The following is a 72,089-nucleotide window of genomic DNA, read 5'->3' on the forward strand; positions in this document are numbered from 1 at the left end:
GTCATAGCCATTCTTTCGTTAGATTGGTGCTCATAGTAGGCACCGCGCAGAGACATTTAGGAGATGTTTACATTTCCTCGTCAGTGTTAATCGTATTTTGCAACAGCGGTGAAGTCAGAATATCGCCCATTCTTTTTTTGGAAGTTGTGAGCTAAGTTGCCTAATATTCTCATTTGCACTGTTTTTACTTAGTGCGGTCGAGACAAGAGACCTTAGTATTGGGTAGGGTAATGAGACTTGAAGAACATAACAAAAATTCTATATTTGGGAATGAAAGATTTTGGTCTGTTGATGTTCATGGGAAGCTAAGGCAGAAAGCCCCATGACTAACGTCTGCGGCCTCCACTAGCTGAGGTAGAAAACACTTTTCTCTAAAATTTCAGCCCAGAGAAATATCATCTCAAGGCCAACGAGAAGCTTGCCCCTATTAAAAACCTACGGGCACCGGGCGGTACTGTGGGCTCCACCCCATCACGAATGCTCACATGTCGTTCATGAGGCTCTAAATCTTTTTGCAGACCACCATTATATGGTGTAGAGTATGAAAAGCAGAAGTAAGGAATCGCACCATGCAGAAAGGTCGAAGTACTCATGTTGCTGTTGCGATCAGTAAAATGCTATTACCTATGTTTTCCGCAGTCACGGAAGGCTTAAATATGTAGGGGCAAAAGTGTTAGAGGTATTATATAGATACAAGTTTGGATTGTTGTTTTCCTAGTAATGTCATTTAAGAAGGTTCCTGTGCTTATGTTACACTTTCCGGAGTGCCTAAAAATGCCTCTTAGTTGAATCCAAATTACTTGTACAATACTATAATGCAGTTTTATTCGCATGCAAATCCAGCACTTCTTGTTACTTTTTCCTGAGACAACGTGCGAGGTGTACACAACCAGTATTGCTCATAAACTACATTCGGAACGAATGTGCTTTAGTTCCTTCAGACGCGCATGCCTGGAAAAAGATCTTCCGATGATTATGCGCGCTTGAATTAAAGGAGTCGAAAACCAAGGTAAAAATATCAGGAAAGCGTTCCCTCTGCAGAGAACCAGCCGCTACGTTCCGTGGTTTGCATTGTTCTTTGCTTTCTTCAGCTGTTTCAACAGCGCAACAAGAAGCATAGCATACAGTGGACACGGAAGCTTGAGGCACATTTGTTGAACGCTTTTCCATGCACCCGCAGTCAACTTAGCACTCATCTGAATGCGTACCATTGACCACCCCCATGGTCCTTCTCCTTTCATTGATATACCTTCATTCTCCTTATTATCCCGTATTTTCCTTCGTCTATACATTGATAAAATAAGAAAAAAAACTGCAAAGAATGTTTACTACATTCGAATCGGATCGAAAGCCCGGATTTGTGCTGCGTAGAGGACGACAGTGAGCAGGCAGTGCCGCGGGACGGAGCAGATGGAAGTTGATGAAGACGACGTTCTCCAGTGCACAGCGCGAGGGTGTTGTGCAGTTAACCACGAAGCGTGTTGGCTGCGGCGATAGTGGTCGCAGCCAACACGCCTCTCGCTGAGTGGCCCTTAAAAGAGATTTGTTCGCGCAGCCGCGGGTTTGACTATCAGTCATAGATATTGAATCAATTTATTTTTCTCTTTTTCATGACCTCTAACTCAGCTGAAGGTCCAATTTCCATGGTCCGCGATTGAAGCCGGAGGTCCCATAGTGAATCTTTCGCTTCGATAAAACAACCTACAAGGTCTGATGTAGTCCATCAAAAAATTCCACGGCCCAGAAAAAGAACCCGCGATACATTAGTGGTGCGGGAGAGTCCCAATCTAGGGTCTCAATCTACTCTGTCCCAGAAAAAGTAAAATCCTCGTCGGTTGCTCTGTGTGATAAATATAAAACAGACCTCGTGACGAAAGACATCAGTGCAGATATATAAACCTCAGAACGCTAAAGTGTTCTATGGTATAATTGCAAGACAATTGATAGATAAAAATATAGAACATGAAGCATGCTATTGCTAGCGCTGATTAAACAGCTTTCCTCACGGTCGCTGATTTTCTCAACTTTGAAGTCAGAGCTTTACTAATGGTGTAATCGTCAGCCTTCCCTGGCACATTCAGAGGCTGCTGCCCTTGTTACTCCTGCAAATGTGCGGTGGCGATGACTTCCTTTGCGATATCGATTATTCCCATGTCCAGCCGGGTTTATTCAAGGCCCTCTGCGACATTTTTTTAAGGGGGTGCTGGTTATGTAGCGGGAGCAGTGTTGATGTAGCCTAGCAAAAAGAAGTGAACATGCAAGTGGATAAAATTACGCCCTCAATTCGACCTTTGTAGGGTTTTCGTCTCCAATTTAGTCATCGCAGTGTAGCGAATATGTAGGGCTAATTACAGCGAAGAATAATATAGTTGATGTATCAGATAAAAATGATAATAGATGTACCATGTTCCTTCTAGTTTTGTATAAAATTTTTATATATGATATGGGCTAATACATTGACACAAAGTAATCAACCCTAAGTTTGAAGAAAAGGCTTTGGTTTTCAGAAGAAAAAATTATTATCCCAAGGGGCATAAAAACGCACTTTTTCCAAAATATAAAATTTCACTCACCCGGAACATTTCTTTCCGTTAATACCTACACGTGCAAATATTTTTGCTTTGAAGCAGCACTACAACTTTTTGTTCTTGGAGTTTATCAGCAAAATAACAAAAGCATTATTTGAAAAACTTGACGAAGAAAACTACTTCTCTCGTTCTTGCTGCTACCGCCAAGGAATATGCGTACTTCCAGGCGGTTTTCTTTGTTTTTTCAGTTGCGTGTTAAAATTTTTTGTATACCGAAAATTGAGAAAATGGGCAGCTTTCATTGCAAATTCCGGGGGAGCCTCACGCTTTCGCCGCCACTGGATATTTTTCACAATGTTTGCTCGACCTTTGTAGGCGAACGGCGGTCTGGTAGTGCCAGCAAATCGCCGTGGCTCGCGTTTTGGCGATTACGTCTAGCTTGAACGCCGGAAACTACACTGCTAAGTGCAGCTCAACTACATTTTGTACACTTAACGAAACATGTTAGAAGAAGGTAAGTGACGCCAACCAAGTAAAATACAGGAAAAACACGACGTTTCGGGACCGGCTCGGCCCCGAAACGTCGTGTTTTTCCTGTATTTTACTTGGTTGGCGTCACTTACCTTCTCCTAACATTAAATTTCCCAACCAGACAGACTTCTGTCGAATGTTTTCCTTTGAGTCTTAACGAAACATGCATGCTCCACAGTTATGCAATATATAAATGTCTTCTGTTGATTAGATGGCAAGCTATTTAACCGCTAATATGTCATTTTTTGGTCCTTTTTAGAGCACTGGTTATAAATGACTAGCAACTGGAGCCAAAAGCTGCTCCGTACCTCCCTCAATTAACATTTAATTAAAACGTTCCAGAAGTAGACCTCCCCCCTCTTGTTTTTTCTTTTTTTGGTGGAGACGGATGTTAAAAAACTTGACTAAAGCTGGCAAATGAAACAAAAGTAGTGTTTTATGCACTACATTTTTTGGTCATTGCACTCCTACCGACAATTATTTTTTTGAAGAACTCATGCAGTTTAAATGTAAATACATCTATCTTTCTAATAAAATAAAACTTGTATTTCTTTCACAACAAGAAAAACTATGGCAATCACATAAATATTAAAATGACCTGAGGCAATAATGCTATAGGTCGCTCGCTTTAAAAGATAATTTACACCATCAGTTTTCTTAACAGTTCTTGAATGGCATTTCAAAGCGACCTTTAAAATTAAAGGAAGTACTTTCCATAGGGATCGACTTTTTTTAGCGCATTGGCTCGTTTTTTTTTGTTCTTTTTTACTTAGCAGGCTATCTTCTTCGCTTTGGGTAAAAGTCGTCTGGCAATTGTTTTACCTCTATAGATAAGCTCGTCTATTAAGTTTGTCTTAATATGTCTTGTTCGAGCTTGGAAGTTTTGCAGGACGATCAGTACGGATGTAGCCGGGTTGATTTTTTTATACTCACAAAAGCTGCTTCAGCTACGCAAATAATAAGACTTATAGAGCTGCTTCGAAAGTGCACGATTCCGCAAGATGAAAGTGGGTTCCACCTTCATCAATACTGCAGACACTGCAGAATTCATCATTGCAGACATGAATGCTCACCATTTATAAATAATTGTAAACACAGAACGTTGCACTGGGTTTTGTTTCTGCAGTTTTTGTTGCTGAATTCAAGCCAAAGTATACTCGCTATCACTCCTATAAAGCACCGCCTTCAAAAAACTTCTGTGTCTTTTAACTCACGGCCTGAGCCAACTTTCCCGAAGCTCTAGTTGAGCACACCACGGCCATACTGTTTTGTATCCTACAAAAACAATCAAGCACATTGTTCGCTATAATCGACAATGTCTCTCTATAATGCGCGAATAGCTATTCCTCAGTAGAGTCGGGACACTTATTTCCGCCACACCCCGCGTTATCAAACTTATTTCTCCCTCTTTTAAATGTTAATTCAATTATCGATAACATGTTCACAAATTCCCGGTCTCCAGAAATTAGATCTTTCGTTAGAACAATAAATGAGTGACCTGAGCTCAAGCACGAAAGAATGAAATGAACCATCCTAAATGGCGTTTCTCAACTGAAGCGCAACCGCGCGTATGCTACAGCTTTCCTCATCGGCATTAAACACAGTCTCCAGCATCACTCATGGAGCGCTGGGCTGAGCCTGTTTTACCGTTCCCAATTCCGGGCGATATTGAGTCTGCGAGGTTAACTTCACTTCGGCCATAAACGTGCTACTCTGTTTTAAGCCGCAGCTTTGCGAGGAAAACAGGCCGTTAAGCTAGCGCCTTACTTCTAACTCTTTCATTCGTTCAACTAGCGCACGGGTTTGGCAGATATTGCGGCTGTAAAAAGTGAAGGCTACGGGAACGACTTTCTTCCCGGATGTGTGCCTCTGCTTTCCCCGTTGACTTGATGCGAAACTGCGCTACGGAGCGGAATTAGGCCATGGCCTCAAGCGAATTCGGGGGAGTTTAGTCAGTAAAGAAAGAAAGCTAATCGGGATCGATTTAAGAGTAACTCTCGGAGGGCCGCTTCTACAGAATCAGAGAGAGGCGTTCAAATGTGGCCCCGTCCATTATTAGCACATATAATATCTACTAACTTTGCTTAATGCAGCCTATCACCGCTGAAACAAGGCTTATAAAGTCCACTATACATTGCTGATAAGTCCTTTAGCAAGCAGATACAAACCTGCTTTCAGGCTGAGCTTTCAGGGACAAAAGTAGTGTAGTCACCTACGAACAACGCTACAATAAACTTCAACCGTTTCAAATTATGTGCTTCCAGGCATGCAGGAGCTAAAAAGTAGTGTAATATTAATAAGCTCAACGGCTTACGTTGAGGGTTGTTTTCTTGTTAGACAGCAGAAATTCCAAACTTGATGGCATTAAAACACATTGCAATAGGACCTGTTACTGCTTTTCCAACCCTTTGGCGAATTATGGAAGTTCCCTCGAAAGCCATCAGTAGCAAGGAAGTGGAAGGAAGTATTGTATGCTGCTCGCCCATTTCTGAGGCACACTGGCACCAAAAACATTCAGGAGGTGACTCTCAGCGGGTCTCCTAAGTAGTTAGCCTCCAGACATCTCTGAACCATCACTCCAAATCCTTATTTTTACTCAAAAACTCTGAGAAGAACGTCTGTTTGTGGCGGTGGCCCACTCAGACAAAGGAGCAACCGATGCGGTTGCGGGCCACTATAATCCTTGGCCTACTTCGTGGCGCGCTGCAGAGTGGCGAACATTTTGTGAAAATCGCCAATACGACCATGCAAGTGATGAAATGACGAATTCAGATGCGCAGAAAGAAGTAGGGAAAAGTGAGCCCTCCGGATCAATTTGAAACATTTTCAGACGGATCTGTAAAGCGCATGCGGCAAGCGCATATGTGCATCATTTCAAAACGTTTATATGCATAAAATGCGACCGCAAGAACTTGTACACAGTTCGCAAACAAATTTTCTAAGAACGGAAGCAATAAAAGCACTGCCGTTACGTGGTATGAACTGCTAGCTGCAACCTTAAGTCTACAGCCTTTAGGGGCCTATATGTGACCACACCAAAATATTTGAGAAATTTACTGATTATTATTATTCGATGCGTTCGTCATTGTATTCCTAGCAGACTTTCCAAGAAAGTAGATGATGGTATTTATTCTAAAGCCCTAAAATCCCGGTAGAAATACTAGTGAACCGCGATGAAAGCACCATTAAAGCGTACGATTTTTCAGGCTTACAGGATAGAGTACTGTCCATTAGCGATCACAGTAGAATACGAGGGATAACTGAGGGTGGTACCCGTCAGGGTTGAGTGCCCCAGTGGCACCGGATAGCCGCCGGTGATACAATAAGTAGAAGCTTCCCCATCGCCTGGTATTCAACATTCTGAGGTTAATTGCTTGCTGAGTGGTCTTTGACCGCGCCCGGAGTAGCCAAAAACATCACTTGCAATGGCACTCTTAGCCGCAGAAGCCCATGCGCCATAAAAAAAAACATCATTATCATCAGAAGACGGAGCATTTACCTTCAAGAGACGAACTGCTTGAAAGGTACGACCTCTTAGGCCAGCGTGACCGTTTACTAATGGCCATGTATGAAACTTCATCCAACGCATAAGACATCGATTGTGTACACGTTATTCCAAGCAATAATTAAAATCTACCTGCACTTTTGTTAACGTATTACACTGAAACGATTTCGTCGCTACAGCGGAACAATACCAGTAAGTAATTTTAAGACTAATCGCTCAGACTAGACCTGCAACCTCAGCATCACAAGAAACCGAAATTTATGACAAGTCAACTACCCAGGTACCTACCAGTAAAACGAGTTAAGGTGAAGGCGAAAACAAGGAATGCCAGCGAGTATTTCCACAAATAAAAACGCGCATAACGCTGGTAGACAGAAATAACAATACTATCAAGAGAAGAATGCCCAATGTGACTAAGGCTATCGACACAGTGCGATAAACGACTCCTTTCTGCCACCGAAATGCCGCAACGTACTAGAAGAAAAAGACAACATACGAAAGCACGCCGAATCGAGAGCCCAGCTTGAGCAGCGCTACATACCGATGCGAAGGTTTATGCCTTCTGATATCTCCGAGAACAACACAAAAAAAAAGTGGTAAACCTAGAACGATAGAGACAGAAGGCAGGCTGCTAAACTACAGCTTCGGGCACCGACGAATGCAAAGGAAAGGGTTATTTCCGGCCACGAGGCATGTCACGAGCATCGACACCTTCGCCGCTCCTGGAAGCTGCTTATGTTTATCTACCGATCCTGTCTATTGTCAGAACTCGCAGTGGGGTTTTCCAAAACTCGTGCGTTTTCCCAAGCCATATTTCTCTTTCTTTCACTTTCCATTGTTTCACACAAAGAAAACAAGTAATACAGTCTGATATCCTCCTTTGTGTAGACAACTGTCCTTGCAATCAAAGAAAATAAAGAGGCGAGCGACAACACGCCCTGGTCACAGTGTCTTTTTTTTAGGTTTGGTGGCTGTCCCCCTTTCGCCAACTGTCCATAAGAAGGGGGAAGACGGCTGCTCGAGCTGCTCTTTCGCAAGAAAAACCTGAACGGCTCCCGGAGAGCATTTGTGAGGGCCCAAGCGAAGATTGGAATAGGGGAAGCGAATTCCTCGGAGGGATGAGGCAGGCGAGCTGTTCGCTAATTGAATCGGTCCCCCAGCGGCAAGCTTCGCGTGCCCTAATTACGAGATCAGGTCACACCCCATCTTCGACTGCTATGGTGGACAAAGGCCTGGAGCAGTTCCCGAATTTTCCATCTACGTATGTTCTTTTGTGCTGTGTGGTGCACAGAAACCAATGGAACAGTTCCAGGTTACTGTTTTTGTTACTCGCGAACACCGCACACGTTGAGAAACTCACTCGTTTCTCTCATCTACTGTAAACAACACCAATTCTGCAAGGCCCTACTTGTCGCGTTTTCAGCGAATCACATTTCGTTTGCGAATAACTTTTGCTGCGGATAATTTTGGAGAAAGCATTACTTATAATGTGACTAGGATGATGTGTGAAAGTGAAGCCTTTTGTTATCTCGGTCTTGATTACGTATGTGTTCACTACAAAGGAGCACTGAAATTAAACATTCGCGCTTAATAAGCGACACTAAATCAACAACACCTGCCAAAGTGTATACGTACCCTTAGCGTCATTGCGTCCTTCGATTCCGGCATGCCCTTCAAGGAGCCACGAGCTTATGGCTTCATCCCACTTGGCGTTAAAGGGACTCTGAAGGGGCTCTCAATAAAGTTGCGGTACGCATCGGAAGTAAAGACACCCTTTAACGAAAGAACTCCAGCAAGAGTTTCTTAACTGAATTGCTTGAACCGAAATTCTCAAAATTTAAATTTCAGCGTCTTTGCGCCACCTCCCCCCTCTCGTCAAATTTCGCTGGCTGAAAGATCGGCGTTGCTCCGCCGGCATCAGCCATTCGGCACCATCACCTGATACCGATTCGCGGGAATTTCTGGGGGGGGGGGGGGGGGGGGGGGAGCTTTTTCACCCAACGGAGCAACGTGGCTGACTGACTGTGACCATGGCAGCAACGTGATGTCTGGAATAGTGCAACCAATAGTCACCTTCATAGCCGCGCAACACGGAGAAGAGCAAGAGTTTCAAAAACCCGTTCGAAAGGACTCCCCAGCTTTAACACACAATTCTGCGTTTTCTTCTGTGTGTAGAAGCGTAATATTTGGCTCTGGTGCTCATGAAAATACAGCGTAGTGAATGAACGAGTTTATGTGCGCTGTTTACAAGGTGTTCGCCGCTTGCCATTCACCCTTTTTAGGACTTATGTTGCCAACTACTAAATTACTAAGGCCAGGTAGAAGTCCCGCGCAGGCTAGAAATTCAGCTTATTATAAGCATCCTGCGTAAACTACGTGCATGAAGGATAAAAAAGGATACAACGAAAAAAAAAATCTAACTAAAAATGCAGTTGTAAAAGCATACGGACAGCTGCAATCACCTGCAGTTGTCTAAAAGCATTTGTAAGGAAGCTTTAGAACGATATTTAATTATTTATTTAACATTATCTATATTACATTGTATAAGATTATTAATGTTATTTTTAGCGCAAACAAATTACTTCGATGATGCTGCATGCAACATCCTATTTGCGCAGTCGATACGATTGGGAACTATTACTAAAAAGAAATTCCTTACAACAGATCGAGTTCAGTGTTTGTTCAATACAAAAGCTTGATATGCATAGCATTAGGCTACAGAGCTCGCATAGACATAGTCGAGCTTAGAATAAAATAAAGCAAACGGAAGTTCAATTTTCTGACCAAACTTGATAATTTGGCCTAGGATAGTTTTTTTTTCTTTTACGTGTTAAGACATTGCCGCCCTTCGACAAATAAACGGTTAGCAGCTTATATGCATGTAAATCGGGATTAGTGCACTAAGTAGATATTCTTCTGTGAACGGTATTGTCCATTTAGCCTGACGGGAACTGCGATAGCCGCGCGTGCAATTAAAGTCTGCTTATTTACTTATAGGTTAGGGGAACCAATCGCTAACAATAAAAATTGTAGGCAGAGATTAATAAAACGCCTCTAACTGGTATTGCATTGAGGCGAGATGCAAGTTAAATTGTTAGATGTTGTTTGCGTACATAGAGGGACACTGAGTACCACGTCATCATGTTTGTGTTCTTCTTAAAATCCAATATTTGGCGCTCACCCAGCGGTATTGGCATTTTTTCGGCAGCAAAACAAGAATTTTGTGCTGAGCATTTCCGAGTTAGAATTTTATTAGGACCTACTCGCTCTCATTCAAACTTCTAACGCCGGTGGCGGGGACATAGAAAGCAAAGAAGACTCTGAAGTATTGGGAGGAAGAGACGAGTGGTGTGGCTAGCCTACCAGGTTCGCACGGAGCCTGTAAAGGTGACCCGTGGTGCCATCAGATGGCTTTCATTTTTTTTTCTAGTTTGCAAAGCTCTTCGTTAACTGAACTGGCCACTTTGCCATTATGACGGGATTTATTATCAGTCGATGCATTTTATCATCAGCTCGAAGGCAGTCCACCTTTTGAAATGCCCGCTGAAGTGTAGCGTTCGAGACCAGGCCTGTACTCGTTATCATCGGACGAACTCGCGCTTTGTCTCTGCATGCCTTCAGCCCGATGCGCACCGGTGAATGATAATCCGGCAGCACCGCCGGCTGAAATCGATGCGGCATTGTAAGCACCGGTGGGGCTGCGCCGCACTTCTCCAATCTAGGAACACCTAAACTCGATTAACTACGTACCGGCACACAGACTCAGATGAATACGGATCGCCACCATCCTCCCGCCTGCTGACAAAGCCACTGTGGTGTCCTTACACTCTTCAGCGCCGAATCGGTTAAGCGATATTTTGCGAAGCCTATTTATCTACTTATTGTTTGTCATAATGAAAATCATTTTAATTACATATTCAGTCATGCTGCCGCCCGCGCAATCACCAGGCGGCCGCGTGTGCACGCTAGTTATGAAGAAGTGGCGGATGACCTCCTGTCCATAAAATAACAAGATCATTCGGTCAGATTTAAGAAAGTGCCCGCTGCGCCGCTTACCTGGATAACCGGGTCATCAGGCATCCAGTGTACATAAGAGTTTTCCTTGCACTGGCTTTATTTGTAATTTTTTTAATAACTGACACCTCAGGAACAAAAAGGAACTTATATGTAGGAGGGAAGTGGTAATAAAACAACCCACTGCGTTAACAGAAACTGGGCAAAGTACCTAAGCTGAGCTTGAACAGCTTCACTATCATATTATAGGCAAGTTATACACAGAAGATACTAATATTAAAACTAGTTTTACAACATTAAGGTAACAAATATAACTATTACGAATACATAAAAGCTGCCAGCCAGTAAGGAACACTGGATTATCATTAACGCCGCATGCAATCAATTTTGAAAAACACGCATTTCAATCATAGGCTTCCCAGTTCAATAAAATGGAACCCAAAAGGACAAAAATCACGCATCAAACACGCACCACACACAGAGAGGGGAAAGTCTCATCAGGAGCCCTTCATGAGCAGGTCATCGTGGCCAGAGGAAGGCTCTTTAGTAAACCACTCATTATTCACATCCCAATAACCATCCCTTCCCCTTGAAGCAGCATTTCCCCCTCCGCCAGGCCTTCTTCTGTGACAAGAAGATACACTGAGTGATCACGACCGCGCCCTTAATAACTTCAACAGAAGCACTCGCACTAATCACAAACCGACACAGCTGAAATGCAAACGCCTGCATAATAAAATTTCTTACCTGCTGTACAGAAAAAATTATGTGATATAAGCTTATCCGCTTAGTGCATTAATCAGCGGATGCTGATTGGCATCAGTGGCCGAGAGGTCTGGAGTAGCTTTACTTAGTAGTCAAGGCTCACAAAAATTTCTATACAAAACCGTAATTCTTTACTTTGTTGATTGTTATAGTATTTGAAAGTAACAAAAAGGGCTGTAAAAAGAAATCTCAAGAATATTTTTAACTGTACTCTTGTGAATTTCTCCGTATGAAACTGAAATTACTTGTTCCAAGAAAATTGTCTGAGTGCGGGTCAAGCTGTTCCTCTAAAGAAAGACTGCCATCAAAAAAGGTCCCGCAAAATCCATCGGAAGATTAATCAGTTGCCCCCCGGTACAACGGCTTGCTGAAGACAGTTAAGATAAGTGAACAAAGGAATGCATTCTCTTCAGCCAGACGCCTTTGCATAAGCGTCTCGATGGCACTTTCGGCGAAGTCAGGCTTAAAAAAAACTTAAGTAATTATTTCGGCCCTGAGCCATCTCGGGTCGTTCACGAAGGCAAAAGAAAGTCATTAATCAACAAGAAAAGTAATTGATGGGCCTAAGCATGCGTGAAATTTTTGAGCGAACATAACGAGGAAAAAGCATCCGAACATTTTTTTTACCGACATTGATGGTTGATTCAATACATTGTTTTCAGCCAAGAAACAATCATGTCAAAGCTGACCTTTAGCGTTTCTAGTAGGAGCTTATGCACTTTTTCTACGGGCGATTTCTGGCCACTTGCACGTCACGCATTGCTAAGAAGTGGTGTGTTTCTTATCCGGTGTTCTTAGGTTATAACCGAAAGCCCACTGCCCTATCACTGTGTTTGCAAAGCAACTGGAGCAGTCTAGAATAATTATGGTCAGAGGGAGCCGTTGTACGACGCTGGACATAGTTGTTAGTACTTAAGGCGTCTTATCTCGTAGTCTCTCGCCCATCTTTACATTGAGCGCTCCCGACACTGTCTTAAAGGTGCACTGAAGAGGAATCTGAACTCGTCTTTTTGCCGCGGGAACTCAATCTACACGTTCCGAGCATTCTTAGAAACTTCGATTTATTGCCCTATGTGGCCGATTTCCCTAATTAAATCGAATTAACGGCCGGCTCCCGCTTTTTTTTTTTTGAATTCTCCCTCGTACGGTGGGCGGAGCCGACCAATGCGGGGAGTGCCTTTCACCCAGTCCCGTGGCGGCTTGCCGCTCTGCCATCGGCGGAGTAATACGTAGTAGTCCGTAGAAGCAAATAGTACGCGCGTATTTTTATTTCTGCGGGCTTATTTTGCGGTTATATCATCTGCAAATGAAACTATTTATTCGCGGACACCTAAAAAACAAAATGAAGCGAAAGCAAAGCCTCCACGGAGCTGGCTGAAAGGCACTCCTCGCGTTGGTCGACTCCACCCACCGTACGAGGGAGAATTCAAAAAAAAAGGGGGGAGCAGGGCGTTAATTCGATTTAATTAGGGAAATCGGCCACACAGGGCAATAAGTCGCAGTTTCTGAGAATGCTAGGAACGTGTAAGTCGAGTTCCCGCGGCAAAAAGACGAGTTCAGATTCCTCTTTAGTGCACCTTTAACACAACCTCCGCCGAGCGTGCTTGATGCTACCACTAGCCGTTGGGCCCAGGTAAGTTCGGCCAGTAAACCACTTCCGGTTTCTGCCTACCTCAATGTGTGCCGTCCACCACCCTCCTCAGAGCCAGATGGCAGTATTTGCGATGCTGGTGCATAATAGGCGACGTCCCAACGATGCCAATTCAGACTTTTGAGGAACCAAATACAACCCCATGAGCGGTTTGTTATTTTTTCATAATGAATTTTTTTCTGCGCCATTTCTTCAAACAGTGCTAAGGTCATGCGTTCATTGGAGAATATAAAGGCAGGATTGTGAAGCCTAGAGCATAAATAGCAGAAAAATAACTCAAATCAGAATTCTGAGAAAAAAGTAGAACTTCAACCCTTAAAGGAACACTGACTTTACTATCAGGACATCACAGTCCTTTTTTTCCCTTTTCATTGAACCGCAACAAGATATATTATGCAGTACTCATTTAGGTATGATATATTTGAGCTTAAAATGATTTGCCCTAATTGTCCTCGTCCAACTGAGCCTTCCAAGCGTTTGTAATGCCAAAATATGCTATATTTCAACCTCACCATTATACCGCTTGTACCCAGCGCTGAGTGTCTTAGACGTGCGATCCTCCCATCAGTTCCGAGCACACTGCTGAAGAACCGCATGGAAATTATGCAGATCACACGTGCTTTGCAATTTGCGTGACAGCGTATAAATTTCTGCGTTTCGTCACTGTCACAAGAAGAGAAAACAATTGAATGGTGGTTACACAAATGGTAATGTGGAGAATGAGTACTAGCCTGCATTCGAAAATAATTGCTCATAGAAAAATCGCTCCTTTGCAGCGTCCGAGCATGACTGGGAGGTTCTTCTTGTTTATCTTGCCTATTTGATCCCTCTTGTCAAAAAGATAGTGTGTGGACTGTGCATTTTTCATCATCACTTGTTTAAGCGATTGTGCGAATTTCCGCGCAGAGTAATCTGAATTAAGCTTCGCGCGAAAGTAAAATTTCGCAGACTGACTGAACGACAACCAAGGAGCTTGTCGGTTTAGTTAGAAACCAATTTCATAAATAAACAGAACAATTTTGTAAGAAAACTACATTTCCTGCATTTATTTTGTCTTCATAGAAAAGCCTTAACGGAGTTCGAGTCAGCAAAACAGTGTTAGAATCGTTGGCATCATATGAGACGTCTGTTAGATTTCGCCGACCAGCTAAGCCCATTTCCGCAGCATGCGATGGACGAAATCACCGATAGTAAACCCCTTTACGAGGTCAGCAATCCTTAAACGCTTCAGCTTTACTACCGCGGAGGCTCTTACCCATCTACTCCGCCTTTCTCTCTTTCAGTGAATTTGTCCGCATTTTCATTTTTCTTTTCTGCATTGCACCGTATATTTTTTTAATTCACAACCTCTTTTCACAACTTCTACTTTCCTTCTGGCTCAGATCTCCTTCACCTTACTTCTATGTAAAACGGCATCCCAAATTTTTCGGCTTTACTCTGACGGACTGTTTAGAGGATTCCTACCTGCCTTAACTCATTAGTACTTCATTGGTCTCTGATATTACAATCTCGCGCTGCAGATTTAAAAGCTTTTCTCTCTACTTTTAGTAACTCAGCCAGTCACTTCTGCTGACTGATGAGGTGTTTAGTTTTTCACTATTTGAAAGGGGCCAGTTCCCAAAGCAGGGACCCGTAGCCTCATCAAGCCCGCAGTCTGATAATTCAATGCTCTGGCCCCTGGCATGTATTAAAGAAGGCTGTTAAGGACATTGAAAAGTGTGGACCGTCGTAAAAAGCACACAGATTAATATCAAATGTGGCTGCCTTTACGACAGAAGTAAGCTCATCTAGTTTGGGATCGCACAGGCGTATAATGAGCCCCCGCGTTTCCGCATAGAAGATACTGTAGTGCTCGTATTACAGACAACTTTACCAATATCCAAAATTTCTTTGAGAACTTTCCATGAATATACCTCACCCTCCTTTGTTTCATTTCATTCATTATATCCGCGTTTCGGAAGCCTTATGTTTGCGACAAGAAAATTTGGATAGGGCTCGCTCGCGAAACTGTTGCAGAAAACCATCGACGAATTGCTGGACCTAGAAGCGAAGCCATTCGAGCTTCTGCATGTGTGACAATTCCATCAACACCTCACTATGCCCGCTCACAAAGGCCCAATGAGGGCAACGGTGGAAAGATCTCAGAAACATGACGATGAGTATCTGCAATTTTTTCTTGGCAACCAGGAGTAGGTAACGCTGCCTCACTTAAAAAAAAAACCACAGACCGGTCATTCAAAAAAATTGATATGCTCAATCGAGAGATAGTCCTAACTGCAAAAAACAAACATCTTAAACTTTTATCCATTAAACAAAAGTTGCCCATATCCTGAAATAAAAATTTTTCACTTTTTCCAAAGAGCAATCTAAATGTACTTATTGTTCGCACCAGAGCGGTATACAACTCAAACTACTCGCGGTGATTTGTGCACGGCAAAATATGAACGGCAACTAAGAGAGACACCATTCAAACAACACTGCGTCTTAAAGGCCGCGTAACATTAGTGTGCCGCCATGCTCCGGCCTTGAAACAACTCTACATACAACATAGTTTTAAGCATTGCTTTCGCCAGTAATCAGACTCGATGACCGTGACTTATCGTTAATGTCAGAAATAATCACCAACATGAAAAACGACCAGCGCGACTAAATCAAGCAGCATGGCAACTAAGCCCTACACTGCTTCTGCTATAAGCCGGTGCTAGTATAAAGTGAAAGCTTTCAGAACAAGAATAAAGACTTTTTTTAGTACCAGTTCATATGCGTGCTATACTTTGTAATATAGCGCTTAGTTCATACATCGTATTATCAGCCCGGTGAGATGAAATTTCAATATTTACTATCCTTTGATGTCACATTTTTCCGCGAGCCGCGAACAACAGCAAAGAGGGAACACATAGGGATGTTTGAAGAAGTGAGAATAAACGTGGGAAAATGCAGCGGCATACAAGACACGAAAAAGCAAACGAATTTGGCGTAAAAATTCGGTGCGCGCTTCTCTACGCCGTTTCATTAGGATTTTTGAAAAACGTAGCGCGAATAACGAGACACAGAAAAGGTGAAGACAGGACATGAGCGCTTCTCACAACTGAATTTTTATTACAAAGGTTATCAGAATATATACTAATGCCACCCCGTAAATTCCGCCCCCTTTTTGAAAAGACTGTAGTACTTGGCAAAGCACATAATCAGCGTACGAGAGAGATTATTGAAGCTTCCCATAGCGCGAAAGGAGGGGAAAAGTGTGTTAGTGACGCATCCATTGCCTTGACAAAAAAAGAGATTGTGTACCTTTAATCGGTTGTTAAGAAACACTGCGCCTGTTTTTATGATGCTATGTACTCGCTTTCATCACCGGCGTTTTATTTCCTTGTCTTTTTTTGTGTTGTTGTTTTGTTTTTCCTTCTTCCTTCCCCTCTTCTATGTCTACAGTATATATTCTGATAACCTTTCCAATAAAAATTTAATTGTGAGAAGCGCTCGTGTCCTGTATTCACCTTTTCTGTGTCTCGTTTTTCGCGCTACGTTTTTCAAATATGCAGTTGCTCCGACTAGCCCTGTTTAGCTGACTTGTGCGTTTCATTAGACCACCCTGCATTCCATAAAATCAAGATGTGGAAATGTTGAAATGACCATTGCAGAAAAAAAGAACAGATATATGCTGTGCGAGTGAAGAACCATAACAAATAGCTTGCGATTATAGGAACCCCGACGGCATCTCCCAGATGAAACAGACGCGAAAAAAAAATTGGAGTAATACAAGCAGGCGAGCTGAAGAAAGAAGCGGACGGCTGCAAAAAAAAAAATCTACTGATAACTACGAACCATCACTTTATACATCGTCTTTAATCGATCTCGCGATGACATTTTTTCTTTGGTGGAAAAGAAACAAGAAGTAAAATTGAAACCTAAGAGATTATTTATCGAGCAGCGCCATTTAAATTCCTAATTTTAGAAGCTCCAGTCCAAATGTGTTATGATAACGCAAAAGAATTATACTAAGGTAACATGCTCTAAAATATGGAGTCCATGGTAGAGAGAGAAGTTGGTCAGATAGCTCTTGATAATCACAGTGGACAACGTAGTGAAAACCTCAGGGTACTTGCACCGTTACGACATGAAAACTTTCCTTCGTCTAGGCCCAGACAACGATGAGAACTCGTGTCAAAATGTTCGCATATGCCCTGACGTTTACCCGTCCTTGTTTACTTTGTGATTATGCTCTAAAATAGCGACTGCTCGTTTTGTGAAGCTTCCGGCTGTGAGTGTAAAGATCAACCTAGCTGTCAAAACTTTCACAGCAAATCAATGTACCAGCAAACTGCAGGAGAGACGCCTATGGCTTTCAGTGTGCAGTCGCTTCAAAATCTGAGTGATTAATCTGCAGAGTCAATTGGGAGAGGCACATATGGACCGGTGCATTAAGGCAAACTTCAAAGCTCGTCATGATAAGCACCACTTTGAAATGATTGTTCAGGGCCATTCGGTACGCACTTATGCACAAACCACTACATTGAGATATGTATGCAGATGCGCCTCACCGCTTGAAGTGCTATTCATAAACCTTTCAATCTGATAAATGCGAAACGATTGCTCCATAGACTCCATTTATAAGAACCAAGAGCATAATCAAAAGTTCCATTTAGAAATTTGAGCTCGAAAGATTGGTTAGGCAAATTGTCCCTGTATATGAGCACAAGAACATTTGGGCCCTCATGAAAAGTAATAAATATCACGCGTGCGAACACTGCTATATTTTACCGGTCGTTTGAACACGTATTTTTATCGCAGTAGGACTGATTTGAATAATAGTTATTATTCCCCGCACATTCATGCTTGCTTCGTTCTTTTCCTGCGTGCAATTGATGCGAGCATAAAAATAATGCTTCTTTTCATTAATTTGCAATTCTAATGATGATGTCTCGTAGTGTTATGCTCCAAACTCTAAATCTGCACTTCGATAAACGATCCCCGCGTTTTTGCCGACTAGTGCGTCCATTTTAATCCTTGCCTTCCTACCGGAAACCGCACATTGATACGCTCGAACTTTCGAGAACACTGTACAGTATGGTGTACAGAAGCAGGATAGAGTTAAATGCGCAATATTTTGCTCGAAATTATAAATACCAGTAGTTATAACAGCAAAAAGCAATGCAATCTTAAAGGCTGTCCTTGAACTTACTTTCTATAACATCACCAAAACCGCAATGGCGTTTCAACCACTTGAACAACCAATTACGTGATGACTCTGCGAGGCCGAAGCGGCAATAAATGAGAGTTACGTTACCATGCCTAAAAAAACAAGGTGGAATGTACCGGCGCAACTCTTATTAAACGGGATAACTAAGAACTATAGCGGAGAGTAATAAAGAGTAAAGCCCTATACAGGCCAAAACCAGTATGTGACGTAAGCAGGATGCGATTGCGGTGCTGTTGTCTGGGAGGGACAAAAGTGATTATGGCCCTTAGAAATTCATGCAAGCCACGGATTTAAAAGTATTTTTCTTCTTTCGCAGTACGTCCGGTAACTCTTCTTCATTAAGAAAGGGCGAGCCGTCAGAACAAAGGAGTACAAATATGGGATGTCATTTAAAAGTTTATGTATGCTATTACACCTCAATATATACTAGTTGGACCTACTGGCGCAGGTACCGAGCTGGCGGTGGTTAGTTAACCCCTATCGAGTGCTTTAAGGTGAGAATAAAAAAGTATACCACATCTTTTCGAGCCCCGCCGCGGTGGCTCGGTGGTTACGGCACTCGGCTGCTGACCCGAAAGACGCGAGTTCGATCCCGACCGCGGCGGCTGCATTTCGGTGGAGGCGAAATTCTAGACGCCCGTGTGTTGTGCGATACCAGTGCACGTTAACGAACCCCAGGTGGTCGAAATTTCCGGTGCCCTTCACTACGGCGTCCCTCATAGCCTCAGTTGCTTCGGGACGTTAGACCCCAATAAAACTAAAAAAAAACTAAACATCTTTTCGAGGTTAATGTTTTTTAAAACGAAAAGACAAACGCTTTTTGTGAAGCTGGACGTTGCATGGACAAGTGCTCACTGCTACTTTGTTCAACCAAGGTTCTCTTAGAGCCAATTATTCTGTATCGTGCGCTAGATTTCCGTACTAATACAGACATTCGAAGTGAGCAGCCATGACATCTGTGCGAGAGAAGCAGTTACTAGCGTGACCCTGGTGCGGCTTTTCAACAGTCTAGCTCGAATTCCTTAACAATACGGCAGGGTACAAGAGCGCCATCGCTAAGGCTTGGATATTTTTGTCGCATGCCGGAAATAAAACCGAATATTCTAAAAATGTGACGGAGCGTTGAAAGTTGTACTGACTCGTTCGGATCCGTCACATCTCACAATTCTTGTCGCATCTCGGTGGGCGGCTTCGTAGAATTGTTGACCGTTTATCTTAGCTGCACTTTCGTCTCCTGGGGTGAATGCAATTTTTTTCAAAAGAGCGAAGTGTGCATCGGCTCCTGCATTGCTTCAATCTTAAACGTTATCTACCTCGCCCATCATGACCGACTGATAGAAGAGCAGCTCTCTTCGTCAGCTACTGTGAAGGTTTTCAGGCTCGTGGACGATTACCTAATCCTATTCGGCCCGTAACGAATGTAGTTTTCATAGCTCAGTTTCAGAAATGCTATATGTGTTTGAACGGTACCTCTCGCCCCTCGTTTGGACCCACGCTTTTTTTACTTGAGGCTATAGAGGGCACAAAATTACCTGTGTTGGTTGTATGAGCCAAGAGGGGGCAAGTCCCTGTTGCCTTACAGTTTAGCTCACTCTAAGATTGTTAAGAAGGGCATTGTGAACCTTTGTTTCACAAATGACTTGATGAAGTCATATGTCCACTCTTTGGACCATAGCGTGAAAGAGCAGAATTCTTTTCATTTTTAGTTGCCTCCAAGGGTCACCCTTGCCATCTTTTCTCTTTTCAACTATAGTATGTCATCTTTCGGTCGCGTGCAAACCCAGCAACTGTTACCCATGTCTTACCGCCCACTTTTCGAATATATATATATATATATATATATATATATATATATATATATATATATATATATTCGAAAAGTGGGCAGGAAGACATGGGTAACAGCTGCTGGGATATATATATATATATATATATATATATATATAGAGAGAGAGAGAGAGAGAGAGAGAGAGAGCTGGGTCGTTGGTTCGGATCCCACCGGCGGCATGTGGTTGTTTTTTCTTCTGCTTTTCTAATCAATTAGCTTTAAGCGATAACATATTCAGTAATATTATAAATTGATCAACACCACAAACTAAATAAGTAAATTAAAAATCCCCTGTGCCCCTTTGTTTCTGTGGCTGTTGGCTTCTCTCATATTTATAACGAGCCCCTTATTCCCCTTTCCTTGTCTGCTTAATTACTAAACGACGGCCTCGGTTCTGGCAGCCTTGATGCCTTAGGAAGCATAAGAGGGTTCTCACACAGCTTCCACCCTCGCCGTTCGATGACGTTCTACGTCACATCAGCGGTAACTCAGGACGTGCTACGTCCGCCGCTTAAGAACGTGGGTGGCGCTGGTGAACACTCCCACGGTTAGGCTATTTGTAAAACATAAATATCCCCGAAAGCGGAAGGTTTGACAGCCGTCGCCGTAGCTCAGCGGTAGAGCACCGGATGCGTAATTCGGAGGTCGTGGGTTCGGATCCCACCGGCGGCATGTGGTTGTTTTTTCTTCTGCTTTTCTAATTTAAGCGATCACATATTCAGTAATATTATAAATTTATCAACACCACAAAATAAATAAATTAATTAAAAATCCCCTGTGCCCCTTGGTTTCTGTGGCTGTTGGCTTCTCTCATATATATATATATATATATATATATATATATATATATATATATATATATATATATATATATATATATATTATTCAGTTGAAATCAGCGCTGGATCTTCTCTTTCTTCGTCCATGTCTTACGAGGGCACTGTTTTTCCCCAAGATATTTCTTTATCTTTCGTAACCTACATTAGCAGTTTTCACTGAGAGAGAGAGCTTGCTGAAGGCAGTTTGTTTCAAAGCACGAGGTACGAATATGTTCCTACAAACAGCGTATTTGGGCAGTAAAAGTGCTGCAGTGTGGATATCATTCAGTGGAAGGAAAGCAAAAATGAAAGATAATTGAAGAAACAAAAAATCATGCAATAAAATCCACCGAAGTTTGCTTTCCAGAAGAGACTGCCGGCAGTTTGTGAATGCTTCGCAGGAAATCGCCCAGTTCAATCTCCATCAGTCAACGAGCGGTTGGGCTCTACATAGAAGACCTCCACAGCTTCTGACCATGTCAAATTGCCGGAAGAACAAACATCCGCTTGCTGACTAGACAGCGAGCATCTTTATGGCCTTTTTTTTGTAAGCTCCGGTCGCGATCTATCAGCAACTGTCACGGTGGGATTGCGTATCCAACAGACGTCCACTCATTCCCACGGTGTAGGAGTAGAGCACTGCTTGTGACACCCCTCCGCTCTTCGCTTTCCTGATTTTTCTTATCTTTTGCTAGATCTTCAGTTGCGGCGATAAGCCTCAATTATGCTGGTTCTTAGTTTGAGCAGCCGACTCCAATAGGAAGAGACGTTTGCCGCTGAGAGAGCGCTTTTCATCGCGAGAGTGGCGACGGAAATGTACACTGATTATTTCGGTCAACTCTGGACTGTGGGCTCGAAGACAACACACCTTTTAGCAGAATGTACTGCAAAGCCATGTTATGCAAGCACAGCACCCTTGAGATACGTGTTGCAACAAAAACTTCCACAGTTTAGGAATAATCTCACTGCGCTGTTCCCCTATTCTGTCCACATAAAGCAGCCACGTCGCTGGTGTGATGTTTTGTGCATTTTTGATGCCTATACAGGCGATGTCGAATCCAGCGTCTCTTTTGATGCGAAACAAGTTTCAACATTTTTTATGCAATGCGTCCGATTCGGGTCACAAATCCTTCGGATGTTACCCTTCAGTGTAATGTGCGTTGTGTTCAAAAAGAAACTACTCACCTTGAAAAACATATCTAATTTTTTGGCGATGTGTTTAGGCATGTTTTGAAAAGTTCAGCTCATAATCTGCGAGCGCGAAAATTTAGTACGGTTTAAATTTTATTCACGAAATAGCAGCAGTTGACAGATCTTTTACTGCTTATTTTTTGGCAGTTGTCATTGGATGAATTCGTGGAGTTCTCAGCTTTACATGATCCTTTATACAAGTAAAATACTCAACGGCTTCCGAAGTCTTCTCCGTGGCTGTAAATGTTTTCGGTGTCTACTCAACTGCCATCAGAATACTGAAGGAATATGACTCCGGTTTCACTTAGTTTAGAGCCAAGCATTAAAATTGACATTAGCAAAACAAACAAAATACTTTCGTTAAGGTATTTTTGTGCAATTCTGTGCGCTATACATATGCAATACAAAGTTTAGTCCTTCTTATTTATCCCACTTGAAGCTGTAAAATGTGATAGTAGGGTAATCTTCATCTTTGAGCAGTACGATGCAAGAACAGAATGAGAGATGAACTTATTTACTGTAACTGTTAGAACCCGAGGGTCCTGCGCTAGTTTCTATAGCACTACTTCGTTCTCAACGCAACAAAATTTCCCATCGTGCTGAATAAAGGGCTGTTGTATATGTTTATGCAATTTTTCGAATGTTACCACTCAGCCATTCTGGTTACGCTTTGTCGCGGATCGCCACTCCCTTTCATATCTCATCGCACAATACGGGGACTATGCAGAAATAACATAAACTGGATTGCCATAATTGCGCAATTAACCTGTTGTACACCGGAGCGGTGGCCTAGTCCTTTGAGCATCCGCCTCGTATGCGGGAGTGTCGGGGTTTGATCCCCAGTGTCGCCGAGTACCCACCGGTGATACAATGGGTAAAGGCTTTCCCATGGCCTGGTGCTCGGCTTTTTCAGGGTGAAATGCTTGGGAAATGATTCTTGCCCCCCACCTTGAGTTGAAGAAATATACATTGCGCCATGGCGCTCTTTGGCCGCAGGTGTCCTTGCGCCATAAAAATCCATCATCGTCAAGCGGTTCTCCCCAGAGTACTTTTTATCGGAACTGCTTTAGTGGAGTGATTTTCATTGCACAGACAGACGCTGCCTGGCAGCACTCTACGAATAAATGACTTCATTTTGCGACTATTTACAAGAATCAGCTGCTTATGGAAAGAAACAGACATTTCTTTTCACTTATTTTCGTTTCATTTCTCCACCTTGCTTTCTTGAAGCTTGTGAAGAGTAAAAACACCTTTTTTTTAGACCACACTACATCAGCCTCTCATACATCGCTAACTTAGCGTAGGCAATGTTGGTCAAATGTTTAGGGGAATCCCCCAGGGTGGAGTAAATTTGTAATAAGGGAGTAATTACTCATTGGCATCCACCCAAGCGCAGCCATACGGCTTCAAAGGAAAGCTATACAGTTTTCTCAGAAAGCTGAGAAAACTGTATAGCTTCCTTCTCAGAAAGCTGAGAAAACTGTATAGCTTTCCTTTATAGCCGTATGGCTGCGCTTGGGTGGATGCCAATGATTAATTACTCCCTTATTAGCGTAGGCAATTTTTTATCATCGCATATTTTTCTGTGAGAACGAACTAAATAAATAAGTCAGGGGTTCTCATTGATTCGAACATACCTCCGCAATTAAACCTAACTCATTTACACCTAGCGCGCCATTCTGCGCCAGTAAACCTGTCTTGAGGGAAACAAGATTTAAAAAGAAAGTAGTACAACGAATGTCTCTGCGGACAGAGAGTCCTTTGATGCAAGTGGCAAGATTAAAGAGTATCAACAGAAGCCAGATGAGGGACATACGAGTGTTAGGGCGAAATGTGCCGCAAGTCATCGGCAAAGCTTACAGATATGTCAATACAAATACAAAGCCCTTTGTATTATTGTCTCGGCTTAAACAGGAAAAGGCCTAGCATGCTGATACAAACAGTTAATTGCAGATATCCGTAAACACCAACTTGTTCTCTAAACAGAATGTAAAACTTGAATACCTAAGGCAATCAAATCCCCGACGAGCCCACAAAGGCCACCATTCGGATGCGACAAGACATTGATGTGCCCTTGCATAGAGCTAAAATTAGAATAGCTCGCATTCATTAAAATTAAATACTCACCTAAGCTCTCTGCCTGGCATTAACCAATTTCGCTTTTCCGGCTACTAACACATGCACATCAATAATTTCGCAATCGTAGCGTTTTCCTTACAGTTGCTAGGTAACGCGTGTCGTTGCGGTGAGGGTTCACGCCTGTATGCCAGCTTGCCTGTTTACTTCAATATTGTTACGAGGAACAATATTGTCTTCCTTGTAACAATATCATAGCAGCTAACCAAACAGTAGATACGGCATTTACTTATCTACAGCCTTTGCCATGTAGTTCCGAATATGGTCTGTCTCGCATAACGCACCTGCGTAAAGTATTGCTCTATGTGTCCTTACAAGTCATTCCTGGTACATTTTGCCTGGAGAATAGTTGCTGTCTTGAAAATAGTAAGATATACGGTTAGATTAGAAGCAGGCGTAACACAGTGCTGTCGTCTTATTCTGACATGGCGAACTTATTTTCACGGTGATGTCTAAATAAGCTACATTTATTACTCGGTTCGAGCTCTGCGGTCAACAAACGATAGTTCAATATGTGGGTGTTGGTGAGTTCTCGATCTCCAACGGCGATGGCATAAATAAAAACTGGTGATGATAGCAACACGGTTTCATCAAATGAGTTTTCGCTCCGAAAAACAACTTTGAACTGGTAGAAATGCCACTGGCTCCGTCTTTTTATTATATTTACTTTCAATCGAGTATTTCAATCGAGCTCTGTACTTTATTATTTTTCGCATTCTCACTTCAAAGGTTTCGAAGTTGCGGTTATCTTTCAACAGCGCTGAAAAAAAAAACAGCACCGGAGTGAGATCCTATTAATCGCATAGTTATATATGTTGGTAGCCGTTTTTAACGACCGTGTCACATTTGTAGTTTAACCGTTGGTTCCTGTGCATTGTCCCATTATCAGGATAACTATTAAGTAGCTGGTTAGCGTCCGTGATGCTCGTGTAGTTCCTTGTCAGTCATGTGCCTGCCAAAATTTTATCACAAACTGATACCAGTTGGTTGAAAGAGAGGCTGGCAGAGAGCGAGAGCTTCAAGAAACTTTAGAGAGGAAAAGGCAGGACAGTTAACCAAATATAATGGAGCCTGAATGGCGAACCCGCACAAGGAGAGAATAATACGAGCGTATAAAATAATGAAGAATTGAAAAAAGACAAAAGAAGTCCAGCACACTGTTTCCTTAAGACGTGCATGCTGATATGAGCCATCAAAAGAAAACGCTCGCATTTGGTTTATACGCGCCGACTCAAGTCTGTGGCTTTCAAATTCCTAATGATAAAGAAAATTCGTGACCAGACAGGCCTACTGGTTAATATAATAGGAGTGAAGACGTATTACATGATACTTTATGCCTTAGGCACTTCATTCAGTCACAAAACTACCGTCGTCTTCCCGCAAAAATGGTAACTGAGAAGGCATGATTTCACCCAAGGCTTTCAAGTAGGGGACTGACAATGTTCAGAATTTGGAGTGTACTCTTATCTGTTTTAGATTGCAGTTAAGAGCTGGCGTGTTCTAGTGACCTTTGTATGAGCACAGTTTTGTTCCCTTGAGAGAGATTATTTACAGAAAAGCATGAGCTCAATGAGGTGGCGTCACGATGAGTTTCCGCTGGATACTTATCCTAAGCACCACCAGCCATGCTCCTTCAGGTAATTACTGCGCTTCGTTTCCCACACCGATTAGGAAAAATCAAACTCTGATAATGCTGCGGGGAGAAGGCTGAGAAAGTGGTAGCGTTTGCTGACTGCTGTGCTTGACATAACCAATACCCCGTTTCGACGATTCACCAGCGCTGGAGCGCCGTCTTGTGACTTAGGGAGCGGCTTCGTAATGCGACAATTTCTTTCTCAGCATTTACTTGATAACAGCGAGTTTTCTCGTTATCTGAGAGCACTCCTCAGGCAGGACGTCGTAAGGCCCGTCGCATAAAAACACTTCAGTGCTCTCGCATCGTAAGTATCTCCACATAGATCTGCGCCCGTTATAAGTGAACTGGTGCACTGCCACAAATAGCAGCGGCCCGAGAAAGCTTCTAGCATTTGTTGCCATCGCAATGGCTTCAGAATATGCTAATCTACAGCATGCCAAAAGTGAGCTAACTTGCTATGTTACAGCAGACAGTCTTCTACTGAAACAATTTTTATGAAATTTTTGTTCCCAAGACAAGCAAGCATGGTAAATAGCGACACATATTCACTCACAAGCTTCCCCACTACTGATAAATTGTCATTCTTGGCTTCCATATCAAGATGAGCACTTTTATCTCCTCCGCAGAGAGTTCAGAGCATTCGAAGTTCTGACATTTATTGCAGAGTCGCCTTGACAGTTAATTAGCCGCATGTTATTGGATGGGAGCAGAAGGATAAGGACCGTGTTGTTGTCTGGCTCGTGTGCAGTTCATTTTTACCTTAGGCCCATTTGAAGACGACCAAGCTAAGAAATCTCTTCTCTCAGCAACAGGGCTGCTAACACTTTCGAAACGGCCATTACCGCTATCTTGGCTTGACTTCAGGCAGTTATGATCGCAACCTGGGCTACTAAAGTGGCTGATCCGCTACCCGAAAAAACCGCATTGTAATTAGCTTCGAAAATTGGAGATGTTCACCAAGCAATTGAAAGAGAGAAACGACTCATCGCCTCTCTATCGCTCACGTACCCCCCCACTAAAGAGGTTTCGACACAAAGTTTTTTAGAGAACACTTACCTAATACTCTAAACGACCTCATAACCTCGCCGAAGCTTTCATTTTAATAGCAGCCAATTTCAGGCTGTTCAGCTATTGCACTGCCGGATTTTCTTCAATAAAAGTTCCTCATCATCGCTGAAGGAATCATCCACCTGCACTGTTTAATCGTTTTTTGCAATGAATGTGCCTGATCACACTCACATAATGCATCAGTAAAATATATACCTCACCTAAATCAATTATTCATATTATTTCGCTGTGTTTCCCACTTCCTCGCAGTTTTCACACCTTTTATACTTTAATAATGGTACTCACAACAAGAAACTATAGGCTAGCGATTGGACATAATTTTGAAGCGGGTGTCTTGCGTGCACGGGTGACATCACTTAACGTCAGCACAAAAGGTTTTGTTTCTGGCGTTTCAGGCTTTCAACGTTTCACACCTGATTAGCATGCAACGCTAAACTGAGGCGCCACCCCCACCTTTTGTTCAATAGAAGCGGGCTAATGAGGGCCTTGCTTAAATATTCAGCCGACGCCGGCGACCTAACTCCCCGGCCATTGTCTCTCGTTTCGTGCACGTGATCGGATTCTCGGAATTGGGGCCCGCCCACATTCTTTCTACAGCAGGCGACTCCCAAGCTTCATCTCAAGGCTTTGTTATGGGAGGTACCATGGAAAAGCAAATGAAGACACGCTCTTGTGCCGCCACTGCCTTCATTGAGTCACGAAGCCAAGCACATTGAAAAAAATGCACGCTCCTTAGATAAGAAAGGAGCAGTCAGGCGACGCTACGTCCCATACGTCCCAACGGCGAAAAAATATTTTATTTGCCGTTTTAGTGCAATGGCTTCAAAATAGCGTCGCGGTCACCTCTGAAACTTTGGCGTGACACGTAAAGAGGACTTGTCGAAACCATGCTAGAGGTGAGTGGGCGGTCAGCGTTGTGCATATCATAATGCAAAGTTTAGCTTTTGACAATCTGCAATCCATGCATGTGAGCGCTCTGTTACTAAAGAGCTTGTGAAAATTACGAAAATATGCTTTATATATAAGGCTTTGATAAATGCAGTATAAACATTTCAACCGATTGGAAAAGTATTAGCTGTCTTTTTTTTTTATTTCACTTACTTAAGGACGCCCGTGTGAACGAAAACCCTGCATCCGCCTCTCGGCGTACAGCCTAAAAGAAAGTAGAAAAAATAAAACTTCCCATATCTAGGGCCCCACACGAGATTCAAAAACCGCAGTGTCGCCAACAGAATAGATTCACTTACTACTGTTTTAGAACCCTCTGTCATTGCCGCAGCCTTTCTCCCTGCCTGTTAAACTGCCTACCTGTTGCGCTGCGCTGGGCTGGACTCAAACGCATAGCCGATTTTGGGTGACCACTTACAAGCACACAAACACATGTGCACTTGGAGACGCTAGCCAAAGTTCAAACGCGTGGCCGGTTTCAAGCCTACGCTTGATGGCGCTTGATCAAATGCTAATTCCAACCGGACCTGTCGTTTGAACAAACTGAATATATCCCACATGATTTCAAAGAGTTCTGAAACAACCCACGCAGTTTTTCCGTCTGCGTGTTAAACTGCCAGTCACTCGCGCAGACAGCGCGCCACAAATCAGTGCTCACGCTCTAGTTTGCGTCACTGAGCAAAGAGGGCGCCATGAGTGAGTGCACTCACGAATCGACGCCCATATGCTAACGCTTTCCCCTCTGCATCGATCTCATCGATCTCCCGAGAATTTTGTACATATTTTTTTTAAATATGGTTAATTTTTTGATGATAGATTATTTTAGGACCACTGCTTTATACCTATACCAAGCATGGAAAAATTTAGTTCCTTTCACAGAGCACATGTGCTCCCCTCTACCCCTCCCCCCCCCCCCCCCCCCCGCATTACATAGAAAATCCTGCGTAGGCGTTGAATATACCTAAGAGGCAGATAAGCCACCCAGGTCACGTGACCTTGCCGCGTCATCACAACCTGCCCACCGGATAGCGAGCAAACTGCCTGCAGTGGCAGGTGCCAGTTACATCATTAAGGCGAAAGCCTTTCTTGGCTATGTCGACGGTTTCTTGCCACCAAAACGTGACGGCAGCCGTAGGGGCATTCTCCGAAGGGGTAGGATCAAACGAATGGTAGTCATGATGATAATAATGATGACTACATTAGAGGATGATGTGGGGATGATGCGAAAAAAAGTTATGTCGACAGGATGATTTGTTAATTAATTATAGCCAAAAATATCCAAAAACCGTCGCAATAGTGTTGACGTCGATATAGTGAGGGGACGAGAAAACAACCGTGGATGGCAAAATAGAGGGAAAATAAGCAAAGGAGCGAAAATGAACTTTGAAATGAAGTTAAACTAGTTTGGTGAATGATCATTAATCGAACAAAAATTTTTGTTGACACAGAATAATCAATTAATTAGAAGCAAAAGTCATGGCACGGTCGAATAGGCTGGACATAGATATAGTAGGTGGACGGAAACACAATGCGCCAAATTTGAAAAACCAAAATGCGAAATGCGTGATTCAGGTGAAAATGGGTGCTGTAAAGACGAAGACGAACATTCTGTGCAGCGGCGGCAGTGCCATCGCTGCGCGTGCTTTGGGCTCGCTTTGGCTGACCGCAGACTGTTGCCGCCCTGCTCCTTCACTAAGGTCCCAGTGCCTTTAATAAACCCCCGTCTTACATTTGGCGGAGGTGCTGGGTAACGATATCGGCTCTGGAGCTCCGTAACCGCACTCTTCCAACACCTGCTATGCCTGTGGACACCCAAAATCAAGCCGTGCAAGCAGGCCCACCGACTGTCATCTGTGCCGGCTCCCTTCGCCAGCAGGACCCGGCTGTCTTCAGCGGAACAGATGAGCAGGACGTGGAAGATTGGATCGCGTCTTACGAACGTGTGAGTCTCTATAGCAAATGGGACGACGAGACTAAGCTAAACAATGTCATTTTTTATCTTACCGGTGTCGCCAATTTATGGTACCGCAACCATGAAGGGGACGTTGGAACTTGGTCGGCCTTCAAGACGAAGTTTCCCGAAGTGTTTGGTCGCCCAGCCGTCAGACAACTCCGCGCCGAACAGCGCTTGCGTGAACGGTCGCAGCAGGTCGGCGAAAGCTTCACTAGCTACATAGAAGATGTAATCGCCCTCTGCAACAGAGTGAACGTCAGCATGCCGGAAGCTGACAAGATAAAGCAGATCCTGAAAGGTATTGATGATGACGCCTTTCAAATGCTGCTAGCGCGGGACTTGCGCACCGTTTCAGAAGTCATCACGCTGTGCCAGAGCTTCGAGGAGCTGCGGAAGCAAAGGGTCCTGACTCGTCAGCACTCAGCTCATGTAGAGTCACTTGCTGGACTGACACCCGCAGCTGATAACTCCTCTCTGCTGCAGCAAGTCAAAGACTTTGTGCGTGAGGAGGTGGCCCGTCAGCTTTCTCTTTTGCCTAGCCCTCAGGGGTCGCCACCATATTTGGCCCCGGCTCTCCAACATGCTATTCGCGAGCAGGTTGCTGAGGCGCTTCCGCCCGCCCATTCCCCATCACATGTCGCTGCTCCACTGACGTACGCTGACGCCGCTCGCAGACCTGTCGCCACGCCTCTGAGTTATGCCAACGTCGCCCCAAGACCTGCCGCCCGTCCACTGACTTACGCCGAGGTCGTTGCTCAAACTCAGCCGCCTACGTACCCTACAGTGTCAGTGCCCGTACCAGAGCCGGCACCTTATATGCGACCCTCTCCACGAGGCCGAGACCCCTGGCGCACGACGGATAACCGGCCTATTTGCTACACCTGCGGATTGCCTGGGCACGTAGCCCGCTATTGTCGTCGCCGTCTCCCAGTCACGACACCGCCGGCCGGGTACTGGCCTCCAGCGCATCAGTACTCTGCGTCTGCTGAGCCGCGTCCGTCGACTCGTCCGTTCTCCCCCGACCGCTCACCTCTTGTCGATCGCCGTTCCCCTTCGCCGCGACGCCGCTCCATCTCTCCGATGCGTCGTCGACCTAATAGTTCTCAAGAGGAAAACAAGATGCCGCAGTTCCTGAGGCAAGAACTGCGTCCCCATCGAACTACCAAAGACCTCAGCTGTCACCTGCGAACCTTATTGACGTTTCGGTCGAGGGAATTTCTGTCATGGCCCTTGTCGACACTGGCGCCGCAATTTCAGTGATAGACGCACAACTTTGTCGCCGCTTGAAGAAAGTTAAGACGCCAATTGTCGGTCTCTCGCTGCGCACGGCCAGCGCTCAGTACATCAAGCCGTCAGCAGCTTGCACAGCACGAGTTTTGATTCAGGACGTCCTATATACAATCGAGTTCGTCGTCCTGCCGTTTTGTTCCCACGATGTTATTTTGGGCTGGGATTTCCTGTCTCGTCATGCTGCGGTCATAGATTGCGCTCGCGCTGAAGTCGGATTCTCTGCCTTGCCCCAATCGCTGCCGGACGCTGCTCTCTCGTCGCCATGTATTAAAGCCGTCGCCGCCGAAGACATCGACCTGCCTCCGTGCTCTTCCGTCCTTGTGCGCCTCTGTTGTGACCCTCTCCGTGATGACACTGTACTTTTCACGCCCGCTCATACTTTTCTCCGCCGGAAGTGTCTTCCCCTGCCTTACGCCGTTCTGACTATTTCTGCTGGCCTATCCGTACTGTGGGTCTGTAACCCGTTCTCCGGCCCTAGTGCTTTGTGAAACAATGTGGATGTGATTAATTAAGGCGATTAATTAAAAAATTAGACGAAGTGATAGCAACCGATAACTGTAACCAATGAAGATGATTAATCGACAGCAATTAATGACAATCAAATAACTAATAAATGAGCTAATGAAGGCCAATGAGATGCTAATTAAGAGCAAAGAGGGGGCAAAGTGTATCAAAGAGAGGCATAGAGAGACAACGAGTACCGTGAAGGCGTCAATTGTTTCGAATTCTCCCTATGCGGGTTGCCGCAGTAATCTCTGACGCTTTTGATTGGTCCCTCGGGAAGAGGAACGTGGGACGCACACGGCTTAGTGCTGGGTGCACCTGCCATCGCAAGGTAGTGGCGCATCGGTTAACCGGTGCACCACTGCACCAGAACGGGTATGAGGACTCCCACCGATTAACTAATATGAACAAAGAGTATTCATATTCATGAATATGAATACAAAGAATATGAGTACAGAGCACAGAATCACCGTCTGCATATATGGGAATTAGCCAATTACGATATCGCGTCGTACCCTTAAAGCTGAGATTAAGTATCTCCTACAATTTTTTTTTTTTTTTGCTTACTGCCATTGGGACCGGAAAAGTCGGCGAGATTTCGGGTATGTTTCAATACATGTTTTTGTTCTCAGGTTCGTGAAGTTTCCGCATGATGACCGCGGGATTTTGCCGAAAAAAAAGCGGCTAAAATAATTATGCGTATGAAGCTAAGGAATTCGACAGTAAATGAGGGTACTCGGTTAGTAACGCCGTGAGTGGCAGCGATAAGTACCAACCACACCCTGCATTCGAGTCTATGATTTCTTGCAATGCCGTACTCTTGGTCCCAAGTGAAAGCGGCTGTGACGCTATCGTAGTGCGTTGTTCATACTTTAATCCGTTCTGTGCGCCAGACATTACAGAAATTTTAACACTCCCTTAATTTGACTTAAATGCAACCTATAGATAACGCACAGCTCACGAGTAACAGACCACTGGGACCTAAGGACATTTCTTTTTCCAAACTACCTCATGGTGGCTCAGTGGTTATACTGCTCGGCTGCTGACCCAAAAGACGCGGGTTCGATCCCGGCCGCGGTGGTTGAATTTCTATCGAGGCGAAATTCTAGACGCCCGCATACTGTGCGATGCAGTGGGCGTTAAAGAACCCCAGGTGGTCGAAATTTCCGGAGCCCTTCACTCGGCGCCTCGCATAGCCTGAGTCACTTTGGGACGTTAAACCCCATAATCTAATCAATCCAATCAAGTACTTAAGCAACCTAGTGAAGGTTTTTTTTTTTAACAAGCCTTGATTCTGGGCAAGGTTAGCTGTCTTATTAGGTTCATATGCCTTCCTCATATTTAAATGCTTCTATAGTTGTACTACAACAATACTTACGACTTTGCCGCCGCGGTGGCTCAGTTGTTAAGGCGCTTGACTGTTGATCCGAAAGACACGGGTTCGATCCCAGCCGCGGCAGCTGAATTTCAATAGAGGCAAAATTCTACAGGCCCGTGTACTGTGCAATATCACTGCACGTTAATGAACCCGAAGAGGTCGAAATTTCCGGATCCCTTTACAACGGCGTCCCTCGTAGCCTGAGCCGCTTTCGTACGTTAAACCCCCGTAAACCATAACACAGTACTTACGGCTTTCAGCTGGCTGTGTTTGACGTGAGGGAATTGCTTACTACATTTTCAAATGCGGTGAGTGGATTCAAATAGCGTAGCAGCAGGGCTAGCATAGGTGACGCTTAGATTCAGATTGTAATAGTTACCTTTTTTGTAAGAATTGCATTTTGTAGTGAACAGCGACAACTGCACTTTCGGGTGCTCTATGCTCGGTTTCGTTCAGGACACTTGATAGTTTGAGCATGAATACTGATTAGCTTCCGATGTTCAAAATACTTGCCTGTTATAAAAAATGATAACCGTGACAAAATGATCAACAGAAAAGCAGAAGCAAGCAAGTGAAGTGTGCCACCTCAAGCAAGGAAATCTCAGCCTCGTTCTCTCAAAACCTGCACGCACTTTAGGCATGCGCTGAATTTCCCTAGCGGGAACGGATTGTTTACGCCATTCTCCTTCTCTATTCTGCTCTGTTGGCACGGAATGCTGGCTTTGCACCGAGTCGAGAGAAACGCCTCGCAGAAACCCGAGGAAAGTCTCCGTGCCATGATGTAGCCTCTGAAGTCTGGAAACGCGGCATTTTTCGAATGAATCTCGAGATATATTTCAAAAAGCGGAATAAGCAAAATCTGACTGAGAAGCATGCCACCTAAAAAGCTTGCAGAGGAAAAAGAAACTACAGAGTATTTGCTGACGTGCGTTCCACGCGTACGTGATTAAAAATTGCGTACTACATTTGCATTTAGATTTTATTACTGCCTTTGTGTAGAATCTGTGAAGTCAGAAAGAACAGCCGTGCTGCACGCCACATTATTCCGAAGCATATGTCATCAAACAGAGCAGAATTCAAGAAACGGAGAAAAACTTTGAAAAGTTAAATTTCTCGGTCGGTTTTTTTTTTTTCCTGTAACACGCATGCCTGGTTCATGCGCGGAAAATATTCTCCCTAAGATTATCTGTCTCAGGTTGATTTAGACGAAACGACAATTGTGTGCATAGTCACAAATCAAACGGAAAACAAGAAAGTCGCGTCAGATTCCTTTGCATACGCCATGCACAGCAAGACTCTGCTACGTTGTTGGCTGCGGTAATATTAAGGCCGTTTTACTTGAAATAATCTTGATAACAGGGTGCAAAAGGTATTAGAAGCGTAAAAAAGATTAAAATATGGAGTTACCAATTGTATGGCACCATGGAATGGCATTAAACGATGAAATGTTTTGAAGCGGCAGCCTCACTACTGGAGATTTGGGAAAAAACCCACGTAGGCGCAAATGATTTCACGGCACAGAAAGAGACGAGGAGACAACGGACAGGCGCCAACGGACAACGGACAGGTTTTTTCCCAAATTTTAAGATGAAAAACCAACTAGCCCGTCAACATGCCTTACTCACTACTAGAGGTCTCGGGCTGATACCGCCGTACGTTGCCGCTGACCTTCAAGGTTCAGCTAAGGTCAAAACCTTCAGTTTATAAGTTTGGAGAACCGATGGATGATCAATCGTCAGACCAATGGTCACGCAATTCGACAGGTGAAGGTCAACGGTTAAGGTCAAGGTCATTTTAAGGTCAAGCCAAGGGCAAGCCGTGGACGTTAATTTCACGTCAAGGTAAAGCAAAATTTGGTCACGCGATGACTTTGGGCTCGGTGAGCAGCCTAAAAGCGCCGTTTACGTGACAGGGCGTGACATCACCCATCTTTAACCGACTACATGACGGAAGGAGCGCCGGCGCGCATAGGAATAAGTCCAGATGTGGTGTTCACGCGATAAGCCTTGACATCACGCGTTCAGGTGGCCATGAATAGCAGCCTTAGCCATGCAGTCCGGAGCAGAACAACGGTGCCTCCGCATCAGTTACAACAGGCGCTTGACCTCGTCTGACGGTCGGGATAGCATTACGATTCGCCAGGAGGGTGTGCGGAAAATTCGTGAACGGGAGAGGGCGAAGAGAGCAGCCAAGATGCCGCAAAAGCGGGAAGAACGTCTCTCCAAGCGGCGTCGTGCCTCTGCAGCTGAGACGCCGTCTGAAGAGCATGGAAGCTCCCGGCGAGGGTCGGATGAAGAGCAAGAAAAATTAATGGTGCTCTAGCTTTGGTTAAACCTAGTCAGAAGTGACAGTTTCACGATGGCTTAGCCTGGAAAATAACAAAGAAACGCTCAACTAACAGCATAACAAGACTTTCCCAGGCTAAACCAACGTGAAGCTGCGGCTTCTCACTCGGTTTAACCAAAGCTAAAGCAGTTTGGAGAACCGACGGATGGTCCATCGTCAGACCAATGTTCAAGCAATTCGACAGGTGAAAGTCAACGGTTAAGGTCAAAGGCATTTTAAGGCAAAGCCAAGGTCAAGCCGTGGACGTCAATGTCACATCAAGGTAAAGCAAAATTTGGTCACGCGATCGACTTTGGCGAAAAACTTAACTACGAGGGTCGGAAGCGAGCTTCGAGTATGCCGTGAAAACAAATGGCGAGTTCTGCCCATGCGCGAAACCCAGTGACGTCACGCGCCGCGCAGGTGGCCGCAGCCGTCACCGCGTTACTACTTAAAAACAAACTGCGTCGCGGCTGGCAATCGAACCAGGGCTTTTGGCATTTGAAACGGAGACGCTACCACTACGCCACGAATAGTCGAGGTTTGAGCATGAATAAAAGCGCATCTATTGAATGCATGGGTTTCATAAATAAAATAAAAGAAATAAAAAAGTCAGAATTAGAAAAAATTAAAAAGCATTAAAAAAGAAACAGAAATGAGAAATCAAATGAAAAAATAAAATATGAAAAATTAAAAACCATATATAATAATAAAATCATAAAACAGGAAATAAAAAATGAAAGCAATAAAATAAGCGAACAAACAAAAATAAAAATTAAATCGAAAAATAAAATATGAAAAGGAAAAAAAATTGGCAGAGGCTTAGCTTGGTTAAGCCCGGTAGGTTGCGAAAGCAAACGAGGCTTTGGTCGAAATACCTTATATATACACATCCACACGTAATCTTCTCTCAGAGAGAGGAAGTGATGGAGAGAGAGAGAGAGCAGCAGCGGCGTGGTTACCCTAGGACTGCGCCGACGAGCCGAGCTGGTCTCCAGTTTTCTCTCCGCTTGGTGTGACGTCACCACAGCGAGCGCCTCCTCGCGGCTGCGGCGCGCAGCACAGGTGCGCGGCGCGGCGTGGTTACCCTGGGACCGCGCCGACGAGCCGAGCTGGTCTCCAGTTTTTCCTCCGCTCGGTGTGACGTCACTACGGGGGTCGTCTAAAGGTCAAACGTGGTTACCGCCGGAACCACTCTGACGGCTCAAAACCTAGCGTAGTATTGCTTTCGCAATAAAAAATAAATAAGATACAAACAGTGCGCCAGGAAACTCTTTCGCCTTGCAGCACTTTAGAGAGCCAAAGTGCCCCCTGAATTTTAACCATGCCGATTTCCGTCTCCTCCTCCGCCTCCACCCGAACGCCTCCACCGTTATCGTGGTGCTCCCAGTGCATTGTGCACGAACTGCCACCGCCATGACGTCAAACCAAGTGTAACTGAAGCTTTTCGCTTGTATATCCAGGCTTAACCAGAGCTAAGCAACTGCCTAATCTTTTTGAAGAGCTGCGTACGACCAATTGAACGAACACGTATGAAAAATCTTTGAACTACATTCTACGCTTCGTGCAAATTGTCCCAAGAACAATTAGCCACGACGCTAGCCATAAAAATTAAATTTTGGCTTACAGCCCGAACAGCTATCGCGAAGATGATCATAGATTGTGATGGCGCTAATAAACGTAAGTGTTGATGCAAAACTGTTCATTTTATGCAATACACTGCAACCAAGTTCCCGCAACAACACATGGCTCCTTCGCACTTCGTGTAGACGATACTTTTCAGACATCTTGACTAGCGCAAAAAGAGAATAACACCAGGGAAGTGAACAGGAAACATGCGACAACCCTACCGTGCTTCCTCTCTGTACTCTTTTTTTTTTTCGGGGATCTTTGCTCTATTTCAGACATCACAATTGACCACCAACCAACTAGCCCAAAAAAAACGTTTTCGCAGGCAGTATTCGCGGTGGCCAAGGACCTACTCGTTCTTTTCATTTCATGAGAGCGGGGCTTTTCTCGGCCATCGGCTGCGTCAGGAATTGCGGTTTTCTTCATTATCTGGCATGCTTCAAAATTATAAACGTTAAAAATTGTTTGCATGTTTGCAGATATACAGGTGCGAGAAGTGTTGCGAGAAGCGTGTACGATGCGGGAAGTGCTGATCATGTGTACGAGATATTCTCCTGCGTCCTCAACAAAGTTACTCACGCTATGTTTTAGTATTACTTCACAGACGTGCACTTTGATTTCGCTTTGCGCAGCAGGTTTGGTTTAGTTTATGGGGTTTAACGTCCCAAAGCGACTAAGGTTATGAGAGACGCCGTAGTGGAGGGCTCCGGAAATTTCGACCACCTGGGGTTCTTTAACGTGCACTGACATCGCACAGTACACGGGCCTCTAGAATTTCTCCTCCAAAGAAATTCTAGCCGCCGCGGCCGGGATCGAACCCGCGTCTTTTGGGTCAGCAGCCGAGCACCATAGCCGCTGAGCCACCGCGGCGGCTCTTTGCGCAGCAGACTTGCAGGCCTAAGAGGTCTCAGCAAAACAAGGTTTTCTTATAAGCTCAGTCTCTAGCTTCCCGGGGAAGATCGCGTTACCTCATTAACAAGATGGGGTGGGGGGTTCCGCGCCGCAGAAAAGCCGGTGTCGTTGTCGGCGGCTTCGTTGGACGTGAGTGAGAAATTCAAATTAAAAACTAATTTTTACTTAATCTAATAAATTTAATTTATTTTTTTAATTAAGATTTGATTAAATTAAACTTTGGAACAGGTGAAAGATATTTGGATCGGTGCCAAAATTATCAGCGAGGCTCCCACAACCAAAAAAAAAGTAATTGAGCTCAAATTAAAACTGGTGTACTTTAGGTGTGGAAGGAATGTTCGGTGGGAACCCAATACTGTCGGATCGCGAGACAGGCACGTTACCCACAGGCCATAAAGGATCACTGGTTGAAGCTGAAAAAGATGGGCCTAGTGAATGAGTAGTGATTTTTCGCTTGGTTAAGTATCTTAGAGACGTGAACTGAATGCATTTTGGTTTTTGGAGGGTTTAACGTCTCAAAACAACTCAGGCTATCAGAGACGCTGTAGTGAATGGCTCCGGAAATTTTGATCCCTTGGAGCTCTTTAACCTGTATTGACCAAGTACAGTGCACGGGCTTCTAGAATTTCGCCTCCATCGAAATGCAATCGCGCCGCCGGAATTGAACCCGCATCTTCCGCGATAGCAATCGAGCACGATGGCCACTCAGCCACCGCGGCGGCTCCCAGCGCAACGATGCGTACATGAGTAATTATGAGTACGTTTATTTGTAATTACGTAATTATACGAAATTAAAAAAGAATGTGGTTGTTTGTTGCACTTGAACAATTCGATGCGTGTTTGTGTCGTGTATTCATGTGTAAGATATTATTCGCGTATCCCTTAAATAGTGCTATAGTAATTAGTGAGAAATGTAACTAGGATGTGTACTGCGTGTTTTGTAGTTACTGCTTGGATTCAATTAATGGATTGCGCTGCCGATTTCTACTTTTAAAGGCGAGGCTTAAGTCACCGCCCTCTTTTTTCTTTTTACGGTGCAAATAAATTTCAGTCTTCGACATTGCCGCCAGTAAGGCCGTTTCACGTGATGTGTTAGGCTTTCTTGCGTCATAAGTGTGATGAAAAGAGGCTGAAAAAATATTTATATTGCCGAAGTTGCTCAAGTAGCTTTTTCTGTTGGCGGCGAAACTAGCGGTATTGCTTTCATCTGCTGCAAAACTAGAGAATATAAACGAAATTATAGTGGTTTCAAAAAAGTAACGGATATCAACCTTCTGAATACATTATTACGTCTAGCTTATTACTCTCAGAGTAGGCGCACAGCATGAAAGTAGAATTTCTAGGTGTATAGTTCCTGCTCATATATAAAATGTTGACCTGAACCGGGTTATTTCTTGCAGACGCATATTGGGTTCGAATACATATGACGTAACCTCGAACGGGCTCTATGCAGAGTTTCGCAAAGTGACGCTTTACGACGGCAGCTGCGGGAGATACCCCGGGACATTGACGCGGATGAAATATGAGCAATACTGAAGCGGGGATGTGGCGCAGCGCATAAATTCTAATATCTGCACGCCTAACTTCGTTCCTTACGCCATGAGCCAGTACCTAATAAGGCTCCGCATATTCTTCTGACTCCGCTTTCAGAACCTATCCCGTATTTGCATCGCATTTTGCGAGTACAGAATTCCTAGAGCGACACATTTTCGCAAGACCCGAAAGTCAGCGGAAGAAGATACCAGATAAATGCTCCTGAATTTAAGAAAAAGAATAATAACTAAGGACTACAAGAAAACTCCACAGATAACCACTACACGGCAAAAAAGGTAAGCCTAATGAAAAACAGATCACAAACGAGTGCAAGCTCGCTGATATTGCTACAAAGGTCACAGTTCATGACTACGAAGTTTGGCTTGCTGTTGTTTTAGTTGTTCAGCAAAACTGACTAGTAACTAGCGCCAATAACTCAGCGAAAACAAAGTAACATCAGAAAGGTCAGGAAATTTGTAGCCTTTTTTGTATCTTAATTATTCGTAGGTCGAATATCTTCAATTTGCACTTCTTAAGCAAAACATTTTCATTAAATGGGCGCCAACTCTTAATGGGTTTCCTAGGTGCTATTTCCAATATGGTTGGATCTTTTGACATCATCGGTGTTTGGTATTTTTATGAGCTCATGTTGCTGCTTTGGCAGGACTTGTTTAGAAGTTTCTTCGTAACGGCTGGGCTGGTTCTACTCAAAAGTAAATGCAAGTATTAACAGGTTCTTCAAGTTGTAAATACGCACAGTAGGCTGAAACTAGTAGAAACTGTTTGTACATACAATGCTGCTTACAGTAACGACAAGAAATGTTTAATCATCGAATCTTTAATAATTACAGCTGGAGGGCAAATTTTTCATTTGCGAACCCTCTCTACACTCTTAATCTGGTTCCACTTATGTTCCACATAAACTGAGTTGGCTCACCAGTTTCACTGGAACAAGGGGGATTTTATCAGGATCACACTTAATTATGTGGAACCATAAGAATTTTTCATTTATATTTGTTTTTCTTTATGTGGAACAGGCCGTCCCGCAGCGAACCAAGCAGGTTTAAGTGGAACTTGCTGGTTGTTGAACTTATTTTGATCCGCTTATTTCTCACACGTTCCACATAAGATCTCAGACCGCACGCTTGAGAATTTTGTGCATTGCAACCTTTGTCTACACCCCGCAGTGTAATGCACCACGAGGATACTGTTATGGGTCAATGCGCTGCTATATTTGTATATACGCCACCAGAACCGTTTCACTTAGAGTTGTGGATCGATTCGGCCTCGCCCTACCATCAACAATAGCCACGGTTAACTTCGTTGGGAGAGCAACTGTCCCGCAGATAATGGTGGTCCCGGGTTCGCTTCCTGTTCAGGACTGAATTTTTGAAGCGAAAGCTTTACTACGCCAGGTTTTCAAGAGAGCAGCGCCAGTGAGTTTATCCTTGAATTTCCCCTATTGGTTGGGAGAGGTCATGTGACCTACTGACGTCATCACAATCTGCCCACCATGGCAGATGGCAACAGCACCATCGGACTGTGAGGAACCTCCTTACCGTGGTAGGTGGAGATTAAATTCATTATTGGTTTGGCTTGGTTTGTTTTATGGGGTTAACGTCCTGAAGCGACTCAGGATATGAGAGACGCCGTAGTAAAGGGCTCCGGAAATTTCGACCACCTGGGGTTCTTTAACGTGCACTGATATCGCACAGTACACGAGCCACTAGAATTTCTCCTCCAAAGAAATTCGACCGCAGCGGCCGGGATCGAACCCGCGTCTTTCGGGTCAGCAGCCGAGCACCATAACCACTAAGCCACCGCGGCGGGCTAAACTGATTATTGGCTGAGAGGCCACCCAACCTTTTAACTAACCAGCGACGCAGAGTCGGAGGCTTCTCCAACTTCGGCACTGGACGCGGAGATGGTTTCAACTGAGATGGAGCGCCGGAACACTGACTTTGTGATCAGACTCAGCGAGTGTGACGACTCGGCTACGCGTGCATTTCATCGACGCTTTACCGACAATTCGTTCGGCAGTGTGCGTGGCGTTTGTGAACGTAGCCATGCAAAGGAAGCTTTAGCTTCTCACCATGGTTGGCCAAAGTTTAAACCACAGCTAATTTTTCTTGAAGCATCGCATTTTTTTGCCTATTTTTTATTATTGCTTTTGCCCCGTGCTTTCGCTGAGTGTTTTGAGGACGTCTGCCGCGCGAAATCATTCAACAAGGAGCGGGACAGATGATGACCTTTTACCGTCTTTGAGCGTCACATTGTGCTCTAGCTTATAAACGCCTTGTATGCACCCACGGCCACAGCACATAAAAGGCCCCCTATACGCAATAAGCAGGGTGTCTTGCAACTTCTCGTAACATTTTAGTGTAGGATGTTAAAACATCCATTTCGTGTTTGGACTCTAAAGTGAAAGAGTTCCATATCATTGCAGCAGAAAGCTTGAATATTGTACAAATGCGTTGCTTTACACATCCGTCAATGCGACCGTAGTTTTCTTTTTATTTCAAACGTATACCACGATACCCACTCCTAAAGCGCAGCAGGGACCGGAAGATTGCAATGCATGACCATTACGCTCGAAACGGCAGAAATATTAAAGAGCCACTGACGCTCTTTCCAAGATCGCGCCACTGAACCATGGTAGCGGCGTGCGCATTTAGATGCCCGCAAAATGCTAAAACAGCCCTGTGCTACGCAGTGTTAGTGCATGTTACTGAGCCCAGACGGCAGAAATCACTTCCGCGCCATCACAAAATCGTCAACACCGCCCGCACACACAGCCCGTACGGAGCTCGGTAGTATGACGCAACTAACGTTCGTGTGCGTGCAACGGAACCCGCCATGACCCGCGCCGACGGCCCCGGACATGCAGGAGCCCGAAAAACATAACACCATAGTAAAGAAAAGTTCCTCCCTTAGGAGAGCACAGATTTTTTTCTCGGAGCCACTAACACGACCACAGCGCCACCGCTTCGTCAACTGAGGCGCCCGCAGCGCTGATACAGTATCTCTCTCGCGCGCCACTGGCGGCAAGCTCCGTTAATTTTTGCGTTCATTTTGTATTCCGCACTACGCCGCGATATTTGAATGCCTTCCGCCAAGAGAGGACGCAGTCTCCTTTGGATCGCTGAAAATTGCTAAAGGTAGGTGGTTTTTTCTTATTTACTGTAAGGTTAATTAGTGGCGCATGTGTGTTTTGTGCTCCTGCTAGGTTAGTCATTATGCCGCGCCTGTGGGTTAGAGCAGGAACCAACGGTTGGAAGATTGAAATGTGCACATGTTCGCTACGCACGCGGGCAATGGCGTTGTCAGTTTTGCGGATAGGGCTCGCTGTTCCGCCAGGATCCTCCTCTCGGTTACTAAAGATATTGCCAGAAATTCTTTGTCAGCTATGACCGCCGTACAATTAGGAATGCTGTTCAGTTGTACGGCGGTTATGTTTAAAGTAGCAGGAGCTGCTAATTCCACGGCCGGCGCCGTTCACGGCCGTTGCGTTCCGGGCGCTTTTTTACGTGTGTGGTCAGGTTTACGCGCGCTCGTCATGGACCTTGCGAATTCGGGTTCCGCAACGAAATGGACCATACGCTATAGTTTCCTGTGGTTGTGGATTGCAAGTTGTCGGTGCCGGGCGGATTTCAGTTCTGGATTTCGAATTACGTTAAGCTCGATCTGTGCCTATTTCAAGCGTAGAAGGTGCCGATCGACAAGCCCTGAGGCATCGTTCTTATTCTGAAGTATGTATACTAGCTAATAGCGCCCTTTATATTTCCCTCGTTAAAAAGTTAGCGGCTTCAAAAAGGTGAGCGAAATGATCCTGTGCCTTTACGTCCAGGTAATGTAAGCGTGCGCACGTTTGGTTGTATGGTATCTTGTTTAGTGTTCATTCCTGTTGTAGCAAATACGGTGCGAATCGTAGATCTGTTTTGTAGACGCCACGTAAATGTGATTTCTTTGTGTGCAATTGCATATTGAACCAGTTGTCAGGGCGATGAGCAAAATGTGATAAAGTATATGCTTGTTATTTGAAAAACTTTTGATATTGCAAGGGTAACTGCATGCAATATCACTATATTATATTATATTATATTATATTATATTATATTATATTATATTATATTATATTATATTATATTATATTATATTATATTATATTATATTATATTATATTATATTATATTATATTACATTACATTACATTATATTATATTACTATATTTTTGAAAAAGAGTAAAATTTTGAAAGCTCCTGTAAATATAACGTAAGCTTATGTTAGGTCTATTTTGTGAAAATAAAGATATCTTTTTAAATATGTTTTATTGTACGAAATGTAAGCACTAAATTGATGCACTCAGCCTTTTCATATTATGGATTTCCCACAGTGCAAATTCGTTAGCTCTGTAAGCTCGGCAAAAAAAACAAGAGAACTGCATGCAAAGAAAGTAGCTGCTGCATCTATTGTTCACAATGCTGATGTTTCTCAGCCAGCTGTTTCTCTAAATGATGCCCTGCTTGAATTGAAGGTAACAGTAGCCTTTCTTTGCTTATAATAAATGGTTTCTACCTCAGTAGTATACCTGATGATGAAAATGCACAGCTTCAAATGTTACGCTGGTATCACAAGACCTTGCAGTGACGTAAAAGGCATTGCAATGATATGCAATGTCCTTGAAACAATCATGGGATTTCAGTGCACACATTTTTCGGCTGCCGTGTGATTTTGCTAACAATACTCATTGGAATGAATTTTGTAAAAGTTTTTGTTCACATTTCGGCACTACAGGATGCTGTGTTTGATGCTGGACACTTGAACCTGATAAGAATGAAGGCTCTTCTGCATGTAACATTTGCGGCTCATAAGGCTGAGACTCCACAACAGCTGCCTGCCTACTCATTGAATGCAGACGTGGTAAGAGTATGCTATTTTGCTTTTGGTTCTTGTCAAGAATTTTGAACAAGCTTCATAGCACAATGCAACCTGCAAAGCACTTCAGCACATCCCCTATGAGTAAATATAAACTGTTCTGTTGCTGGTAGTGATCACTTTTCTCAGTGCATGTCACTAGTTGCATATTCCTTCATCTGTAAAGAGCTATTGCAAGTTGCATTGGAAAACAAGGATGTGGTTTCAATGTAACTTACCCTGGAGCACATAAATGAATCAGCATATATGCAGTGCATTACATAACTGTCATCTGTACAGGTAATGATCGGCAGTATCTGGATCATTTTAGTGGCCTTACCTTTACTTATTTAAAAATAGGAAAGGTAGAGCATAGATTCTGCATTTTGCAATTTGCCCTAGCATCTGCATTTGGTGTCTTGCTGTGTGAGGTCCCAATAGACTCATGAAATTGTCAATATTTTTGATATCTTTGCAAATTATGGGCAGTTTCCTTACGAAGGTCGAATAATAGTTTCTGTAAAATATGTGCTTAAGTTGGTGTTTTTTTGCAGCTTACACTTGAAGCAGAAATTCTTTTTAAAGCAACAATGCAAGATATGGAAAGATAATAAGAGATGTCCAGCAGGCACTTCACAGGGCAGATTTTGTGGAGCTGGATGGGTATCTTCGACCAAAAAATTCTGAATTCTGTGTGATCACACAGGTAAGACAGCTTCCTTTTGTAATTACTGCTGATAGACTTAAGCAACAATGAAAATGCATAAAATATTTGGGGTCCCTGGGCAGCATAATAGGTATGTCTGTAATACTTGGCTGAAAATGTGCAAGAACCTGTGGTGCATGTTTATTTTATTGTTTAATATAAATGATGAATTTTTCTTGACAAAGAATGTATGGAGGCTAGCATTCAGTTCTTCCGCTGATATAAAAACTAGCCATTCAAATGAGTGTTCACTGGTATACATTCAAAAGAATGCAGAATAGAAATCATTATAGGCAGTGATTAATGTTTTTCATGCTTAGTTAAAATTGAGCTTAAGAAACTATAGACACTTAACATTTTGATTCGTGTTTTCTTGCTTGTGGTGATGTGTGAGGCATTATTATGCATGAATTACCACCCGGTGTTCTCCTACGACCAATAAATAATTTATAATTGCATTTCTTTCTCGTGCTGTTTCGGTTTCAACAGCCGAATTAGGACTCTGACGTCAGTGTGTGCTTGCAGGTCATGTGAGACTTGAAAAAACTGCAGTATGATCACTGCTTCCTCATTTGTTGTCATTGTGGTTCTTGAAGAAGGCTGACTTCAGCAGTTCAGTAAATCAAAACAAAGAAGCAGTGACTACATGGACGTTTTTCCATGCCTCACGTGACAAAAGCACTTTTTGATGTTACAGCTATCGTTCAGCTGTTGAAGCCGAATTAGCATGACAGAAAAAGTTCAATTATAAATTATTTAGGTGCCTAGGCTAATATTACATGCTGATTCATATGTAGTAGTGTCTTTCGAATCCTCGTTGAGTAATTTAAATGAGCATTTATTGTTTTACATTTGAAATAATGTATCATGCAAATCATCGTATCAAGGCAGTCAATGAATTGTTGCGTATATAGCCTGGACTGTTTTTGCATTAAAGGGGAGATGCAACACTGACAGGCCCGTACCAGGCCCATGTATCATTACTGACGACGGACTGATAATGATCGTCACCAGGAAGAACACCATTGCCTTGGCTCCCGGCTCATCTATGAAGAGTGCCCTTATTTTGTGCCTAGCTATCTACTTCATTTTGTACCTTTCTTATCCGCATGCTTTTGGCTAAACTTTGGGACTAGTTCAGACATTGCTGCTGCAAAACGAAAAATTTGATAAAGAGCTGATATCCTTCAAACTGAAGAGTCTGCTTAAAGGCCTCAGACTTATTTAGACACAGCCATTCCTGTATAGTTCATGGTTTTGATAATAAAGGATTGAAGGTTTCGGATAAGCGTTAAGGTAAATCTTAACACATCAAATATAGCATCTTAAGAGACAGCTGTCATATTTGAAAATAAAAGCCTCAATTTCCTCCGAGTAATTAAGTATTGTATTTTTTGTGCCAGTGAAATAAAGCTTTGATGTAATGGATGCTTGTGTTCATCAACCATGAACAACACTGTTGAAGTGCAAGCATATCTGTGTATTATTGCCCATTTGTCTATGCAGGAGGCAATTCTAGGTTGCATAGTGATGAAAGAAGAGTTTTAATATCTCTCATCCCACAACCTCAAGCTTTAAACTTAGGGGTGCATCAGACTCTATTTGTATAGTTTGGCTGATGGACTAGGTGTCCAACCAACAGAAATCATGATTGTATACTGTGAATTTGATGCAAGAAGTGTGGTTTAACGGTACAGGAATATGCATATAGTATATCTGTTAAGAATTACTACAGGATGATTTCATTCATATCAGGTGTTTTGTGAACTTTATATTTCACCCTATAGTCCCTTGTGTGCAGTGCACTGCATATACAATACTATTGTGGAATAATTTTGTTCATATATAGACAAAATTATTTTACTATGGTTTGTACAAACAGTGCACTGCGTGCAAGGAACTCTAGAGTGAAATATGTGGTTCCCAAGATACCTGGAACGGGGTTCCAGCTATCTATATGATGCAGCGTTCCTGCTAAATTCCTGGAACGCTGTTTCAGATATATAGGCGCAGCACTGTTCCGGCTAAAACCTCGGAAATTTGTTCCACATATTTTGGAGTATCTGGAGCATAGTTCCAGCTATATAGGTGGAACATTTTTGCAAAAATGTTCCAGCTACTAAGTGGATCCATAGGTGGAACCAGACTAAGAGTGTATTCCTAACGTTTCCATCCATAAATAATTACCTTTGCAGAGTTAGCAAGAATCTCATACGTTTGAATTGTCAGGCATTTACACAGTAGGTATTATGTTTAGATACGCAAAGAGATAAAAATCGTGCGTGTACAGGCACTGTTTACTAAGCTTTCAGCACTCTTAGTCGAAGTATAATTGCTGAAGTATCAAACGTTGCAAGCGAACTAAATAGTTTTTTTTCTTCCTTTACTCGCCGTGAAGCCGAGAGTCCTCAAAGGTGCTTTTAATGCTAGCTTAAATTAACCCATGTCTACTTGCACTGATGTGGAGTCCTACCTACGCCACACTTCATGTAATTTCCCACTTCCCTGCACACATACGCGCATTCCGAGTGGCAGTCGCGACCCACGGCAGCCGGATTTAGAAAATATAAAAAAATATTCTACACTGAGTTTGCGGCAAACGATGAGGATGCCCTAACATCAAAACAGAGTTTGCACGTCCTGTACGGGGCGCCTTATATACACTGTTTTATAAACACATCACTGCATTTCCTTGAGTTAAATTATTACTTACCTCGTGTATGTCGTGAAAGTATCAGGTTCCCAATTAGCTCTCAGTTTTCCAGGCACGTTCCTTCCAAATTAAGGCAATCCTTTTCGAAGAATTACTGACAAATCTTGTGTTGTTTATTGTTTCTCGTGTTCACTGCTGATTATAGCCCACAACCTTGGCACATAACTTTTAAATTTCACGTCTTCAAAGAGTTATTTATGTACGCTTCTTACAACGACTTTATCTTCTTTGATTTCGTCTTGCATACCGTATATATTATTTACAGCGGCCGCGAATTACTACTAACAAAGTAGTTAGTGTCTCTTTTTTGTTTCCAGTCGGGCTCGGTCTTCATGCGCAAAGGCGGAAAGATGCGTCGCGGAGAACTGACGGCGACGGCGCAGGAAAATCAGATATAGGGAAGACCCGATCAAGCGCGGAATATTTAATTACCCTTTGAGTTCCTGCCTACACGGAGACATCGCATAGCGTCTGTTCTAGGCTACTAGGTCAGATGAAATTCAGGCAACCAACTTTGTCTGCAAGATCGCTGAGACAGGAGCAGTGGTTCAATTTAACAAGGCAACAGAACATCGAAAAAGAATTCTTTTTTTTTTTTTGACGGCTTACTCTTAAACTGATTTTCTTAAAGTACGGTAGAATATATGTCACGAATGAGCTTCTTTTTGGCCAAGGAACATATCACGAAGCAGGTCCGCACATTCTTACAAAAAACGCATGATTTGTGCTTCATGATGGGCGAACCTAAGGTTTCTTCCCTTACTTGTGTTATACGCCGTACCTCTCACATCAGCTATAACGAAATTCATTTCAGTATTCATCTCAATAGCGTTATTACAGTTTAATAAAAGTATTCCGCTGTTCAAAGCAGACAATGTGAAAGAGATTCGAAGAAGCAACTGTCTAGTTCTGCACCAGCAATACCCTTGTATCTTACATGCTTCTTCGTTTCGGAGGGTCTCATCCAATACGCGCTATTCGCTTTGCTGTAACACCCAAAACGTATAAAATAAGTTGTGAACAAAAGAAATGCGTTTATATTGGCTCCCATGCAAGTTTAATGAAATCTCCCCAAAGTTAAGGAAGATAAACCGCGTGAAATATAATTATTGTCGACTGCTGTGACTTGCGGTCAGGTATAATCTTGTGTAATGCTACCAGCTACGGTACGCACCGGATGGATGGTGCACCAACACGTACCTTCACTCTTAGAAAAGTGCGTCGAATTACTCTCTAGAGCAATTCTGGCCTCAGTGCGTCCGAAATACGAAAATAATAACCAAGGGTGTCGCTCCCTCGGGCCCCCTATAAAATTAAATAAGCACTGAAAACCGAAATCTGTAAACTGCATCATGCAGTCATTAGAGTGTATTAGTGCTCCAAGGTGAGGCACCTGCCCTCTGTGTGGAATTATTTGGTAGTGGAAAATAAAATATTAAACATGTTACTACATTTCATTACTTTTCCAACCTATCGAATGCATATTTGCCGTACAATTAAAAGGGACGCCACGGCCTATCATAACAGTTGCGTCTCTTTCGGATCCGCCAGTTTCAGTGGCACCCTTACTGTGCCAAACGCTGCAAGTGAATGCGGCAGTCTGGACACTACGCAGGGAGCTTCCTTAGCGGATGATCCAACGTAGAGCAACCAAAATGGCGGCGCGCTCTGAAGGCGGGCCCTTTGCTCCGGAGTAAACTCGATGGTCTTACTCTTTTTTTCGCTACGTCTGGCAGCCATAAAATATGCATAGGGCTTTCGCTTTGTCTTATCACGTGTGCAGAAAAACAGATTGGCAATAAATCGGCGGGTTTTTTTCGCTTTGTCCCACAAATCAATCAGCAGCTATTAGGCCTAACGAGAAATATCAGTTTATTGACTAAAGAGTGAGGTTTTCTTTTCGTCTGCGTTTGCGTACGTTGAACTACAAGAGCTAATGCGACACACTCTGTAAGTTCTTGTTAAATGCTTCCGTTTAGCGTACGTACACTTGCAAGCGCTGTTTTAACACTCTCGCTTACCTGTCGCATTGTGTCACATCGTGAAGGTTTTTACTTTCTGCCTGCGTGAACCCGCTCATCATGCTGGCGGTCAGTCGTAAGCAACGCGTGACTATAACAAGGTGTTTAAGATGACGGAGTAGTTATTCTGGGTCAGTAATGGCTGTCGAAAGCCGCCGCTTTGTGGCTCTGCGCTGAGCTCGCTAGTCAGCTCAGAGGGCAGTTTTGCGGACTGACCCTCGAAAAGTTATGTGCACGTTGATAGTCTTCGCCAGCGGTAGTTCACAGGCGTCTGCGGATCTGCCTGCGCTTCGCGCCATGGAAACATTCTGAACTCTAAATGTGCAAAGCCTCTAAACGCATAAATAGAAAAAGGAGCATAACAAGACATTTTGGTGAATATGTGTTCTGTTAATTTACTTCATAAAAAAGAAATGTCTGAAAGCGGTGTCTTGGGACTCCTGCAGTGCAAGCACTGAAGGCACGCACTGCGTGTTCACTTTTTTTACGAAATCTGATGCGTCCCAGGTGTCCAAAAGTTTCGCTTCCGAAGAAATGTATCAGCTTTGGAGTTTGCCGACATATCAGTACCAATTTCTTCACTCAATCGACCCACATCTTAGATCAAGACTCTCACCCAGAATTCCTCGACATCTGGAAACACTTTATCATCGACTTCGTCTTAATGCTGCATATACAAACGGCTTACGATACCGTTTTAGACAAATGGACAGTCCGCACTGTGACAACTGTGCCGCGATAGAAACTGTGGAGCATATCTTGCTTGAGTGCCCTGCATATGCTAACGAGCGTGCGTACTATGAACATTGCATGCAGAAGCTCTGCTCAGTGCCCCTTACAATGGACAAAGTTTTAGGTCCCTTAGCCTACCTTAGGCAACAGAGACTTGCAATGACTTTTCTATTCACATATTTAAAAGACATTGGACATCTCTATAAGCTTTAAATTCACTTGCACGTCACCTTCATGCATTCTTCATGCAGTGAACTTCGTCGGCCCATTTGACGGACTATGCACTCCATCACTCCATAGGTTACATCAATACTCGCCATTGCATCCTTAGTACCCATTTCATGGCCGCATTTTATTTATTTATTTATTTATTCAAATACCCTAAAGGCCCTCTGCAAGAGGGTATTACATAGGGGGGGCACACGAAACACACTAATAAGAATCGTTTTTTACCTCTTCCACTCTGCTCTCCTTCTGTCTTTATCTCCCAAATTCCCCTCCCTACGCAGAGTAGCATGCCAGCGATTTTTAAACGCCGGCTAAATTCTCTGCTCTTCATTAAAGAGTCTCTCTCTCTCTCTCTCTCTCTCTCTCTCTCTCTCTCTCTCTCTCAAATTTAACGTTGTGGCAGATGGCAGGTATAACTCCGTGCTACCTGGAAGTCGTCACGGTGTCTTGCTGTTTTATTACGCAAAGATGCCTTCATCCCTCGTGTAGCGAAAGTGTTTGCAACGTTAATTTTTCTTTGTGCTCCTTTATTCCTCCAAATTAACTGCAAAACGTCGTACTGTGCGACCACACTAACTTCTTGGTGTTTAGCATAGGAGACTACGTCTACAGCGTACGCAGTCTCTTGCTGAAAAGCTTGACGTTTTTAGGTAAATTACTTTCCTTGAGCACAAGTACATATTCAGCCTTTATAAGTGCAAAAACTTTTTTAATATTGCATGCATCAATTTAGGTGTACGGGGAGAGCGGAACAAAACAAAATGGCTCTTTAGTTTGGCCTTTGGACAGATGTTTGGTGGATTTCTTTTTTGGCAGTGTTCTGTCTTTGGCAAAAGGAAAAAGTTTAGCCTCGAATTTTAAGGCGGTTCTTGTAAGGATTTTACTTTTTATTTATTTATTTATTTATTTATTTATTTATTTATTTATTTATTTATTTATTTATTTATTTATTTATTTATTTATTTATTTATTTATTTGTGATACCCTCAGGGTACAGAGTACATTTCAGAGGGGAAGGGCAGTTGATAACAAGAAAAATAAACAAAGTACAATTCATACAAAACTATAGAACAACTGAGGCCGGATAAAAGGAAGTGAGCAAAATTAACACAGAACAGATTAATAAAATAGTTTAAGAACAATACTGGTACGTGGAGAACACAACACTACAATAAAATGCAAAAGCGGTCATTATGTAATCAGAGTGGTAAGTATTCTTCTAAATTGAGTTGAATCAGTGATGCTAGTTAATGATGCCGGTAGGGAATTCCATTCTTTAGAGGTTAGCGGAAAATATGATTGCGCACATGTCACTGTGTTACAATGAGGCACTGTGACCTTGTGTTGATGATCACGACGGTGAGAAATGAACGGTGCTGGTTGAATCCATCGAGAGCGAGGTTCAAAAATTGGAGTAGAAAATCTTATGGAATAGGCAGATGCGGAAGTGCTTACGGCGGGTAGCTAGGGGCAGGAGGTTTAAAGACCTTTTCATTTGGGTGACGCTAGATGTACGATGGTAATTGCCTAAAATGAATCTAGTTGCACGATTTAGTTGCACGCTTTCGTTTATTTATTCATTTTGATGTGTCCACTAACAGCCATAGAACTTTTGCAGTGGTGCAGAAAGAGCAATGTAAGAAAAAATAAAGCGAAAAATTAAATAAGAACACTAATAAAAGAGCAAATAAAACGGTGATGGTGATGACATTGAATACAAATGGTATAAACAGTTAACAGTTACACAGAGGAAAGCGGGTTTCGCATAAAGATTTCAAATCCTGATGAAAGATGACCCCTGCCGGCACTCATAGTCACAGTACAACCGACGTTTGTTTCCAGCATCTGAGCCAAGGGTCCACTGGGGGCTAAGAGGCTGATCCAAATGGAGCGCAACTTGGAATGCGGGCGCAGGTTTTCTCTTGTGCCGTGCAATGGGGCGCAAACTAACGCCTGACATTCTGAAGCTCCTGAAGAGGACTGACTGAGCCTCACTTTAAAACCGAGGAATTAGAACCGATAAGCCTGCGCTTCCAGCAGCTAACTACGAAGCGTGGTAGCCTGGCAGCATTTGACCAACACTGAACACACACGTCAGACAAGGGCATGTGGAAGAAACTTCTCCTAATTTGATATGCTAACCGTTATATAGAATCACGGAATCAAAATTATTCCGGAAAGACAGAAGCGTGGAGAGAGATAAGAGGGGAACCAACAAGGAGAGCAGCTCACTGTCGTGAAACTAGCAGCCCACAACAATCAAATTAGCTCTGATTAATGGGGGCTCATTGCGGCCGAGACAGAGGCCGCGTGTTTCCACTGCGTGTCGGCCACGCCTCGAGTCCTGCGTCTCGCAGTTCTGCCTAATTGCCCGCAATACTCCACACTCACACGATATGGGGTCCGAGGCACTTTCGTTATATTCACGATTCATTCAGTCCTGTACTTTCGTATATAAACCGACGCGACAAGGGGCCTTGGAAGCTGCTGCCATTAATAAAAGTAATTAATTTCGATGCCTCGGACCACAGGAGTTCCTATTCAAGCTATCATGAGTTAAAAAATGCCGTAATGCAGATGCGGCTCGAACAAAAAAGGCACATGTGCAACACGCAAGGTGCTATTTCTGTGACTAGGAGGGATCCTTGAAACATGAATTTTAGGGTCAAAGCTCGCATCTCTAAGACAGTTGAGAAAAGCCAGTGTAAATAAAAGTATGCATGAATAAATCCTTGATTAAAGCTAGTCGACTGCGTGATGTCCTGTTGTTCTCTTTGCTTTGTCCGTCTTTTTTTTTTCGTGGTAACCGCGTCTCACAATTCCATTTCCAACGTTTCTGCTAAAGCTTATGGCATGCTAAATTTTCTAAGAAATTTTAAAATGGCACCACTAAAAGTTAAAGAGCTTCTTTATTTCACCTATATTCGGCCAATATTGGAGTATGCTTGTGTTGTTTGGCACCCCCCTACTTTAAATTTAACAGACATGCTTGAGCGTGTTCAGAACTTTGCCGCTCGGTTTGTCTCAAGTAATTATGATTTTAACAGCAGTGTTACTAACATTGAACTAACGCTGGGATGGGAGCTGTTACGGAAACGCCGTACCAACTCCCGGTTAGAAATGCTGTATAAGATCTTTCACCGAAAAATAAAAATAGATAAAGAAAATTATTTGCTTCCACCGCATTTCAGGTCAAACAGACTTGACCATGGGTGGAAGATTAGAGAAATTAAATGCAAAACTAACACTTATCAAAACACATTTTTCCCATCTACAATTCATGACTGGAATCGCCTGCCCCATGAAATTGTTGAGTGCCGTTCAGAGTCTATGTTCCGCGCGTTGCTGTCGGATGTATGAGTGCGCAGTTGGCTTTCTTTTTTTTTCGTCATGTCTTTTTGTTGTTTCATATTTCATTCATTTTGTACTTGCTGTGTCATGCCTTGTTGTATTGCTTTTTTTTCTTCCTCTTTTTTTTATGGCCTATTCTTCTGTTATGTATCCTCATCCCCCCTGCAATAATGCCTTCGGGCGCTGCAGGTATTTCCAATAAATAAATAAATAAATAAATAAATAGCCAGATTTCAGATTTTCACAGCCTTAATTAGAAAGCACCGCTCTAACAACTACTGCTGCAAAGAAAGCAAGAGGCAAAACTAAATTATTCAGAGCGCACTGGGCGCTCACAGAGCCACCTTTTTGAGCACCGCTTTTATAATTGTAGGTAACGGAAAAGAAATTCTGCATGCGTTAACATTTTAGTGCATATTTTTTCAAGATTCGACTTTCCTATAATCTGTTGCCGATTTCATTGCTACCTGATGCGTAATGTAGTACATGCACCTAATAGCTTCAGTTTTTTATTGCTTTATTTTGCAACGATTAAAACCAGGCGCAAAAGTAAGCACGAGACTGCGTGGAGAGACAAATTAAGTTGCGCGACGTCAGTCACGCGAGGTGCCTTCTGGCCAATGTCTAAGAGCCTTTGTACGGCAGCTTGTTAGCAATCTCCCTGCACAAGAGAAGTGATACTCGTAAATTTCCATCTAGTCAGCAAATAGTGTCGCAGTTTACCCTAGCTTTGTGCCCGAGAGAAAGAGGATATGATTCTCTTATTAAACTTGTCAATTTATGATGGAATTTCTGTGCAGGGAACTTCAAGCGCGGCCCATGTTGCATTTAAAGTACCCCAAGGTTCTACAGGAAAAAATTGCTTCGACATTCCTTGAGAGTTATGGTTTTAGTCTCCGCGATTAAAAAGAAAAATGCGTATTCGGCACGAGCTCTGACCTTTAACAGATAGTCTATACCACAGGAATGGCGCAGCAATCATGCGAGACATTTCTCAGGTTGCAGCTGCTGGAGTGAGTGAAATACTCACATGTCGGCTAAACCCGAATGCTGCCATGGTTTTTTCAATGAAATACGCTCATTTATTAAGCGTTAGTGTGACGCCACCGGCTGAAAGAAAGGGCCTACAAATTTGCACATCCAGCGTGGTGGTTTGCTGCTCAATGCCTCTATATGGAACCCTCGCCATCAAAAACGCAGCGACGCTTACTTCCCCAGAAGTTTACGAGGAGTGAGAGGATCTCTTATACGTGCTGCGAACTGGTAAAATATTCTGTTTGTCTACTTCTCAAGTGCGCACCGAATATTCCCGTATGGAAGATGCCTTCAGAGCAGAAGCCAGGGTGATCGGTGACTAACAGGGAACAACAAAACGGAGTATTTGTGCATTCCCCGTTCATTTAACTTCGTGATTAACCAGAACTATACCGCGGCACGGTAAACGAAGGTTTTACAGAATCCTCCATTACGACCTCGGGCTTGATCAGTAATGTCACTGCATGCTAGTCAGAATAAACATAGAGAACAAAAATCATTGCCGAAAAGGAAAACGGGCGAAATCTTCCAGCTGAAATGCAGGAAATATAACATGTTTTCTCCTGCGGGTGGAACCAACCGTAAATGGGAATATAACCACCATCTGAGATAGAAAGAAGCATGCTTCGCCTGCCCGCACAAGGGTCAGCTGGCAAAGTCACCTTCATTGCAACGAAATATAAGTCGTGAGGGCCGCCTTCCAATAATTAAAAAGAAAAAGGCAGCTTGCTTTCAATGACCAGATGCGTTTACCTATCAGTGCATGTGGAGGCTGAAAAAGTACTTTCATGCTGCAGATAAGTGTTGGCCACCGATGCTCCACAGAGCATGACATTTCGCTCGTGTTCCATGCTCCCAGTGTCGTATTCCATGCTTGAGTTTGCGACAGCCTTCGCTCCAAAGATTAAAACTTGGATGCGCGGCTCGATCGAGAACACGTCTGCAGCACCTTGATGCAGGGGCATAGGAGAAAAAAAATTGAATTCAAAAGGTGGGTAAGATCTTCGCTGTAATACCTCGACGACATAACACAGTCGCTGACAGACTAGATCATAGGCAACAAATTCGCAGATATGGCTGAAACCATGCCCACAATAAAAATCCAGAAAACGATTTGGTCTTCGATAGCGTATAGTAACAGCAATAAAGTACAATGCAAAAGAAAACAACAAGTTGGACAGGCATACGCGCAGTATTCATGGCATAAAGCAAAATGGTCCGTCCCACAGGCGGCAGGAAACGAGATTGCGAAAGGATGACCTAAATGCGGCGCTGACGATAATCGATTTCGAATCTTCCCCTAGCATAGGAGGCTGGTGAGATCCTAAAATCAAACGTTGAACTCCTGTTTCAAAACCTGACCGACTACTGCTTTTATGGCGAGCGAGAAAACGCTTCGTCCATCTCATCCGATTTGCCGAGCTGACAGTGGGACTTTGATTTCAGCGGCAGTGATCCGGACAACTCTGATGCAATGCACGCATTCTTTTTCGTCGCTTTCTTCTATGTCACAACGATTTTAATTCAAGCTCTCCACTTACAGAATTTTTTCTCGCAACATAACGCTGCGAAAAACTTGATCTGATAAGCGAGGACAACCGACAGCTTCGTTTTTTATCTCACACAGATCAACGACTCAGAACACGAAGTGCGCAGTAACGACCTTCATGTGGAGCACGGAAAATAAAAACGACTTTCTCCAAGTAGGTTCAGGCTTTCTTCTCTGTCCAGCAATATATTTCATGTCTTTCCATACTCTCAAATTTGCTTTGAATGATTGCCATCAGGGGGAGCACCGCAATAAAAGAGTATCCTCTGTATCAAATACCGTTCGTAACGACAGTGTTCGAAGAGGCGTTTTCAGTTGATGTATTCGAAAACCACCGCACTCTTTGACAACTGCGGCGTTTAGGTGCATAGATTTAATAGAACACCAAATATAATTATGCAGGCTCCCTAGGAGACCCCCTTACTGAAGAATTACCGAACATGAACGTTGATGTCAAGAAGGGCTTGGGATTTGGCTAGTTGGAACATGGTCATATGTAAGACGTGTGCTCTTAGATTTAAAAGAGCTGAGTTAAATACAACACGAACGTTTAAGCGCAATCTATCAACTGATGCTTTATTCCCGCAGACAAAGCAAGCATGGGACAAAAAAAACTTGATAAAAGTAGTGTTTTTTGTCGCATGCTGTTTCCTTTTTTCCACTGGAATGGAATAAAGTATTAGTTGCTAGATTGCTCTTAACCGTTCGTGTTGTCGTGTTGCCCGCCGTCTTGTAGCATGGGATCTCTCGTTGTATATGCACGTAACTTTGTTTGGATTCCGTCATAAACTTTCAACTTCAACTTGAACTCTATCCTTGTCAACCTAAGCAGCGCACGTCTTGTATATGAACTTTGATGTGACGTCACCACAACAAATAAGGAAAGCTTCTGTCCAATGGAGAAGTTTTTTATCAGAATGACAGGTGCTGACCACAAAACACGGTAGTTTTTTGATCAGCCGAAATTTTACAAGATTTCAAAGCCTGTGCGAAAGCTTCGATGCAAGGACGTGGTGTTTACAACCTTTATATGGGTGAAGAAAAAAAATAACACGTCGCGTTTACTCCGTGATTACGAACGTCAATCAATTAATTTGTTCTTAATCGACACATCTTTACGCTGCACCAAAAAGCGCGCGCTAAACACTCAGTTTTCCCCAATCAGAAGTGTGTGCGCTGAATTAGGTGCACAATATCTTGACGCCAAAGTTCTACATAAAATTTCACCTGTCTACAAAATAGCCCTGTGAAAATGAAACACTGCTATCCGCTGTCAAATGCAGAACTTCATCCTCGGTATTAGATGCAATTTACCTGTATCAATCAAAAAATAACTATATTATATTAACGCATACTCAGGTTTCTCCATGCCATTCGCTCTCAGTGAATGGTTTCTTCGTTCACGTTTTATTCTCATTTCTGTATTTATTCTAAACACTCTATTCAATTTTTCAACAAAAAGGCCTTCATTTGACTCCTGAAGACTGCCTTTATTGTAGACTTCTGCTTTTCTCACTAAGTCCCTGAGAACGGGTACAAGCGCTCAGATTGCTCATGTATGTATGACCAATCAAATTCTTCCAAAGCCCACGGTTTAGCAATTTCGGCCATATTTATCAAATTCTGCCATGGTGCCCGATCTCTCAAGCCTAGCTGTTATCTTGCGCTCTTATGTGTGATCTAGGCGTGGAACGGATAATGAAGTTTTTCTCTCAGTTATTTATCCAGTAGCATGGTGCTAATATAGTTGAGGCACCTGCTTTAGCAGAAGTTAATTTTCTGATCCGTGTGATGTTTTGCTGTTCAGCCCTCTCAGTAGTTATCAATATTGCGTATTTAACAGTTTTTGTTACAACTCCACGAGTTATTGCACCGCACCACAGCGTCGCTGCCGGCGCTTCTTTGTTATCACTCACATGCCACAAGCAGCGAATATTCGGACGATTATTCGATTCTGTTCCTTGGCTATACAATCTTATTTGAGTTGATATTTCGATACGGTATTATTACACGATTTGATGAATAAAATTACGCACCTCTTCCTCAAAGTCTTAAACGTTTGCGTAATTTAAGTAGGCGGCTTATAATGAAGCGCTCTAAGAAAAAAAAAAGAAAGCTGGTGCGGAGTACTCAGGTTGCTTCCTGTGCATTTATGTCGGCTCAGCATCTCTGAGCTATCCTCTCACTACGTTTCGAATTGCCCTTCTCCTTTGTAGTTCGCGTTTCGATGAAGCGCTTTCGAGCACACTCGATGAGGCTCAAGCTACTGAGATGCTTCTTAACTTTGAGAAGCAGCGCGGTACCCGGGGTCGTCGCTGTTGTGTGGCTTAGGCACAACATCGTGAAAGTACAGCTCCTTCAACCTTGGGTTGATGTCCTGAATGTCAGGGAGCCGAGCATCGTCGTGTTGAGTGATTGCGACTTTCTGGAGAACAACCTCGAGGCGTACGAGCACATCAGTGCTGGAGTATTTAAAAGTGGCGCTCTCGGGAGTTGCGCAACCTTTTTGAAATCCAGGTTATGCAGATCACGCCACTAGCTCTGAATGTAAGGCAGAGACGGCATGTAACCTGAGCAGCTTGTTTTACAGAATGAATGTGGCTGGAATAAAAGAGGGTACAACATGCAGTTCCTTCCTAATGTTGCCATCATCAGCGAGAACTTCCCCAAGAGGTAATTTATTTGTTAATATAAACACTAATAATATAGACATCACCTCCCAGATTTAGAGTGCCCTCAATCCACGCTGATTTAGGAACGCGCTCACGTAAGTCACCTACCAAAAAAGTGACTCCAAGAGAATAAATTTCAAGCCTGGATTTAGGAAAATAACCCTGAATTTTATTAATTGTAAGGTATCATAGAACAAATGATAAAAGCTACGAGAACTCTCGCCGCCCACTTCCTAGTTCAGAGATATATGCATGAGATGCACAAGTAGGTGCCACGTATGTTTCCGGCAAAGACACTTGCGAAATGCTTCCAGGGATGGTGCGGCGGCCTTTGTGGCTCCTAGACATGGTGGAATTTACGCGATATTTTTCTCTTCCCAGCATGCGGACAGAAATACAAATTTAACAGCAACACGCTCATTTCTTATAACGAGAAAACATGACAGTGTTAAATACCAGTAGTAATACTGTACACGATAAAAACTTTTTTTTATTTTTTATTATATATACTTCTGAGATAAAGTGTTATTTTCAGTTTTTCATATAAGTCCAGCAGGTGAAAACTTGTGAAGTTAATTTTTATTTGAGCATCAGTAGAATTCAAGTTCATTGAATATTATTTCCAAACATAAACTGAATAGATACTATATAAACGCTTTCAAAATGCTTATGTCAAAAATTACTTCACTTAGGTTTTGAGACAAAAGCTCACCGGAACAATGTTTGCATTTATTTATGCTTAATTACACCAATATACAAAATAAAACGTTCGACGAACCACTCGGGATGATAAACAAAAGCAGCGTACTCAACAATGCCAAAGGAAGTGAGCGATTCCTCCAAACTTAGCGCTATTAGCAAGCATAGCCTATTATGTTAACTCCTCTGTAGAAAAGCTACCTCGGTCCTTCGTTGATAAATTCTACACTGCCCTCAGTAGGCGTAAATAGGCCAATGTGTAACTCTGCGCTATCAACAGTTTTTCTTATATAACGTTTCTATTTACTTCCTCCTACTGAAATTAGCGGAATACGAGGAAAATTTTAGTTCTAAAACGCTGGCAAGCAAGAATTTCTTTTTGTTATTTTCAAACACTTTTGTGCCGCAAATTGTTCAGTAGGTGTATGCTCGCGAGAGATTAATCACACACCCACATAACATTGCATTTACACCAGACAAGATCTTTTAAAAATAAAACGGAGACACACGAAGAAAAGGCATCGAAACCAGAAGCCATGAAACGCAGTTATGTCAGCTTCCTATGTTACCTCCATTCTGAAATCTCCCAAAGAAGGTTCAACTTTGCTGATTATACCTCCTTCGCGTGTTTAAATGTTGTAAAGGTTCAATATACCTCCGTAGTGCCAGAATACTAATGTTCTCAGTCCTAGTACCTGCGCAAATACGCTAACAGTCAAATTTTGCTATTCATAATGTTAAAGCAGAGTAATATATAGAGTCTTATTCCTTACCTTTACACAGAACGTCACTTCATAATCATCAATTTTGCGCGCACTAAGCTTACACCATCCACTCAATCTTGTATAACAAAAAAGGCTTGCGTGCCGTTTGCAGGGCGCAAAATATCAGGGCAAACGAAAACTTTTACACGTCACCCTAAGATGAAGCAAATCGTTAAAAGTCAGTGTCCAGACACAAAAAAGCAAGCTTTCACCGTAGATGAAACAAAACAAACACACGCAAGAACAATAAACCTAACTGAGCGGAATACAGAACATTGCAGAGTTCCAGCTTCAGCGGGAGTTTCGGATGGTTTACAGCAGTTTGCCACGCATATTACAACTGAAGCGGTCGCAGGAAGCGGCTGGAAGCAAGCTGGAGTTTCCGGGCTTCTGAGCGTCACTAAATTTAGCCGAGGTCACTGCACGACGCGGTGTCGACACCCTCAGTCGTTAATTAAAACTGGCCGCACGTGAGGCCAGGATGTTTACACTCCCAGGTTAGTGTTCACCCCTAGAGGTCCGCGAGAACGCTGCCGTACCCTCTCCATAGTGTGCCCGTCAGCCTGTGGAACTGACGCGTGTAAGAGCAGCTTCATCTAAGAGGTGGTGAGCTAATTTACGGATCAGATCCCGATTGACCACTGCGCTTCCCTAGCCAAATATACGAAGCGTATCCCGACGACAGCGTGCAGATCTCACTCTCATGTGGAGCGGCAGTGCGAGTGCTTATGAAAGGATGGAAATAATGTAGAAAAGGTCCTTCACTCTCTCAGCCTTGCCGCAAACAAGGGAAATCTGCACAGCGTGCTTCTGACACTAGGGTGAGTCCGGTCCACAAAGGTTTTGATTCGAAACAAGCAGCTTGCTTTGGGTTATTAGGATGTTTTTTTACTGTTAACTTAGATGCTGTGATTGCACCTGGTGAAGGGAAGTGCTTCGTTTTGCGTGCATTTTAATAGCGCACTGACCAGAAAGAACTTCAGCGCAATTTACTCTGGATCTGCGCGGGCTCCTGTTAGGTACTCTCTCCACTTCAAAGGCATTCGCAAGAAGGCGTTAATTAATTCTGTTCGCATTCGAGAGCGTTGGAGTTCATAAAATGCAGGTGCTTTGTAAGCAAATCATTACTGAGGCCGGAGCCAGCTTCTTTTAGCCTTGCGTCGAACATTACCCACATGTGAAGGTGGTCTGTATTTGAAGCCTACTGATCTTGGGAATAATCCGTAACGCCTTTCTTAACACATCCGTTTCCTTCTACAAGCTTCATACGTATGATATGCAGAGGAGTAGCAGCGTTACGCGGTAAGGAAAGGCAGCCAATGCAACTACCTGCCAGCACAAGCCATCTTACTTTCACAAAACCTGACAGCCTCTTTTTTTATAACAGAAGCTCTTTAGGTCCGTCAATCACGCCTCCGTACACATATACATGAACAGTAAGGTCACATGACGCAGCCCACGTGACCTGTGCCAGCCACATGACCATGCGCCCTTTGGGACTGTTGTGGTAAGCTAGGTTGGCAACAAATATATAGCACTTAAATTTTGCTATCGGCTTTAAGCATCAAACAATTACAGGCAGGAGCACAGCCAAAATCTTTTCCTCAAATAAGGGCAGTACGCAGCAGAGCGGGAACGCATTACAATTGTATTGCGTTTGTGTGAGTGTGAGTGGAATAAAAATAAGCAGCAATTAAAGTTCGAAGGAGCCAACCCGAAACTCCCCCGTGTTGTTTGACGCACCGCAGGGAAGGATACTTTTGTACCTGCGTGCCTGTATATATGCCTTAAAGCGTCCTTCGTGCGAAGGGAGCTTTGTACCGTCGCCGAGCCTTCGCACCCCACTTCCTTCTCAAAAGCTTATTCGTGATCGCCTGGCGGAGTCTGCAACAAGCACATATTTCAGGTAGAAAGCACTACGCAACGGAGTACCAGTGCGTAGCACCGCCCGACTGCATCCAAGAAGACATGAAGAGAAATTTAGGGCGCCTCGAGAAAGAGCTGACGCCACTACTACGTAAAGTCCCCTTGTGAACGTTGGTTAACAAAAATCACCAGCATGTTTCTTTTATATATAGAACCGTTCGCTCACCCAGCTACGAAAACAGCGGTGGGCGATAGCCAAGCTAAATCTGGTAAGGACACAGGTGGCAGTGAATTCGAAGTGACAAAAGGTAAGCTCGCTTTCATGGAGAGATAAAAGCAACCAGGCACCAGCTATCACGGCAACAAACAACGAAAAAAAAACATTCATTCTCTCAGACGATAGATTGTAGACAGCAAAAAAAAAGGTAGGGTTTTAACGTAGAGGGGCGAAAGTTGTGTTTAGCCCGAGTGGCTCAAGGTTTTACTTTGCTATGTCGTCGACACGTCTGGCGACGATACTAGACTAATGTCAATCTCTGATTGAGGTTAAGCTGATGTGATCTGTTCGTGCTGTAGATGGAATTTGATGAAGATAACGATATGCAGTGCACAGCGCGAGAGTGTGTTGCAGTTTAATACGAGGCGTCATCTGCTGCGGTGAAAGCATGATGCATAGCGAAGCTAATCTGTTAATGCCGCCGCGCTTTTGAATCCCAGTCACAGCAATATTTATTTTTCTTATTTAATCGAGGTCAATGTCGAGGCTTCAGCGAAGGCCCTGCTTTTCCAGCTTTGGTCGTAAAGTAGAGCTTTCGCTCTCAAACCAGTGATAGAAATCAGAATTTCATACTCTCGATGTCAAAAGCTGTGCACATTCTTCGACAGCGGATCTTGGCCGCTCAGCCTGTGGACATTACCTAATCTTAAGTAATATCATGAAGAAAAGTAAGCGACCGTCCCCCCTCCTCTTTCTCCGAGCTCTGAACAACACCCCACTCCATATGACCACCAACAGACGGTGCACTCTTGGTCTCCACACCAGGAGTGCACCTTCAGAAGGGCCCACATGCAGCGCAGCATGGTTCGGAGCTTCGGGAGGTTGTCCTTTAATTTTGTTCCTGATAGTATATACCTCAGTGTCATTAGGTCAACCGAAATTCCCCCGCTGGACCTCGCGGGAAAGGCAAGTAACCGAGGGACCGACACAGATTGCCCCAGAGGGAGGCTTGGCTGACTACTGACTGGTTTTTGTCTGTTTTGCAGCATCCTCGGCTCTTTTCCGAGTGGCTGGTAAACGGATTTCGATCTCTGCAAACGACTTTTGGTCTTGCTTTCTCCCAAGGCTCGTAATTTTTTCTTCAGAGTGATTGCCGTATAGTTAGTCAGTCTTCCTGGTGTATCTAATTGCGAAAACGATGCACAATACTTTTTAGTGACCATTTTTTCTGTGAGGGGTCTCCAAGGAGTAAGGGATGTGCAGTTGGTTATAGGTTTCCGATGTAGCGTCTGCTACCCTAATAAACAACTCGCACGCCCTGGTCACTCGCACTCCCCCACTGGAACTCGCAATCGCACTACCTGCTTAGAAGGTATACACGTGCTTCCACTACGGCTTTAATAATCTCGAAATAGCGGAATTCGCCAACTTTCAGCTTCGGGTGAAAAGGGAAAGGAATCAAAAATGGTTAGCCAATATTTAATCCTGACATTTGCCACTTCCTCATGCACTTACGTTATTCAAGCACGCATCCTTCGTAAAATACAAAGGAACACTCATATTATACCTGTCCCACTCTTCCTTTTCTGACTGCACTTTGACCGCTCCTCTCCGAACAGTGCAGCTTACTATGCAAGTCTAGAGCGGTGCGTTTTATTTTATTTTTTTTGCTATAGTTCTGTCAAGTCCATTGCCTCGCTTCTCCACCGTTTTCCTGGTGCGCTGAGCTAGCATCACCGAAAGTGGTAAACCAGGTAGCACTGGTCGTGCAAGCACACAGTATGTTGATTACTTGATGGGCGCTCTGTAGTGAAAGGACATTCTTTCTCTGTGGCCAGAATAGTACGGTCTATGCAAACTGAATGCCAGCTTAAATCTGAGCCGCGTGCTAAGACAAAATAAAGCACGAACCACGTTAGCGAAGCACCCAATGGGGTACAGCAGGAAACAAGTCGAAAATTCCTGCAGTATCTCACAGGAAAGCCACATCTCCGACGATGGTACCAATCCATGCAAAAATCTGCATAAAATGAGCTTTCTCCATTCTATGCACCGGATACCGCAGAGGTGGCCTGGTGGACTGAGCATCCACCTCGCATGCAGGCGGTGCGGGGTTCAATCCCCAGTGCCAAAGAGCACCCGCCGATGATCCAACGGCTACAAGCATTCCCCTAGCCTCGTAGTGCTGGTGGCGAAAAACATCTATTTGATATCACTTACATGCGAGAGGAAAGGGAGGCAGGCCTTAAGGGCCAGCCTTACAAAGGCTAGGAGGGGTCCTAGTCCGGAACCCCTGTGGCTTCCGCGGCAGCTCCGGCCCTAGCCACGAGAGCACGTTGACTCTCTAAGGTAGAGCAGCCGAAAAGGGCAGCCTCTTAGCTCTCTCGGGTGGATGAAGGGAAAGGCGGGTAGGTGGGGTTAGACGGGCAAACCCACAACATATGGTAAGCATCCGAAGAGGCGCACCCACAGTGCGGGCATTCCACGTTAAAATCCGGATTGAAATACTACTGTAGTCCTGCCGGGCACAGTTGTGTATTGGTGTATAAACGTAGGAGCCAACGCTCCTCAGTTTTGGTTAGCCCTTTTGCTGGTGGGAGGGGGTGGAAAAGGCTCTGTCGGGTTTTGTACAAGTTAGCAATTTCTTTGTAACGGCCGGATTGGGTTTTCGTTCCTGAAGCGGCGGGGGCCGAGGCGAAGCCCCGTGGTTAAGCGCGCGGGCTGAGGCGCCTGCGGCCTCGTTCCCCTCTCGTCCCTCATGTGCTGGGGCCTAGATGATGTCGAATGTGTCCGGTCGATCCCGGTGCTCGTATCCGTGGAGGATATCGCCGGCGCGTTGAAAAATGCGCTCTTGTTCCAAATTTCGACAAGTTCCCCGAGAGTCAGTGATGATAACCCTTGAGTATGGTTCTGAAGCAGCAAGTACTATGGTGACCTCCTCTGCGCCTGAGATGTTAGCGGCGGGGAAAGTGAGTCCCTGGATGTATGTGTTCTGGTGGATGACCGCGGCCGTGTACCCCCCCCCCCCCCCCCCCCCCCCATTCCCGTTGTGCGGGCCAGCAGCATCCGTGTAGAAGATTCTGTAAAGAGAGGCATAGCATTCGTTGAGGGCCGCCATATGCGCGGTGAGACGTCCGTCGTGAGTCTGCTTTGTCATGTTTTGGGCAGGGATCGAACTTTGAGCGTGTAGCGCCAGTCCTCGGGAACTACGGTTCGCTCCTCTGTTCGCGTTTTGTAAGCAATGTGCATGCGATCAAGGAGGCGTTTTTCTGCGGACGGTTTGCTTAGTCCTAAGTACTAGTTGTTTAAATGCGACGCCTGCAACTCCGCAAAAATGTTGATCATTCCTAGGGCAATGAGCCTTTGAGTGGACGGTGTTATGGGGATGTCGAGGGCACGCTTATAGATTTTGCGAAGGATAAGCTTTAGGGCGTTCTCATCGCATTTCCGCAAGCGAAGGTAGGGTGCCGAATAGAGTATTCGGCTGATTACGAATGCATTGGCCAGCCTCAAAGCGTATTTGCATCGTAACCCCCGACCCCTCCCCCCGCTTATTAGACACTCGACGGGCCATACGGCCTGCCAGGGCTCCAATCTTGCAGAGCTTCTGTGAGTTATATGAATGTTTCGGTTGCAGTGAATAAAGAGTCCCAACACTCTTATCGCGTTCAGGGTTGGGGCCACTGGCAAGGGCGAGGGCAATTTTAGTGGTACGCTTCGGGTTGGGCCAGAAGTGTCCGAATTCTGATTTGGCTGGAGAGCATTGGCTGGAGGCCTGTGTACTGTGGGATATGAGTGCATGTTAAAGAACCCCAGGTGGTCAAAATTTCCTATGCCCTTCATTACGTCGTCCCTCATAGCCTGAGTTGTTTTGGGACTTAAACCCGAATAAACCTAAACTGGTAATCAGGCATATTTTGAGCCGTGTCACAGTCGGATGTTTCTGTGAGCTTTTAGTAGGAGAAAAATTGTTTAAATAATCAAAACTAGTCAGTTGGTGATGCCGTGAAAGAAAAATAAAGGACTAAAGCAAGCCACTTGAGAATACTAAAATAGGGAAGCCCACTAGGTTAGCGGTTCCGCTATTTCCCTACCTTCCTAACCAAGAAGGACCCTTTATCCTGTACCTCGCTCTTGTGTCTTACACTGACAGCGAGTTTGATGCAAATTTTTCTTTTTTGGAGCACTGGAACTCAACAGAAGTACAACACAAAGACAGCCGGTACTCCTAAATCAGAGTGCCCCGCATTACGCCAGCTGACGTAAATGTTGTCCGATTCTGCCTATCAAACCTGTGGGCACAGTTTTTCTCGTGTTATCGGATATACCGCCTTCGTAGCCAGCGTCTCAAGCGCGTGTTATACATGTTGGAACCTCCGCTTGCTTTCGGGCTCTCATCTCCCAGCTACGAGTGGCGTCTGAGAGGCGTTTCAAAGCGCTTGGGGCGTCTGACGAGCCCCAGTCGCACTCGATGACGGAAAAGATTGCGCGAAGCAAAAGCATGCATGGCGTGGTCACACACCCTGCCTCCTCCAGACACCTCCTAGCACGCGCCTAAAGACGACAGAGGCGTGTGAACAGGATGATCACGTGGTTACGGAATAGGGTTACGGGAGGGTCGTCACAGGTCGTGCTTATAATAGTTATGTTGTAAATGTGATCGCTAAAGAAATTCGTTCCTCTCTACCTTGGCTTCAGAAGCATTGAATGTTATAAGTTCGCACTGTGAAAGAAAAGATTATTTAAGCATAGTGCTTCCTCTATAGTTTCCTCTCGAGAGTTATCGAAAACACTGGTGAGAGCTACAATGAACTCGTCGATGGCAAGAAGTAATTCGAAATGCGCAGACATTGAATGCTGTTTCAGACGACGTTGACGTTGAATCTGAAGAGACGATAACGGAGTCAAATGCATGAAAAAGGTGCAAACCAAAAAAAAAACAACACCTGAAACAACATAAACCCTTCCACAATGGTTAATGGGAGTTTAACGCCCCAAAGCGACTCAGGCTATAAGGGACGTCATACTGAAGGGCTGCGGAAATTTTGACCACCTGGGGTTCTTTCACGCGCACTGACATCGCACAGTACACAGGCCTTTAGAACTTTGCCTGCATCTAAATTCGACCACCACGACCGGAGTGGAAGCCACGCTCAAACGAAAATGTGTGGGCGCCCTCCTGACCCAACCGGTAGGTTGGAAATGCCTCGCAGAAAGCATGATAACATTTTACTCAGTTCAAGGAAGGTTTTTTGTTTTCATTTAAAGGTATCTCTCATTAAGCCCATTGTCCCATAGGCAGTGTAGGCAGCGCAATTTTATTTTTAATTTTTCTTTGAGCCACTCACATAGCAAATCTCTTATATAGAAAACCTGCTCTTAGTAGAAAGGGTCGTCTCAAACTCCTTGGTCTTTCTTTGGCATAGGTGAGTTGCTCCACGTTCAGCTGATTTTGAAGAAGCAGCGAGTTGAATCTTTATAGCTTGTAAGGCGCATTATGCATTTAGGTGCAATAAGACTCAGAGAGCATGAAATCATTCAGCTCACAGTCACACGCCGTAGTCATATCTTCGATGCAGTACCGGACAAACTTTTGAGCCACGTAAGTATTTTAAAATCGGCGGCAATTCACAAGACTACTTTGGACTCTCTTGCACGTTTCAAGGATGCTCAGTAAACGCCCTTGCGAAGCATGCGTTCCAGTCTGTGCATATCATGTTGCATATATGCGGGCTATATCTGTAGGTGGATCATTATGCAATTGATATCACCTATACTGTCATGAGCATGTCATATGGCTGATGTTAGCAGAACTTTAAGCATTAAACTACGTTTGCCAGAGACCCCTAAACTGTCAACTTGTCTTTCATAAACAGCATTTTAAAACTTTGATTTTTAAGTCCATGATATTGTGGGATCTCGTTTCTCCTGAAGTACGAATCCCAACATAAAAACGTAAAAACTGTTTATTCGACCAGCGGTTGCAGCGGACGAGCATACCGACGCTATGCTCGTCTGGGTAGCGGAAGGAAAAAGCCGCCCTTCCAAGCCGGGCAGCCTGCTTTTGTAGCCACAGTCGGCGACACATGCCTCGGGCGACGCAGCGGTGGCGCTGAGTTTTATTGGTAATGCAGTCCAGTGCGTGGCCGTGTAACGCTGGGCCGGATGATAACAAGGTGAAGGGTGCGCGGAAATATGCGCAGAATGTGTCGCCACAATATAAAGACAACTCAAGACTACTCCTCGTTTTGTAGCCAAAGCTACATTGGCAACGAACTTTGTATTTCGCTGTGGCGGTGCTCCGAGGAGGCACAGAGTCCGACCTTGAGCCGTTGCCTAGCAACCGCCGCAGCTGGCGAACGCCGCGCGCTCACTGCGCCGCCAGTAGGGGCCGGAAATTTAGGCACTAACGAACCCCGATATAGGCAGGCATCTAGGCTCTAAAAAATATTGAAATAGGCGCTATAAAGCGAAAATAGGCACTTTGAATAATACCCTTTATTAGTACAAGATTTGTCAGTCAAGCACGGAGCGTACGCAGTCCTCAATTAAAGCATGCCACAGTAAAGCACACTCTCTGGGTTTCGAACTTGAAGCTCCTTATGATTTCGCTAAGCATAGCTTTGTACTTTGAAAATCTTCTTTCGACGTCACATGAAGTTAGAGACGTGAACCTAAAACATGAGAGTTCATATCGGCTTAAGCCTTCAGGTGATGTGGCCGTATCATCTCCGCCTAGAAGGTCTCCGATTTTGGAAATTGTTTCTAGGCTCCTATTTTGTTCTGCCAATTGTTGCGCCTTCCTAGAAGCAATAGCGCCCTTTTCATTCAGTGGCCAAAGTGCTGCTTGTGCAGGCGCGGCCATAAATAAACGGAGCACGCTATTGCGTTCGAAGTGCAATCACGCTTTCTCCATCGGTAATGAAGAAGCGTTGTTTGTCAACAAGAAAGCCCACCAACCTCCGCTGCCAACATGCGCGCGCCACTGTTGGAAATTTCAATTAGGTGACGCGTGAAAAATATTCGAAGACAGTTGCGTGCTCCGTTTACTTTTGTCCGCGCCTGTACTTTTTCGACTGCCTTAAATGAATCATCTATTGAGAGTCCCGTCTTTCGAAACTCTGCCATCCATTCCTTCAATGTCGAGAAGTTTGCACTTATGTATGTCCGGCCTCTTTCCAAACTCACATCTTCGAATATAGCGCTTTCTTTCATCGCACACGCTGCGTCATCCTTGATTTCATCAAATAAAGATCTCACCACTTCAAAGTGCCGTGCGTAATATGATGCTGTGTTTATCCATCTTCCCCATCGAGTCAAAACAGGCTTCGGCGGTAGTGGAAAGTCAGGTGCTGTGGCGCAGAAAACAGCAATTCTGGACGGAGATTTAAGAAACACCTCTTTTGTGCTAGATACTAAAGCGTCCACTTGGGGAAAAGAGAGTCGTACACATTCGGCGACACGATGTATTGCATGAACAACGCAGGTCCGGTGAACAATCTTGTAGAAAAGCGTCAGTCCCTCTCCTGCCTTGCATATGTAGGCTTCCCCATCCGTGACGAACAAAATTACCTTCTCATGTTGGCCATTTTCTGGTCATAGAAGTTCCAGAGACGAAGTGAAAAAATGCCCTATCATCGAATGGCTCACTTTTTCAAGAACTTCTGCGTTGGTCAGAATTGCTTGTCCGGCTTTCTCTGGGCTCAGTGCTCCGACGATGAAATTGGCCACATACCGTGCGCTAGCGTCCGTGGTTTCGTCGACTGACACCCAAATATAGTTGTACCAATTTCAACTCTGTCTTTGGCTAGAGTACCCTCGTAGCACTCTTTCGCGCATCTCTTACGAAGCGGTGAATCGTCCGGAACGTATTGCTTGGTGTACTTTTCCACCTTGGTGTCGGTTAGTTTTTACAACAGGGCATCTACCGCTAAAAATGCTCGACACAACTCTTTGGCACATGACGAACCCTTTGCTGTCGAACTGCCGCTGAAAGCCACTGCCAGCAGGAGCTGCGATGTCTCCCATTTTAATTGCTTCAGGCTTGCAATATGCTTGTTGCTAGCGACGTGTTGCGCTACGTGGCATCGCCTCTCACTTGATACTGAAGTTTCGCGCATTTTGAAGAAAAGCACAGTTCCATTCATTGAAAAAACATCTCCAAACTACGAAATCCATTGTCTGCGACGAGCGCTTCTCGATGCCTTTTCTTTCGGCATGTCAGTACGAAATGAAATGGAGAGCGCTGAAGAAGCAAAAGTTGTGAGCCCGCTCAAGTCAGTGTCGCGTGTTCTGGAAGCGGGAGGCAAAACGTGGGCATTCTCTGCGCAGGGGTAGGCGGCTGAGAGTCGACCGAGCGAAGAGCGAGCTGTGAACGCGCGAGTGCATGCGTGAGTCTGGCGCGCGTTGAGGCGATGGTCTTTGGCTGGACGGCGCTAGCTCGGGGGTCGGGTTACACTCAAGCAGGTTATATAACTTGTTTGGTTGCGCCAGTTACCCTACGAGAAAAGCGTTTTGCGAGACCGGCGCATTTTGTGCGTGCATCGGTATGTGCCTTTCACCACACTTAGACAGATGTCTCAAAATTGAAAAAACGGCACCGAGGACCGAAATGACGCATTCAGGCATTTATAGGCAACTAGGGCGGTTAAATAGGTAGTATTTAGTAAAAGAGAACAAAAAGGCAGGCAAGTACAAAAATCCCCCGTTTAGGGCTTTATAGGCATGTTTAGGCAAATGCCTAAAGTTCCAAGCCTTAGCCATCATGCATGACGTCACACAGCGCGCTTCGCCGCTGAGGCGCCGCCGCCGTTTGGTACGACGTCACACCTCTTGCCTCGTCGTTGCGCTCGCCTCCGCTTTCGCTGCGTATATCCTGGCATAGTCGAGCTAAGCCACTGTCAATTTTCTTTTTCACAAAGTGTGCGTTTGCAGTAGGAGGACGGAAACCATAGAATTCGTTACGTGATTTTGTCCTGAAAGATCTCATTCAGGCAACTCAGACTGCGCAGAATACCACTTTAACGTTTCAAGTTGGAAGACCGCTGTCTGTTATGCTAACACAGTGCTTAAATCAAGTCTCAATTTTTGAAAACGTTCACCGTTCTAGCAGGCACGAGCGGTTTAACGCATTTTTTCTCTTCAGTAGCGTTGCCATTTATCGGCGCCTGCTCTTTTGCATGTTTCATTACTGTAGGCATACAGAAATTTAATAATAATTCACCATAGAACGTTCGAAAATTGCCTCGTCCCGTACGATTGCGCAACTGTGGGCAAA

At 44.1% G+C, this 72,089-nt stretch overlaps 1 protein-coding gene and 1 long non-coding RNA gene across 2 annotated transcripts; both read left to right on the forward strand.

Annotated features, from left to right (window-relative positions):
- Nucleotides 1-28,511: 28,511 nt before the first annotated feature.
- On the forward strand, nt 28,512-35,267 carry LOC149371607 (uncharacterized). Its single transcript, XM_089580770.1, has 3 exons — nt 28,512-28,515; nt 29,655-30,426; nt 35,033-35,267. Exons 1-3 carry the CDS (start codon nt 28,512-28,514, stop codon nt 35,265-35,267), a joined length of 1,011 nt encoding a protein of 336 aa, XP_089436896.1.
- Nucleotides 35,268-44,177: 8,910 nt separating this feature from the next.
- Nucleotides 44,178-46,128, forward strand: LOC149371608 (uncharacterized). Its single transcript, XR_016292005.1, has 3 exons — nt 44,178-44,265; nt 44,814-44,965; nt 45,903-46,128. It is a non-coding gene; the product is annotated as an uncharacterized LOC149371608 (long non-coding RNA).
- Nucleotides 46,129-72,089: the final 25,961 nt, after the last annotated feature.

This window comes from Amblyomma mixtum, chromosome 1 (genome assembly GCF_055824585.1).
Source record: "Amblyomma mixtum isolate Tamu chromosome 1, ASM5582458v1, whole genome shotgun sequence".
NCBI lineage: Eukaryota > Metazoa > Arthropoda > Arachnida > Ixodida > Ixodidae > Amblyomma > Amblyomma mixtum.

Coding starts and splice junctions, on each gene's coding strand:
- LOC149371607 (XM_089580770.1), top strand. Junction 30,427..35,032: donor CATGTCGCTGCTCCACTGAC/GTACGCTGACGC, acceptor CCTCCGCATCAG/TTACAACAGGCGCTTGACCT.